The sequence below is a fragment of the Phaseolus vulgaris genome, chromosome 9 (genome assembly GCF_051622355.1).
Source record: "Phaseolus vulgaris cultivar YP4 chromosome 9, ASM5162235v1, whole genome shotgun sequence".
NCBI lineage: Eukaryota > Viridiplantae > Streptophyta > Magnoliopsida > Fabales > Fabaceae > Phaseolus > Phaseolus vulgaris.
Genome location: NC_143506.1, coordinates 6,328,895 through 6,394,454, shown reverse-complemented (window position 1 = coordinate 6,394,454; position 65,560 = coordinate 6,328,895). Strand labels below are relative to the sequence as shown.

At 38.1% G+C, this 65,560-nt stretch overlaps 4 protein-coding genes and 1 pseudogene across 19 annotated transcripts; all 5 read left to right on the top strand.

Moving 5' to 3' along the window:
- Window positions 1–10,270: 10,270 nt before the first annotated feature.
- Window positions 10,271–12,843, top strand: LOC137821282 (HMG (high mobility group) box protein with ARID/BRIGHT DNA-binding domain-containing protein). 2 transcript variants are annotated; one of them, XM_068625799.2, is made up of 7 exons: window positions 10,271–10,520; window positions 10,602–10,928; window positions 11,128–11,206; window positions 11,332–11,497; window positions 11,591–11,689; window positions 12,035–12,408; window positions 12,525–12,843. In XM_068625799.2, exons 2-7 carry the CDS (start codon window positions 10,783–10,785, stop codon window positions 12,630–12,632), a joined length of 972 nt encoding a protein of 323 aa, XP_068481900.1. In that variant the 5' UTR covers window positions 10,271–10,520; window positions 10,602–10,782; the 3' UTR covers window positions 12,633–12,843. The 2 variants fall into 2 exon arrangements, with proteins under 2 accessions (XP_068481900.1, XP_068481899.1); XM_068625798.2 differs by having other exon boundaries at window positions 10,337–10,928.
- Window positions 12,844–21,531: 8,688 nt separating this feature from the next.
- On the top strand, window positions 21,532–29,260 carry LOC137821607 (serine/threonine-protein kinase STY46). 15 transcript variants are annotated; one of them, XR_016515432.1, is made up of 18 exons: window positions 21,532–21,757; window positions 21,928–22,130; window positions 22,255–22,375; window positions 23,627–23,733; window positions 23,836–23,955; window positions 24,875–24,929; window positions 25,172–25,282; window positions 25,389–25,439; window positions 25,669–25,811; window positions 25,886–25,993; window positions 26,514–26,587; window positions 26,683–26,858; window positions 27,308–27,403; window positions 27,475–27,546; window positions 27,874–27,954; window positions 28,543–28,636; window positions 28,768–28,902; window positions 29,009–29,260. XR_016515432.1 is itself a non-coding variant. In XM_068626286.2 (17 exons), exons 1-17 carry the CDS (start codon window positions 21,737–21,739, stop codon window positions 29,030–29,032), a joined length of 1,680 nt encoding a protein of 559 aa, XP_068482387.1. In that variant the 5' UTR covers window positions 21,532–21,736; the 3' UTR covers window positions 29,033–29,260. The 15 variants fall into 15 exon arrangements, 8 of the variants coding, with proteins under 8 accessions (XP_068482387.1, XP_068482385.1, XP_090151091.1 ...); XR_016515428.1 differs by having other exon boundaries at window positions 21,683–21,757; window positions 21,935–22,130; window positions 25,627–25,811; window positions 28,583–28,636; XR_016515429.1 differs by having other exon boundaries at window positions 21,683–21,757; window positions 21,935–22,130; window positions 25,627–25,811.
- Window positions 29,261–31,228: 1,968 nt separating this feature from the next.
- Window positions 31,229–31,801, top strand: LOC137822118 (uncharacterized). Its single transcript, XM_068627020.2, has one exon. It carries the CDS (start codon window positions 31,229–31,231, stop codon window positions 31,799–31,801), a length of 573 nt encoding a protein of 190 aa, XP_068483121.1.
- Window positions 31,802–41,394: 9,593 nt separating this feature from the next.
- On the top strand, window positions 41,395–45,913 carry LOC150025128 (mechanosensitive ion channel protein 8-like; annotated as a pseudogene).
- An 18,746-nt stretch (window positions 45,914–64,659) lies between these two features.
- On the top strand, window positions 64,660–65,229 carry LOC137822116 (uncharacterized). Its single transcript, XM_068627018.1, has one exon. The coding sequence runs from the start codon at window positions 64,660–64,662 to the stop codon at window positions 65,227–65,229; it is 570 nt and encodes a 189-aa protein (XP_068483119.1).
- Window positions 65,230–65,560: the final 331 nt, after the last annotated feature.

The following is a 65,560-nucleotide window of genomic DNA, read 5'->3' as shown; positions in this document are numbered from 1 at the left end:
AAATTCAAAAATACCTCGTTCCCTTGGGGACAGGTCTTCCAAACACCGAGCAATCTGGAATCAGGGGTTGGGCGACCAATACAAAGGGAAGCCATCTAGTAAAGATGGATCTTCGGCTGAAGTGCGGACCTTGATAAATTGACCTTTGAAGTTTTTGTAGAAAGACTGAAAAAGGGTAAGTAAACCCCTCCCAGGAATACTATTTAAGGAAGCCCATAATTGACGACCATAATGTTTGATTTCGAAAAAGTAAAAGAAAACTTCCACAGTCGGCGAAATGTCGAGCTGGGAACACAAAATAATGAAACCTCGGATGAACGCCCAACTGTTCGAATGCAGCTGGGTGGGAGCCACATTTAACTTGGTTAACAATTTTTTTTTTCAAAGATAGGGGGAGACACAATAAGAGTTTAGTGAAAAAGGTAGCATAGAAAAAACATAACGACCCGTCAGGGTCTGACGACTCGTCACTACATATAGGCTCACCCTCCCTATAGGCTACGACTTTTACTAAGTTTTCATCTTTCTTACTTAAGGCCCCTGATTCCCTTAACTCCCTAATTATCAAACGGAGGTGAAAATAGAAGTTTCTTTAAGCAGTTCCTTTTTGGTCCAAGGATAAGCAATGCTATAATCCATCTTTGAAAGCAACTAAGACATAAATAAAAATAAAATACGAGGCACAGTTCAGAAAAGCATATATAGAGTAAGCTAATTGAAGAATAGCAAGTTGCATTGTTCTAATTGAAATCAATAACAAACGATAATGACCACCGCTTAATAGAATTTGTACGGTGAAAACATACCTGTTTTTTCAGTAAGTCGTGATGGTGTAAAGTGGTGCGACAAAGGGGAAGAAAGGTTTGTTTTCCTTGAGAATTTTGCACAGGAAAGACGAGAGTAGTGAGTTCGAAGAGGGAAAGATTGTTATTTTCGAAAAAAAGGGGAAGTCAAAACAGTAAGGTTTCCCAACCGTTAATGGCGTGCCACGTGTATGCACCATAATAAGTATTGTAAGACGTTTTTCAAGAGGTATTTTGGAAATTGTGTACCAGCCACCCTCTAAGATAAACGTTGTGTCAACCGCCAGTACATGTAAGCCTCTTTGCCTCGCCAAGCTCGGATCGAGGCTGGGGGTTGTGTACTGGTCAGACGTGCTCGGTGCCCAACCTGAACACTTAAGTGTGTTATCTTGGCTGATAAGGTCAATGCGGGGGAAATACTTAGCTTAGTCCAAGATAAATGGTAAGCTCAATGATACGTCAAGAGGTCGACCCAGACAACTGGCAATCCATATCAAAAAGATAATTAAAGTAAAAATAACAGAAAGAATAACTAAATTAGTTAAGCACAAATATTACTGTAAAATTTAATAAAAATAAACAGTTAGAGATAATGTTTTACGTGTACCCATAAAATAATGAGATATATTTACATAATATCTTTTGTTAAACTCCCGAAGGGAGATCTACGAATGTTATAAAAGGACCTCAAGACCATGAGTAAAGGTAAGTTCAATCTGGTGATACTACACCCATACAGATACTATATTCAGATACTCATAGTTATATGCTCTCACTGACTTGATCATCAGAGTCTTGTCAACCAGTGGAGCTCCCCTCGCTGTGAATTATTAGCATCCAAAAGTAACAACAGAAAAGAAAAGTCGACTCAGAATCTACCACCAGAATTCAATCCAGATTAGTCGGCAAGAACAATAATAATATTTAGATTAAAATATTATTTGATTAAATAATAATAAATTGACGTATACACTTAAGGGATTACAGTCGTATATATTTTTGTTATTCAAATATAATATTTTTTAAAACTTAAAATTAAAGGGGATGCGTGTATATTTTTAATCGCACTTCTCATATGTTTTTATTTTCAATGTATTTTATATATATTTTTGTAGTATTATATGTATATATTTATATATATATATATATATATTTTTATGATACTACAAAAATATCTTTCAAACATATATTATAAACTCATTAAATAGTTACAAAGTTTATAGTAATTTAAATATAAACTTATTCATTTAATATATATATATATATATATATATATATAAAAAGAGGGTCAAAAATAAAATAAAAATATTCTTTTCTAGATAGAGCTCTTACACTGGCACATGTATATGTACGTGTATATATAGTACAGTCTTTGCAGTTCATATTCAACAAACACATATAAGAATAAGTTATTGATTTATAACATGCAAAAATATATATAAAAAAACAATTATATTAATAATTCATAAATAGTGCATTTTTCTTTTCAGTCAAACATAAAAATACAAAATTCATGTACCAACCATAATAATCCAATTTTAGTTCAACGCTAATATACAACGACTATATATATCACACATGAGACTATACATTAATAACATTCCACAACCATATAAACCACACATAAATTTATACATAAAGGATATTTAACAAACAAAATATCAACTCACTCTTCAAGAAGACTCGTATAAGTAACTCCTACCAGAGACTAACATCCAATCGAATACTCAAAACTTAAATTTACAAATCAACATAAGAAAAAGGATTAAGGTAAATACATTGAATATCGCATGTCTACAACAAGTCACTATAACTCTTTTGTCAACTTCTTACCACCTGATGTCTTAATGATGTGACCTACATTATCGATGAACATGTAAAATTATTACAACACAAGAATCTGTATTTGATACAAAAATCAAACAATTATTCATATATTATCCCAAATGTATGACCTCAATTTCATACAAATTTCATCATTCTCGTATAATACATATTATTTAAAATTTTCACAAACCATTTGAATATACAAACAAATATTCACTTTACATATATAAAAGTTTTCATACCTAATCAAATTCATTGAAGAGACAATGAGAAAACAAAAGAAAGAAAAAGTTTTTTTTTTATAGCTTGAGCGAGAATATTCTAGCTGAAGCGATAATGATTTGCTTAAGTGAAAATATCTTAGCTTGAGCGAGAATTTTGACGATATGGTTGATTTTTCAGTGATGTTTTCGCTTAAGTGATAATTTCTTTACATTAGTAGAGCTAAAACAGGGTCGAAAACTAATATGAGTGTAAGACATTTTTGTTTGAGCAAAAATTGGCTTGCTTGAGCGAAAAATATAAAAAAAATCAAACTTTGCAATAATACATCTCACTATTAAAAATGTATCTAAAATCATTCCATACAAGCATCAAGTGCAACAATATAGCATAAAAGTGACGACACGCCACATATTTCCTTCATTCAACTACACAAATTTCATCTCAAACTCAAACATTTTAAAACATATTCAACAACACAATTTCACATGAAACATCCAGTCATAATCAGAACTCATTTATAAACATGCATAATTCAATTACTATATTAGTTTTTTTTTATCTAAATCACTTGTCTTATAATTATGATCCTGTAATTATGATCTTAACAAGTTAATAGAAACATTTTTCTCAAGCAACACCATCAAAATTGATGGTCAAGCACTAGGGAAATGAAGGAAGAAAGATTATTTAGATTAAACAAAAATTTACTATGTTTGAAAATTTGATCGAATAAAAACGATATTTGACTCTTCGATTATTGCAGAGTGTGATCAGATTCTAAAATAGATGCAATATGAAGGAAAAAGAGTAAAGAAAAGAGAGAGGATAAATTGTAAAAAGAGAAAATAAAGAAGAATAGTAAAAGAGAAAAAGGTGGAGGAAATAGATTTGTTTCAACTAAAATATATAAAAAAAAATTAATGTCATCATATAAAGTTATAATTTTAAAAATAGGTTTATAATCACATTTGATTTCAATAGCTTTATAAAAATGTAATTTTGATTCTATAAAATTTAATTACAAAATTAAATAATTTTGGTCTAATAATAACACATCTAATTGTTTAAAAAAAAAATTAGATGTGATAGTAATGTCAACTACTTATTTATATAAAATATTAACAGTAGAATTAATTTAATATGTTATTTTGATAAATGTTAACATTTTGCAGCCTAAAATTATTTAGATTTAGAAAAATGGAAAACCAACCCTGCGATTAAAATCTTATTGAAAAGTTAATTTAAACTTATAAACTACTAAGATACACTAAAAATATAAGTAGTTTCTTAAGGATAATGTCTTTTAACTAATTTTTAATTTTGATTAATGCATAATTAATTATACGAATCAATTCGGTCATATTTTTTATTATAAAAAGTCCTTACGAATGATGTAGACACACAGGATCAAAATTTATGCATAAATCAAATTATTATATACTTCACAATAATATTTTGAGTTATTGACAATTTCTTTTCTTCAATTTGTATTAAATAGACATCTTTTTTTTTTAAAAAAAAAAAAACTTATCTGTTCTAAATTCAGTGGATAAGGTTGTAGCGCTTCTGCTATTATTTTTCTTAATTATCTAAGACTTAACTATGTCTTTTATACTTCTTAAATAGACCCTTAGGGAAATTGATATTTTTTCAATATGTTTAGTATCAAAATTTTAATTAATATATTAATTTAGTTATAACAGACATTCTAGATATAGGTGTCTCAAATAATTATATATTAACATGGTTAATCTAAGAGTAATAAAGTTGCTTCTATAACTGATTAATATATTTATTGTTAAATATTTATAAGAATTTAGTATTACTAAAGTTTTTCGCCTCTTTCCGTTATATATTATATATGAGAGTTTCTTTCTTTAAGTTGGGTTAAAAATAACACTAATGGAATTGTTAGAGGATATTCTGATTTTGTTGTAGATGTATTTTTCGTGAGAGTATGAAAGAGTTTATTGGTGTTTTATCTACGCGTTTCTTAAAGTTCAGACTGCTATGATTGATTTATGGAGTTATACATGCTTTGGAGTAAACTCAAAAGATGGAACTTACTAATTTTATCTACTGTTATGACTAATGTTCTGTGGATGCTTTGTAATCGATGAAATACTTGTCTTAATTACTGTGAGAAAATTAGGTTTATGGTTACTCATATTTTTCGTAAATGAAATATGTGTGTTGATAAGTTGATTAATTTAAAATTTATTCGTAGAGAATCATTTCATTGGTATATTAGACTTCCATCTAATCTATTTTTATAATTCTCTATAAATAGGTATAGTCTACTTATGTATCGTTTTTGTTAACATATTACTTTTGATTTAATTTTTTAATATTTTTTTATGTATTTTTTTTTTTTTAATAATAATTTTTTATATGACGATAAATAATTGTTATTATTTAATATGTGAGTTTAATTCAAATGTTAATATAGTAATGTTTAACATAAATGTTTTTATAAAAAAAATATAAAATTCTATTTAACTCATTAATTAATTATTTAGTTAAACTTATAAAAAAATATTAAAATATTGTATTTGACAGTTGGAAGTGATAGACCACTCCGTACAGCTGACAGATGGACGGCTGAAGTATTTGTTAAATTGAATGGATAAGATATTAACACCACTCTCAAACACACCACCAACCTTCAGTCAGAGGATAAACTCTAGATAGACATTCTAAGACACCAACTTTTGAAGAAAAAATTGTTTTTGGTATCAAAATTTTAGATTATCCAATGTTTTGTTTTTGAACTACGACATCGATGAACAAAGTTTGCTAGATTTTACTCTCTGTTTGTGGAACTTTTGGTCCAAAATTATTATGTTGAATAAATATTGGTAAATGCCCCCTCTTAATTAGTTAATTAATTCTCTACAAAATTCATGTTATTTTTAATCTATAATATTCATTTTAAAAACAATGAGAAGATAATAATATTTTTTTTAGATAAATATATTAATATTTTTAATGATATATATATATATATATATATATATATTAAACAAAATTGTCAAACGAGTATACCAGCTTAATTGTAATTTATAATAAATTTTAAGAATGTCTTGAGAAACTATTTAAAAGTTCTATTTTGGATAGAAAAATATTATAATTTATTTTTAATTTTTAATTTAATAATTTCTAAATAAAAGAGTAAATTAATGTAAATTTAAAACAAATAATTATTTGTAATAAACTTAATGTAATCCTCTTAATATCTTAAAGTGATAAGATTTAAACATTAGATCCTATGCATTACATATCAGTTATCACTTAAATTCAACAATTAATTACTCTAATAAGTCTTATGTGAAAAAATTGTCTTGAAGGATAACAGTATCAATTACTGGAACTCAATTTTATTACATTAGTGATAATATATTATTTATATTTTATTAGTATTTTTTCATTAAAATTTTTATTATTTTTAATAAAGGTTATATTTAATGTAAAACACTCTATTAAAAGAAAAATGCACCATTAGCAAAAAATGTCCCGTCAAATAAAAATGTTTTGTCGAGTGAAAAAAAAGTTACGTGAGTATGTGATTAAGGGTGTGTTTGGGTTGAATAGGAAATTTGGAAGAGTGGATTTGAAATAATTTGAGAGGAAAGTGAAGTTGTTTGAATTTATTTATTATTTTTAATAAAAGTTATATTTAATGTAAAACACTCTATTAAAAGAAAAATGCACCATCAGCAAAAAAATGTCCCGTCAAATAAAAATGTTTGTCAAGTGAAAAAAAAGTTACGTGAGTATGTGATTAAGGGTGTGTTTGGGTTGAATAGGAAATTTGGAAGAGTGGATTTGAAATAATTTGAGAGGAAAGTGAAGTTGTTTGAATTTATTTATTATTTTTAATAAAGGTTATATTTAATGTAAAACACTCTATTAAAAGAAAAATGCACCATCAGCAAAAAAATGTCCCGTCAAATAAAAATGTTTGTCAAGTGAAAAAAAAGTTACGTGAGTATGTGATTAAGGGTGTGTTTGGATTGAATAGGAAATTTGGAAGAGTGGATTTGAAATAATTTGAGAGGAAAGTAAAGTTGTTTGAATTTATTTATTATTTTTAATAAAGGTTATATTTAATGTAAAACACTCTATTAAAAGAAAAATGCACCATCAGTAAAAAAATGTCCCGTCAAATAAAAATGTTTGTCAAGTGAAAAAAAAGTTACGTGAGTATGTGATTAAGGGTGTGTTTGGATTGAATATGAAATTTGAAAGAGTGGATTTGAAATAATTTGAGAGGAAAGTGAAGTTGTTTGAATTTATTTATTATTTTTAGTAAAGGTTATATTTAATGTAAAACACTCTATTAAAAGAAAAATTCACCATCAGCAAAAAAATGTCCCGTCAAATAAAAATGTTTGTCAAGTGAAAAAAAAGTTACGTGAGTATGTGATCAAGGGTGTGTTTGGATTGAATAGGAAATTTGGAAGAGTGGATTTGAAATAATTTGAGAGGAAAGTGAAGTTGTTTGAATTTATTTATTATTTTTAATAAAGGTTATATTTAATGTAAAACACTCTATTAAAAGAAAAATGCACCATCAGCAAAAAAATGTCCCGTCAAATAAAAATGTTTGTCAAGTGAAAAAAAAGTTACGTGAGTATGTGATTAAGGGTGTGTTTGGATTGAATAGGAAATTTGGAAGAGTGGATTTGAAATAATTTGAGAGGAAAGTGAAGTTGTTTGGATTATAGTACATTTGTAAGGAAAGTTTATTAAAATTTGTAATTCATGTAATATTGTGAAAGATTTTTAATTTTTTTTTAAATATGTAAAATGTAAATTTACATATTTGATAAATAGTAAATTTTTTAAAAATTATAAAATAATTTAATATAAATTTTTTAGAAATATAGATTAGAATTAAACTAAATTAAAATAAGATAATTAATATTAAATTTAATAAAAATATGTATTAATAATTAAAATTAATCTTTTATTTATTATCTAATTTATTATAATATGAAATTTTAATATTAATAATTAATAAAGAAATTATAAATATTATGTATATATATATAATTTACATACAAAATTACTATATAATTTATTAATTTTTTAAAAAATAAAATAATGTTGAGTCATCTTTCCTGCAAATCTATTTATGGATGCAGAGAAAGTTTTAAACAAAAAATTGTTATTGTTTTTCGCGTTTTCATTCATTTCTTACATCGATTTTTCAACTTTCGTTTCACTTTCTCTTTCTTCACTAATCCTCGCTTGGATCCAAATAGGCACTAAGGGTGTGTTTGGATTGGGAATGAGATTTGAGAGAGATAATTTAGAATGATTTGAGAGAAAAATGATGTTGTTTGGATTGAAGTATATTAGAGTAGATTTGTGAGAAAAGTTTATTGAAGTTTGTAATTGATGTGATATTGAGATTTTTATTTTTATTTTTTTAAAATGTATAAATTGTAAGTTTACAAATTTGATAAATAATAATTCTTTTAAAAAATTATTAAAGAATTTATTATAAAAGAATTTAAAAATATATATTAGAATTAAAATAATTTAAAATAAAAAAATAATATTAAATTAAATAAAAATATGTATTAATAATTAAAATTAATATTTTATTTATTATAATATAAAAATTAATAAAGAAATTATAAGTGTTATATATATATTAAAATATAGTTTACATACATAATCATATATAATTTATTAATTTAAAAAAATAAATAGTGTCAAGTCATCATTTTTTACAAATCTTCTCAAAGAGAAAGAGAAAATTTTAAGACATAAAAGTTACATCGTTTTTTGTGTTTTTACTTTTTTTCTTTTCGTTTTTTCAATTTTTTGTGTTCTCGTGCATTCTTTGCTTTTCCGTGCCTGGATACAAACAGACCCTAAGAGATAAGATGGAAAGAGTGTACTTTAGAATTAGTATGTCTCTTGTTAAAAACTATTTAGTAGCACACATTCTAGACCATATCAACACAAAAATACGTATAATCTTTAAAATGTAAGATACGACAACATGAATTTATATATTATATAATTATAAATTATATAAATTGATAATAAAGATTTAAGTGCATAAGTATGTTTCAGATTTTTTTTGAAAAAAATATATTTCTCATAACTTGTTCAAAAAGATTTGTTCTTTAATTTTATAATTATAATTATATTGGACAGGATGCTCAATGTCTAGCACGATGCACAGTGTGGACATGTCAATTTAACTGTTGGGTATATAAAATGGGTATGTGTTTGGCTCAAATATGACATTTATATTAATTTTAATTTATATATTTTAATTTTTTTTGAAAGTTGAATAAAAAAAATAAAATATAATGTGTTCATTATATATTTAATATATCTTGTGCTATTATTATATTATTAAATATAACATTCAAATAAAATATTTGTTATTTTAATTTGATATTTTTAAAATAAAATTATTATTATATACTAATATGAGATTGACTCATTCATCAGATATATTTTCACTTTCTTCAACCTAACTATTTCTTCTTTTCATTACATAATATAATTCTCATAAGTAAAAAAAACTATAAATATAATTTGTATGTACCAAATAGGAGAATACACATTATATATATAATAAATAATTTAAATTGATTATTAACTGAAACTAATTTCTTTAACAATTTTAATTCCATTAAAATTATTTTTTATTTATATATAGGATTATCTTTCATATTAATTACAGTTTTCTTTAATAACTACTTGCATTTATCATAAAATAAAATGAAAATAAAAAAAATACTTTATCTAACCTAAAAAAAAGGAAGATAGGAAATATTAAAATACACAAAAATGTTTAAGTTTTATAACATTTATTTTAAAACATTTTCAATTATTTTTTAAATAAAAATATGTTTAACTAATTGATAGTATAAAACATGGCATTACCAATACACACTAAATTTAAGTTATCAAATGCCTTCTATCATTAATATTATCTATGTAGTAAGTTATGAAATTCATACACTTGACACTTGTAGAACACGTATACGTGAAGTATTTAATTTAAAAAGTATTTGTTGGATTTATGACAATTATAGTACGGTTCTAACACAATTTAAAAAAAAAAATACATTAATTTTGTTAAAACTCAAACTTATTGTATAAATTTTTATTATGATTATAAAAATAAGAAACAAATTATTTTTAACCACTCATAAAAAAACATTTTTCTGCTCCAAAAAATAATTTGGAACATACTTGTGTACATAAATCTTTATTGTAAATTTATATAATTCATAATTATATAATATTTAGGTATGTGTTCCCGTATCTTACATTTTAGATATTATATGTATCTTTATATTCGTGTCCGTATCATATATAAGTGTGGTTAGATAGGTAATAAGTAAGTTTATATAATTATTTGTTTTTGTTTTTATTATATTAGACAATAGTTAAAAAAAAATGCAAAAGTAAGTGTGGTTATTAGAAATAGAAGGAGTAGGAGTAAATGGGTGATGTATTTGATTGTTTGATGCAGAAGGAAGAGAGTGTCTTTGATGTTTGAGGGCATAGAAGAGCAGAAGAGTCAGAAGCAGAGGTGCATGTCAACGCTCCTAAGCTCCTCACACAGACAACTCTGCAACAGTGCTCTCTGTCTGTCACTCTGCCAATAAAGGAACACACCCAACCTAAGTAAGATAATAATATTATATTATAAGCTTTCTTTTGTCTTGGGACTTTCTACCCTACTTACTCCATCCATCGCAATGGCAGAAAAAGCCAACTCTGCTCAGTAACCGTTCCCCCACGCGGCAACCCTGCTTCTTTAATTCTCATTTTCTCTCACCCTTTTCTCTCTGCCTATTTACTCCTTCATTCATGTGCTTTTTCTTTTCCAACACTTTTAACACACCCAACACCACTCTTCGCTTCTTCCTTTTCCGGTGCCGTCGGAATGTCACCGGGGACACCAACCCACGCCCCAGAGGACGGAAAACACTACCCTGCTCCGCTCTCTCCTCACGACGACGTCGTCAGAGACTCCTCTCTCTTCTGGGACACTCTCAAACGTTTTCACTTCCTCATGGGTACCAAATTCATGTGAGTTTCTATTTTTCATTCTTCATTTTATTTATTTATTTATCCGTGTTTAAACTTTTTCATTAATAAAAATGTGGTTTTGATTTAATGGTGGCTGAGGTTTGGTGTTGGCCAGTGTTTTTTTTTATATTATTATTAAAAATGGTTAAATAAAATAAAATAAAATGTTGGACCGTTTTGGCCTGGTCAACTTGTTAAGGATTCCTGTGATTGGAGGGAAGGAGCTGGATTTACACGTTCTTTACGTGGAAGTTACCAGAAGAAGTGGCTACGAGAAGGTGGGTTTCTTCTTCCCTACAACCTCTCTATGGCACCTTTTTTTTTTTAATTGTTAAATAAATAAATAATTCAAGAAATAGAACATGTTTTTTTTTTTTTTTTTTTTTAACTCTCTAAAGTTCAGGTAGTTGCAGAGAAGAAGTGGAGGGAAGTTGGTAGTGTTTTCAAGTTCTCATCAACTACCACAAGTGCTTCTTTTGTATTGAAGAAACATTACTTCAGTCTTCTCTATCATTATGAACAAGTTCACTTTTTCAAAGCTCGGGGTTGTGTCTATACTCCTTCAACAGGTAACACTTTACATTTTTTTTAAAAATATTTATTATATATATTTGGCCATTTTGTTGGTTTAACCAGTTGATCAATGAGATTCCATGGTGCAGATGCATCTTCCGGAAACAGCCCTTCGTGGAGACCTGAATTAGCTATTGTGGAATATTCTCCTAAGCCCTTAAATAGTAGTCCTGAATCTCGTGCTGAAGGTGAATATGCAATTCTCAAGTCAGGGAAAAAAAAATTAAATTTCTAAGATTAGCTGGTTTAATTTAGGGGTTACTTGTTCTTGGAACTGTCATCTTCGTGGAATTGGTTGGTGATTGATTGATTAATTTCTAATTCATTTATCAAGGTAATCAACTCATATCTAGCTAGTTAATGAAATTCGGTTTCACGCACATTTGGAAGTTGCAAATTGCAATCCCTTCCTTAGTTATGCATTTTCGTTTGTAGTAACAGCTCATGGCTTATTAAGAAAGAACAACGTGGTTATCTGCAATTTCAAAGTGTTTCTGGGTTTTGAAATTTACTGTTCGTTTTGTTGTCTGCAGAAACTTCATGTCTTTCGGGGAATGGAACGATAGAGGGGAAATTCGAGTGTGGTTATTTAGTGTCTGTGAAACTGGGTTCAGAGGTTCTTAGAGGGGTGCTTTACCATCCAGAAAAAATGGTTGCTCTTCCTACGATTCCTCCTCAGCATGAGAATGCCATTGTGCCATTCAAAAGCAAAGCTCATCGTTCTGGTCGTAGGAGGAGAAACAAGAGAAGGTGGGACCCCAACTATCCAAAACCTAATAGGAGTGGCTATAACTTCTTCTTTGCTGAAAAGCATTACTCTCTCAAAGCTCTCTACCCAAACAGAGAAAGGGAGTTTACCAAGATGATTGGCCAGTCATGGAACAGTCTTAACCCCGAAGAAAGAATGGTTATTTTTTTGTCCCTATTGTTGTTATCTGGAAATCAATGTTGAAGTTAATATAATGTTTTTGATCAAAACATGATGCAAAGTAATAGATTCTGGGTTAATGATGCTTGTTGCAGGTTTATCAGAACATCGGGTTAAGAGACAAAGAAAGGTACAAGAGAGAATTGACTGAGTACAAGGAGAAGATGAAGCTTAGGCAGACTCCAGAAGTTGGACTTCCATAGAATCTTACTGCTACCCTTTTCTGGAAATCAAAGAAAAAATTGGCTAAGAAATCTTTTGTGGACTTTTACATACATACTATTAATGTGGATAATGGTCCATTGGACTACGGTCTACACAATTATTGTTTTTACTTTTTTTCTTTGTTTTTTCAAAAAAAAAAAACTGGTGTCATCCTTTCGTTTAGTTTAATCAATCAATTATCTTTCTAAATTTGTTGTTTGTGGATGAATGGGACAATGAAGTATAGCGTGGTCCACACAATCTTATATATATATATATATATGTTTTCTATTCTTGAATTTTTTGTCTTTAAAAATGAAAAAAATTGATTAAAAATTGTTTAACTCTTACAATTTTTACTCATACTTTTTTATTAGTTGTGTCTTTTTTAACTTTCACCTTCCTAGATCTATTTAAACAAAATAAAAATAAAAATTGGATACCAAAGAATACAAAGTGTTCAGTAACAAGACTATCTTGAAGGAATATATAGGTTTCTTAAAACTGTTCGATATACTTACGTATTCCTATCTATCTATCTATTATGCAAATTTATTTTGAAAGTTTAAGAGAGTTCCCTATCATACTCTGATTTTACTAAAGTTCAAAGGTTTCCTAGTTACAAAAAGAAAGTATTTCAAAAAAACTTTAATTAAGAGATAGTTGATATAACTAGGAATTACCTTTTTTTTAATTCTTTTATAATCTTTGTTTTGATACAAATTATTGAATGAAACGTTTATTAATAAATCAAAAAGTATAATGGATAATCTTATTATAAAGTTAATAATTAATAATTCAAAGGTTTGGATTCAATTTTGACTTAATTAGTCTCAAGAAGTGACAAAGATAAATTATGCTTTAAAATAAATTTGTAAAATAAATGCGATTGAATAGATGATATAATTAAAAATATTATAATTTTTTATATAAAAAATATCACATCTCCAGAGCAAATGTAAATGGTTTTGAGAAGAATAACGAACAACAGAAAAACTAACATGCATAGGACTTGAATCTAGATGTGTTTTGTGTAAAATCTGGGTTGTTTAACCATGGTTATTTCAACTCTATTAATTATATTTTACTATTTTTAAAAACTTTATAGACTAAGTGTTTAGTGGTCGGAGTTCACTGCATGGAGTAAGCATGTTAGCTCGGTTTTTGGGCTTATAAGGTGGGCCATGTATTAGGCTGAGTTTTGATTGTAAGCCCACAAAATTAAAATAACCTCTTTATACGTTAGTATAAAGCTATTAGTAAATGGTGTTTACGAACCTAGGGGTGCGTATAGTACATGTGATGGTAAGTCATGTGAATATTTTTTAACCTAAGTGTGTGTGTTATAGGGCACGCGGTGGTTAAGTTGCATGCAAAGTAAAATATAACGTTGCACCATGAGTAATGGTGCCCACGTAAGCAAAATATTTCTCTGTTGTTGGTGCCTAAGATGGTGCCTGTTGTGAGATGGTTGTTATGTTATTATTTTATGCTCTCATTAGAGATAAGATCTCTTTTTGTTGTAGCCCCTCGAGAGAAGGCACCCATAAACAAAATGCTTTCCTGTTACCTATGCTTTCAGTTGAGATTAAATTCTCATAGGAGAAAGCTGTTACAAGAGATAAGCTATAAAAGAGGCTTGAAACCCCAAGTAAAGGTACGCTGTTTCTGAGACTGAAACTGAATACTTCTTTGTTTTAGTAAGGTCTTACTAACTTGATCGCCAGAGTGTGATCAACAGATAAGACCCCCTCTCTTTCAAACGGAGTCATGTTTTAGTGCAACAAGACGTAGAACAGATTCCAAAGAAGACAAACTGGAGCCAGTGTTTGTCACCAGATTCAATTGGCGAGAAATAAAAAAATATAGTTTATATTTCCATTCTATATAAAATATTAATTTTAAATAATATTTTTTTTATCATAAACAATTAAATGTAATAAAAATTACTTATGTAAACAAAAAAAATTAAAAAATAAAGGAATAATCTAAAAACAATCTTAAAGAGAAAAAAAAATTGAATGTATTGTAATGGGTTTATGAAGTCTTATTGGTAGAAAAGAAAATTGAACGTGTTCTAATGAGTTTATAAAATGTTATTTGTAGAGTTACAATGTAGCATTTAATGCCTTTTCAAAATAAAATAACTTTCACTCCAAGTTAATTTTTACTTAATATCCTAGCCAAAGCATGACACTTCCTACATTTCTTGCATTTTTGCAACTTCAGTTACTCGGAATGCTCTTTTTATAACTTCTATTTTTTAAAAAAAAATTGGAACCATTTCTCAAAATCAATTATTCTACGTGATTCAGATCAATTTTCTGTTATCGATATAATTTATTTTATTTAAAATAATGAGACAAAGAGTTATCTCGAATCATAAACATAAATAACTCCGAATTTTATAAAATAATTCTTATAATATATATCAATATCTTCTCATGTTTTAACATTACTAAAATAATTATAATCTATATATATTTATCAAATAATTTATCTTAAAAAGAATTGTTATTATTATAATGTAACCCTAGTGCAAAAACTGTAACATAGTAGAAGTACTCGTGATTTATTCTGTCTTATTGACCCATGCGAGTAGAAATATTTATTTCACTAGTTTAAATTTGAGAAATTAGGTTGACGTTCATGTTGAGCTGATTTTATTTCATATGCTAATTCTGAGTCGAACCTAAGAAAATAGTATACAAAATTTTAAGTGGGATAAAAACATATGCAAACCAATCCCAGAAACATACCTGACATCTAGTGTTATATATGCAGTCAAATTACTATCAATGAGATTGATACAATATTTTATTATTAATAGTGTTTTTCACACATCAAATGAGTATTTTTTATTTATTTAAATAAGTTATAAAACATAAATTAAAATATATAAACTTGCAAGGCAATTACAAATATATATATATATATATGATTTAAATAAGTAAAAATAATGATCTTACATTTGATAGAAATATGATAAAAATAAGAATAGAAATGTATTAAAAATATAAATAAATAAAATATAAAGTGAACTAATTTTAATGTAAAAATTTATAATAAATAATCTGAAATTTAAAAGACAAAAAAAATCTTAAAATAAAAGAATAATTTGAAAATAATTATATTTATTATTTACCAAGAAAATAGTTATATATTAAATATAATACGTAATATATATAGTTTATTTCTATAATAGTTAAATATTACATTCCTTGAATTTATTAAGCGTAATGCTAATATTATAATATATAAATTATATATATTAAATAAATATTATTAAGTTGAATGTAATTATTGCAAAAGGTAATATTTATATATACAAAAATTTATTATTGTTTAATACATTAATTAATGAAACATATTTTAAAATTAAAAAATATTAAAACAATATTTATAAATTGATATTCTCGTATAAACGGTTAGAGTGATAGAATGGATTAATTTAGTTCGTTTTGACTCACACAGGTCAAAGTTTTTACTTGTGGGACACTGACTCGCTAATTTTTTTCTTAATTTTATTATTTTTAAAAAACAATGTATATGTAAATACACTTAATTACATAAGTATTTTATCATTTTTTATTAGTTAGTCGATGTATTAATAGAATAAATTAAAAACATTATATTTTTATGTTAAATTATTCTATTATAATTTAATAATTAAAATTGTTCTTGAACGGGTTGAGACATAGGGAACGATTCAAGCCGCTCCTCTACCTCCTCGGTCGGTCTGAACTCCTATTCCTATCGAAACAAGCTTCTTACTCTCCTCGTCTCCCTTTGCCTCTCGGTCTCCACAAAGTCCAGACTGGACGGTACCTGCAGAAGACACTAGCTTAAGTCGGATTTAGTATTCAACACTCGGTATTTTGTGTACTGTAAAATGATGTACCTAGTTCTTGGATTTTGTGCCTATTTATGTGGTTGTGATGAGCCTTTCTTATTGGGCTAGGTTAGAGAGTTGGGTCATATTTAAAAGTGTATTACCTAGCTCTTGATTGCTGATTAGCCTCACTAATTCTGCTTGGTCATATCGGTTGGCGTAATGACCGAATTTCGAGACATGGTCTCGGTCGTGCAAGCCTTACCACTACACTTGCTCCCCATGCTCGAGGATGTTTAATCCGAAGAGTCTTTGTCCAAATTGATGTGATGATTGAGCTTCCAGAGGTTTGACGTGACGTTGGGCAGCGCTAAATGCATGACGTGCATTAATGAGAGATTTTTTGGGCGCCAACCGATGAAGACTATTGGATCGAGGGAGACCTAACGGTTGAAATGAAAGTGATGCTTCGTCTCCTGAGCCCCTCAAAGGCTATAAATAGTGGTCCCCTAAAGTGTCGAGTCACTGCTCTTACTTGCTCGGATATCCGAAACCCTTATATTCGACTTGATTGTTGGTGACTTTTAACTCGAACTAGAGTGCTTGCTCCAAGAGGAGATTGCCCAATCCTTCGAGGATGACCCCTGCCCCGAACACAACTTTGTTGGATGAACCATCCACGTATATCGTCCATCCAGCTGAAAGGTCCTGTTGGGGAGTTAGTTCAGCGGAGAAATCAGCTAAGCATTGAGACTTGATTGCACCCGTTGGCTCACAATGGATGTCGAACTCCGAGAGCTCCAACGACCATCCTATCATGCGTCCTGCAACATCTGCTTTAGATAAAAATTTTAAATTTGGATAGTTAGTCCTTACTGTTATGGTGTGGTTCTGGAAGTAGGGTCGCATCCGTCTGACTGTCAGGACTAGGACGAAAGCTACCTTTTCTATCATCTGGTATCTTGTCTCGGCCGCGTTGAGTGTCTGACTGACTAAATACACGAGGTGTTCTTCCTTCTCCACCTCTTATACGAGTACTTCACTGACTGCTTCCTCTGAGACTGATAAGTAAACAATAATTGGCTGGTCGGGTCTCGATTTTTGAAAATTGTTGGCGATGACAGGAACTCCATTAGTTATTGGAAGATTGTTTCACACTTGTCATCCCAGTTGAATTTGGCTACTTTTCAAAGCAGTTGTACCATCGACCATGTCCGCTCGGCCAACTGAGGGACAAATCTGAGATGTCAGTGAGATGCCCTATAAGTTGCTGCACCTCCTTTACGTTCTGAGGGCTTTGCATCTCGGGTATTCCTTGACATTTGTCAGTGTTGGCTTCAATCCCTCGGTGGGTTAGCATGAAACCCAAAAACTTGTCGCCTTCCACGCCGAATGCGCATTTCTATGGATTGAGCTTCATATTTGTCCGCCTTAACGCCTCAAAGACTTTCTCCAGGTCTTTGATGTGCTATTCGCATGAGTCCAACTTCACCACTATGTCATCCACACAGACCTTCACATTTCGACCGATGAGTCCTTTAAAGACTTTGTCCATAAGTCGCTGGCAGGTTGCTCCAGCGTTCTTCAGGCCGAACGACATTACCTCATAGTAGTAATTCACACTGTCTGTCATGAAGGTGATCTTCTCCTTGTCCCTAGGATGCATTCTTATTTGGTTGTAGCCAGAATAAGCGTCTAGGAAACTGAGGATTTTATGGCTGGCAGCGCCATCCACCGACTGGTCGATGTTAGGAAGCGGGTACGAGTCCTTCGGGCACGCCTTGTTGAGGTTTGTGTAGTCTACACACATCCTCCATTTACCATTGGGCTTGGTGACCATTACTACATTGGCCAACCAAGTGGTGTACCGGGCCTGTCGTATGAACCCGGATGATAGAAGCTTCTCGACCTCCTCTTTCGATGCCAATCTCTTCTCCCTGCCGAGCTTTCTCTTCTTCTGCGCGACCGGGCGCGCCTCCTTGTAGACTGAAAGCTTGTAGGTGATGATATCCAGGCTTACCCCTGGATATCAGATGCTATCCAGGCTTACCCCTGGATATCAGATGCTATCCAGGCTTACCCCTGGATATCAGATGCTATCCAGGCGAAGAGATCAAAATTCTTCTTTAACATCTGATGCACCAACTCGGCCTCGGCCGTTGCTATGGTTGTGCCTACACAGGTGTTGTGTTGCTCGTCGAGAAAAGGAACTCGTCGTAACTCTTCCTTAGCCTCTAGCCTCGACTCGGTCTTTTGGGGATCCAAATCGACTAGAGCGACTGTGTGCTCTTTTCGTGTCGACTGAACCTCTCTTCGAGGGGACTTCCGTCCTCGAGAAGATTTACGCCTAGGGGATTGGTTTTTGTCGGTGTCGTGCCATGTACGCTCCACCCTAAGGCTTTATGCATAACATTCCCGTGCGAGTTTATGATCTACGTGCACTGTGAGAATGTCTCCCGATGCCGTTGAGAACTTCATTGCTAGATGAGGTGTGGAGACAATCATCCTCAATCTGTTGATGGACGGTCGTCCCAAAAGGATGTTGTAGGAGGTGTTGGCGTCAATTATCAGATATCGAATCTTGATCGTCTTGCTCGCCTTCCCTTCGCCGAAGGTGGTATAAAGCTCGATATATCCCTTCACCCGAGAAGTTGACCACATGGTCGTCATACAACTTCATCTCTTCCTTGGCTATCCTCATTTGCTTGAAGGTATTTCAGTAGAGAATATCTACCAAACTGCCCCGGTCCACTAGTGTCTTCATGATGATGAACTTGTCGATGCCGACCGATATCACCATGAGGTCGTCTTATGAAGGGTCGACGCCCTTGAAATCTTCGTCAGTAAAGGTGATTGGTGACATTATCGGTCAGAAGGAGATGGTGTTCACCTGATGCACCACCCTTAGGTGTTTCTTTCTTGCGCTGTTGGAGCTACCTCCTACAGTGAATCCTCCAACGATTGTGTTGATGACCTCTCGGTTACCCCTTCTCTCATCCCTTCTTGGAGGGTCTTCTCTCTTTGGTCGACGCTTAAGTTGGTGGTTGTCTTCTCGTGCTCTCGGAGGGGAGTAGACCCTTCGTCTCGTTGGCTCCTCCCTTTGTGGGGGCCGCTTGGCACCTCAGTTCCCTTGTACAAACTGGCGGAGGTGCCCGACTTGGATAAGTTCTTGAATCTTGTCCTTCAATGTCTGGCACTCCTCGGTAATATGTCCACTGTTTCTGTGGTACCAACACCTACGAGTACGGTTGATGTTATCAGGGCTTGCAACCTTCCTTGGTGAAGGGATCAACTTGGCGCTTAGACCTCGTCCAAGATCTTTCCCCTGTCGGCAATTAAGGGGGTGTATCTTGTGAACCGGTGGCCCCGGTTGTCTCTACACCTATCCCTTTGACCAGCAGCTAATCGGTTTTGGCGCTCCTTCTTGTCCTTTCCCTTGTCTCCATTGGCCTCCGCTTGGGCCTGATTTCTGAACTCTCTCAACTCCTCCAACTACATTAACTTGGCGGCCCTCCGCCTAAGCTCGTCCAAGCTTGTAGCCAGTTGCATGCATAAGCTATCAACAAAAGGTCCCGACCGCAGGGCTGTCAGCATGTGATAAACATTGTTACATCCGGGCTTAGGCTTTGGATGCTCATGGCCACTTTACCAAACCTGTCTACAAACTTCCTCAGTGATTCCCCCTTCTCCTGGAGGATGTTGACCAGGGCGATGGAGGTAGATGATGCGGTCGGCTAGTGACAAACTATGTCTCGAACTTGGACACCAGTGTCTCAAAGATGGTCTCGCCTCTACAAACTTCCTTTTCATCTCTTCATTCTCCTTTTGGAGAGCTAGGATTTCATCCTCATTCTTCCGAGTGATCTCCTCATTCCTTCTCTTCATCTCAACCATCTCTCTCTGTAAAGACATTAACAATGTCATCTTTTCACTAGCCATGCTTCGGGTTGATACCATATACTTTCCTCTTTACGCTAGTTCTCTCGGCCCCACGATGGGCGCCAATTGTTTTCGAATGGGGTCGAGACGTAGAGAACGATTCAAGCCGTTCCTCTACCTCCTCGATCGGTCGGTCTGAATTCTTATTCCTCTCCAAGCAAGCTCCTTTATTCCTCTTGGTCTCCACAAAGTCTAGACTTGGACGGTACCTGCAGAAGGCACTCCAATGCTCAAGTCAGATTTAGTATTCGACACTCAGTATTCTGAGTACTGTATAATGACGTACCTGGTTCTTGGATTTTGTGTCTATTTATTTGGTTGTAATGAGCCTTTCTTATTGGACCAAGTTAGAGAACTCAGTCATGTTTAGAAGTGTATTACCTAACTCTTGATTGCTGATTAGTCTCACTAATTCTGCTTAAGCGTAATTGGTTTTATAGTGTCGATCAACATAATGATCAAATTCAGAGACATGGTCCCAGTCGTGTGAGCCCTACCAGTAAAAAACATAATTTATAAATAATAAATAATTTAAGTGGTAATACTGTTATAAATTTATCCTGTCAAATAATATAAATAATATAATATATAAATTAGTCACATTATTTTTCATTCTAACTCCTATTTTGAAACCTAATTTAAAAAAAAGTCTGAAGAGTCCCACTCCGTCTTACCTAAGCTGTGACCTCGCTTAACCTCCCTATTCATGGTTACTAATAATAATCAAGAGAGAGATGACTTTTAAAAAAAATCGTTTTTTTTTAAAAAAGTCAATTCATATTAAGTAACTGAAACATTTAATTAAATAAGCATTATTTTAATGACAATGATAACTAATAACAATGTATATTAATGACATTTAAAATTGTTACGGGAATGACATAAAAGGAAAAGGATATATAAAAGTTATGTGTGTACTACTAGTCGCTTGGTCGTTCTTTATGTGTTTTTTTTTTCTCGCATTTATTTCTTAATATTGGTTAAGAATAATTGTGCGAAAGGTTATCGGATAATAAGTAAATGTTTTGTATTAAAAACAAAAGAAAGAAAGAAAAAAAGATTGAGAGAACGATGACGTGTGATGTGTAGATAAATTAAATAACTGTGAAATACTAAAATAAACATTTAGTTGGGCCTGAGTAAGTATGAGTGTGATGTTATGGTAGTTTATGTGGGAGGCGAGAGAAACAAGGGGCGCCAGTGTTTGGTGGGTGGGTGATGCCATCAACATTTATATTAACTAATCAATTCATATATTAAAAAACCATTTTTATTGTGTTTATCGTCATTGCTTAATCTCTATGGTTAATTCTTGTGTACAATCCACGTCGAATGGGGTTAGCCAAGCTACCGGTGCGCATTACTCCCCTTCATTACTGTTATATAAAACTCTACTTCCATTAATTTCCCGACACGATGCAGAGAGCTTTTCATGTCCTTCAAACTTCGCTTGTTCTTGTTCTTGTTCGTGTCATGTTATGATATTACTATATTAACGATTATTGTACTTGGTTGTTGACTAGGATTCAGTAAACATGGGAGACACAGAGAGTTGCAACAGAGGAATTTTAAATTCTGGATGGAATCATCGATGTCCAAAACAGAGACAGAAGGTTGGAGTTTATAACGAGGTTTTGTGTAGACTCAAGGAATTGAATGTCCCAGAGGCTGTGCTTCCTGGTTTTGAGGACGATCTTTGGACGCACTTCTATCGCCTCCCCGCCAGGCACACCAAATCTTTATTTTTCTTACCATCTTTTACTGTTTGATTGTTCATACGTTGTATTCGTCTTGCTGGTCGTTATTGATGGGGTTGTTAATTTGTGAATTGAAGTAATATGTTATGTTAGATATGCGTTGGACATGAATGTGGAGAGGGCAGAAGAAGTTTTGATGCATAAGAGGTTACTGGACATTGCAGGAGGCCCAACTACAGCAACCAAACCTGCAGTTGAAGTTCGTCTTGTACAGGTCATTCTCCCCAAACTAATAAAAACAACAACATAATGGCCACCAAACGCACTTTTTTTTTCACTACCAGAATAAGTTTTGGGTTCTAATGTTTCTTGTCGCCTTCATGAGTCAATTTTCCTTGAATTCCAATCACTATAGTATGTAGAATATGCTTATGTATGACGCACTATGTTGGCATTAGGCGACATTGTTGCCGAAGGAACCAACGTCACGCTTCCTTTTCTACAAAGAAATTACCTAAATATATAAATGGAAATCTATTTTATATTATGTCATTTTTCACTTTATTATTTACTAATAGCCAACACTCCCTTTAATTATTAACTAGGACTCTTTTAAATTTTTAAAACTAGTATATAATATGTTTAGTGTTTATGGTTTTTCTCTCCTTTTCTTTCTCTTCACCATAGCTTTCAAATGAGGAATTTTATCAATTTGATTAAATTTTATTTTTTAATTATTAAAATAGATAAAATTTATTAAAAAATTATTGAAATGTTAAATCGTATCAAAAGAGACGATTTCATTCGTGATATCTTAGTATATTTAAACTCAAGTCGTAGATTTATCTATTTTAATAATTTTTAATTTATTTTATCTATTTTAATATTTAAAAGATAAAACTACACCAAATTAATAAAATTCCTTCAAAACGTAGTCACTTCAAAAATATAAACAAATTATTTTTAAAACTTTATCGAAGATTATATTTTTTCCATGACAGACAATTTAAAGTTCAATAATTAAAAATATAATTTAATGATCTAATTAAAAATATTACTTAGTAAAAATACTAATACTTGATTTTTCATTAAAATTATCAATTTCGTATCTCCTTTTAACAATAATACGTTTCACTTCAAAAATAGTTATTTTGGAAAACAATCTCAGCTTAATAATAAATAATAAAAAATATACAAGTTTAACAGCTATATAGTGTGTATTTTTTTTTTTCTTCTTACATTGTCATCTAATAAGATATATTTGTGTTACATTTAAATTAATAAAAAAAATTATTAATATAATTTTAAAGTAATTATTATAAAATTAATAAATTTTATCGCATATGATGGTATATGATTAAATAAATTTAAAATTTTAACAAGATGTAAGGTTGTTTCTCAAATATTTATACATTACAAATTATTATGTTCTGAATTCAGTAGTACGTAGAACATCAATCTAAGGCACTTGAAACTTTGCTTGTGGTTGATTTTGCTCTACTTTGACAATATATGTTTTATGCAGGTTCGTTCCTCTTCTGCTTCTTCTGCTGGTGGTTCTAGTAAATCCCTTCTTTCAAATTCACAAAGTAAAGTTTGTCCTGAAGATTCTGGTATTCAAGGCAACACGAGGCATGATTGTGTCATTATTTATTGTTTTTTTAACACTATATTGAATTCATCACCTACTTTTGAAGTTGCATTATAAACTCTTTGTTGTTCATGCTTTCTTAGCTTCCATCCTCCACCAGCCTTCGCTTCGTCATCTAATGTGGAACATGCACTTGGCCACGCCCAGTTCTTGCCAGTCCGAGACAGGGATAACTATTTGAATTTTTATGCACATTATGCTCGGTAAAAGTTCACCTATAATCTATTTATCAGTACCTTTTCCTCCAAATCTAGTGTTTATTTCTTTAAATTTCCTTTTCTTTTTAATACTAGGATTTTTTCTTCAATTTAAATAGAATATATAATGTATGTAATGATAGTTTAAAAGAGTTTTCAATCCAGTAAATCTGTTACGAAGTGAACTTTAAGCCTAACTCAATCCCATAAAATCGGCTTATGAGGTTGAGGTTGAGGTTTGCAGCCACTTATATACTATGAAAGGTTCTAATCTCTAGTCGAAGTGAGATCTCCAACACACCCCTCACGCCGAGGCTATCAACTCGTGCATGAAAATATATGTTATGGGTGATCCGATAACGGCCCGATAGCGGGTGGTCTGATAAATCCAACAAATACTCGCTAGGATAGGTTCGAAATGACTCTGATACAATGTTACGAAGTGGACTTTAAGTCTAACTTAACCCCATAAAACCGGTTCATGAGGTTGAGATTTGCACCTACTTATATATTATGAAAGGCTCTAATCTCTATCGAAGTGAGATCTCCAACAAAGGCAACCCTTTAGATTTATGATTACTATCTGAAAAATTATATTTATTATAAATTTCAGTTCGTTGACTGTATAAAAGCATTTAAGATTAAAATAATACATTTTCTTTTTCACCATTTCCTCGTATCAATAATCAAGGTGATATTTGTTTAGCGATACATTTTTTTCAAGATAAATAAATTAGGTCATACAACCATAAATACATTGATCAATTAAAAGAGTCGTGACTTATTAAAAAGCTTGCACAAATGTATTTTAATTATGCTCATGCTTATAACAAGCATTAATAATTAATATTTTTTAAAATTTTCATTTTTTTTCCGGCTTCAAACTTCTGTTCCTTGCTATCACTTTTCATTCTGCTATACGCAGGCCTATGCATGAAATCACAATTTCAACAAATGACAAGCCAAAACTCCTGAGTCAGGTAATTAATCTTATTATTGTAAAATGTGTAAAATGTGAATGAGTAATTTCTTTTGTAAACTTGCAGAAATCAATGTTTCTATAGTTTTAAGCCTTTGTGTTGAACTACAGTTGACTTCCTTACTTTCTGATAAAATCAAATGTAGAGATGAACCAATATGCAGCCTCAGTTTCCATTTCTCTTGTTAAATTTTTGCAGAAATCAATGTTTCTATAGTTTTAAGCCTTTCTGTTGAACTACAGTTGACTTCCTTACTTTCTGAGACTGGGTTGGACATTCTAGAAGCACATGCTTTTTCGACAATAGACGGTTATTCATTGGATGTTTTTGTTGTTGGTGGTTGGCCAATTGAGGTATTTCCCTATTATTTTGCAGATTGAAGTACAATAGTTCATTGAATTCTGTCTATAGGAAAATCAACAAGTTTACATGACATATGTCCATGTTTGAAATTTATAGGAGACGGAGAAGTTAAAACATGAACTAGCAAAGAAAATTCAGAAACTCCAGGTAGGCCCTCTAGATGTCACTTATCGTTACATATTTACTTTATATGTCTGAAAAAACCCTTCTGCGTATTAAGAAAAATGATCAGTTGTTACCCCAAAATTTCATATATAGTTTATGGTAACAGTGGTAGAATTTTTAACGTTCTTGACTAATATTTAGCTTAACAAAATAAGTTTTGCTTGCATAGTTCATTTATAAGTTGTTATTTTTGGTGGAAAAATTCCGGAAGCAACATCAATTGAAAGAAAATGGGAGTATTCCTACTAGTACTACTGCAAAGCAAGAGCAGACCAGGATGAACTTTATCTGGAGAATTGATGCCGGGTGTATGAGATATGAAAATAAAATTGCATCTGGACCTTTCAGTGATTTGTAAGTTATTATCATTTCTTCTTCTTGATTTGTTTGTGGATCAGTACATTTGAGTAACTGGTTAGTTGAAACAGGTATAAAGGTACATTCTGCAATCAAGATGTAGCTATCAAGGTTCTAAAGCACGATAATCTGAATGAAAATATACAAAGGGAGTTTGCTCAGGAAGTGTATATCCTAAGGTTCGTTCTATCAAAAACCTCCTCTCATCTCCCCTGCCACTGAGCCTTTTCTCCGAATTTACATTAATATTTAATCAAGATGATTGTAAGCAGGAAATAAAGACTTGTCTAACCATTCAATCAGATAAATAAAATAACGAAATATCTTACTGGTTCTTTTCCTAAATTACATGCTCAGATGATTAAGGTCCATATTAAATATAGTCCAAATGCTTCTATGCAGAAGTTGTAGAGTGAGAAAGAGAAAGGAAATATTTCTAGTCTTTTATTTCTATGAAGTAGAAAACCTGCCTATGCTGTGCTTTGTTGCAATTCTTTACATAGTCTGTCTCAAGCATCGATATAAGGTGATTAGATGAGGGTTGTTTTAGGTAGTTAACAGTCAATTCAACACTTCATCTCATCTCTTTAAAATGCTTGATTGTTGTTGTCATTGTTATTATGTGCAATATAAGTCATCATCTCCTTGAGTTAAAGTCTGTGTACCAATTCATGACTTTTATAAATTTAATTCTTGCAGTAAAATTCAGCACAGAAATGTTGTTAAATTTGTTGGCGCTTGTACAAAACCCCCAAACCTGTACCTGGTCACAGGTAAAACTGGTTCTTGTTACTCTTTTCTCATTGATTGAAAGGTCAATGTAATGGGAAAAACATATTGTGAATTTCAATGCATATTTTTTTCACAGAATACATGCCTGGTGGAAGTATGTTCGACTTTTTGCATAAACAGAAGACAGCCCTTACTCTTCCATCTTTACTCAAAGTGGCCATTGATGTTTCCGAAGGAATGAAATATCTGCATCAGAATAATATCATACATCGGGACCTTAAAGCGTCTAATCTTTTGATAGATGAGAATGGGGTTAGTTTACACTGTACATTTACTTTTGACTTTATTGGCTTATAACTTCTTTGTAAGTGCTGTCAACTTATTGACTTTACTATAATATTGGATGTCTTCCGTCTTATTATATATTGTAAATAAAGTGAATGGTTTCACAAATCAATTAAAATATATAAATTTAATTGAGTCAACCTTGGCAGATGAAGAAATCAAAATACATTTGCTTAGTATTTTGGAATGAATATAACTTCTTTTAACAAATGATCGACCAACCATTGCAATGCCTTGATAGAGTCTTTATATTTTCATATAATGTTTTGTTTTTCTGAAGTTCTTTTCAACATTTTTCTATTCTACATGTGTTTGCATCTTTACGCAATATCACTTTACAAAGTTTAGGTATACTGATCTTATGGCTTGGGGGAATTCATGCCTTTGTGTCTTATTTTTAATATCTTTTCCAACAGGTAGTTAAGGTTGCTGATTTTGGTGTGGCTAGAGTGCACAATCAGTCTGGCATAATGACTGCAGAAACAGGAACTTATCGGTGGATGGCTCCAGAGGTCTGTGTATATTTATGAGTATTGCCATATAGGGTTGATCACTTTAAATTTATTAATTGTATAACTTACAGGCATGGATGGGGCTGTTTAAGGACACAATAGGCAGCAGTTTTTGATGTAATAAGATGAATGAATCTAGACAGGTTGGAAGAGAATGATGTTTTTTTTTTCTGATGAACAGTACTTAATGCTGACATGGTTTCAATACTGCTTTTGGTTGCCTAAGCGCTTTGCGATGGATAATAAGTATTTTGTCTCCCATTATTGTAAAATTCTCATCCAAAAGAAAAGAAAAATGTAACAACCTCCAATAAAATACAATGGTAGGCACTCTGGTTTTTATTATGGAGGTTTTAATTGGTTATGTAAGACAACTGAAAAACTATTGGTATTTCTTGCTTTTTACTGCTCACTGTATTGATTATGATTATGATTATGATTAAACTTGTGATTCCCTTGACATATGGAAGGTTATTGAACATAGACCATATGATCACAAAGCCGATGTCTTTAGCTTTGCCATTGTTCTTTGGGAACTTCTCACAGGAAAGGTAGCCTTTTCCCCCTCTTTTACTTTCTCTTGTTTGATATTCATAGAACCAAAAATTAAACAGTCCCCTTCTTGTTTCCAATTGAAAACTTATTTACTCTCTCTACTCTGTAACTTATATTAACCTTTTTGTACTGGCAACGCTCTATCGTTTTCAATTGGGACGGGACTAATAGAATTACTAATCGAAATGCATGACTTTTGATCTTTTCAACAAGTTACTGATAATTTTATTCACACACTCAATAGCTTTAATCATAATTGTGGTCAAATAATCAAAACCATCTTTCAACATTAGTAAATCAACGTTTAGAAGTTAGAAATAACAGTCACCCTCAACACTTAGTGCACTCTTCTAATACAAGTATATAAACTCAATTCTGCAATCTGGATTATTTCCTGTTAACTGAAAAAGTACTTGGTAGAAATTTCTAGCCATTTTAAGTCGTATAGGGGTTAACTGATAGTGTACAACTTGGCATAGAGTAGAGCAAAAGTGAGTAACAAAGTATTTATCAGAAATTGATAACAAAAGAGTTAGTAGGTATACTTTAGACATTGTTTTATCAGTATTACTTTGGTTGCTCAGAATTCACATCTTTGGCCTATGTCTTATGACTAAACGACAGCTTCCTTATGAGCACTTGTCCCCATTGCAAGCAGCAGTAGGAGTGATCCAGAAGGTACTCCTTGACTACAAGTTACATATGCAGTATCAGTGGACACTAACTTGAAAGTTCTATCTATAGTATCTTAAGCTACCAAGCCACAACATGTTGTGAAATTGAGTAAGCTTTGTATATATGAATTGCAGGGTTTAAGGCCTAAAATTCCAAGCCATACTCATTCAAAGTTAGTGGAATTGCTTGACTGGTGTTGGCACCACGATTCATCTCTCAGACCCAATTTCTCAGAAATTCTTGAATTTCTGCTACGTGTGACCAAGACGGTATGTTGAGGGGAGTCTTGAAAATTTAGTGTTAGATTCAAAAGAAAAATCGAAGCCTCTACACCACTACTTTTTCTTCGCTCATACTTACATGATTCCTGAACAGGTCACGGGGGAATATGAAGGCTAGGGGAAATGCATGAAAATTATATTCACAAAACTCACCGTATGTAAACAATGACATGTGTGATTTCTCAATTTAAAGTAAATGTTCGTGATTGGATTGTGAAGTTTATTAGTCTTTGGCTAGATGTATATTAAAACTTGTATGAGTATCTATTTCTCATGAATGATATGAAGACGATCCACATGTGAGCTGTTAGGCAAAAAATAAAAACTGGAATTTAGTTGTAAATTATCATGATTCTAAATTATATTAACAATTTATAATTATAATATGTATATAAAATATTCCAGAAAAAGAATGAGGGAGAAAAGAATACAATTTTTTCTTTCTTTCTTTGGTGTACGAGCAAAATCCTCATTCTTTTAACTTAGGAAACACGGGCGTGTCTGAATTTTTTATTATATTATTTTATTTTAATGAATTAAATTTTAATTTTATATATTATTTTCTATATTTGATTTATAATTTATAATTTGAACAAAAACAATACAGGAGTAACACTATAGATTGCATATTTGCATGAAAGAGGAAGAAAAAATAGCATATGAAAGTAGTGTATGCACTCGTTTTAAGTGAATGGGTAATAACTATAGAAACATTGATTTCTGCAAAAATTTAACAAGAGAAATCAATGTTTCTATAGTTTTAAGCCTTTCTGTTGTTTATATATACATATTGTCTTTGTCTAATAGCTAAATTTCAATAAAAGAACATACAAGAAAAAAAAAGTCAGTCACATCTATAATAAAAAAAATTAATATGAATTGAAAAAAAAGTATTATTTTTTTTATCGGTATGACCGACCGACATCATGACGTGTTTCGGTCTCTCTGCCCGAGATGACCGAGACACACACTGGTGTGTCTGTCTCTCTGGCCAACCGACCGACACACCACGCACGGCCAGGCCGACCGACACGTATAACCATTAAAGGCTCAAACCAAGGTTAGTGAAGTTAAGCCATCATTAAGGATTAGGTAATGCAACCCTAAGTGTGATCCATTTCACTAATCAGGCCCAATGAGGTAAGCCCATTAAAATAATATAAATAGCACACATTCCAAGGAGAAAGGTACGCCATTTATTATTGTACACCTACCCGAATATCGATCACTCACATTACTGACTTGAGCGTCGGAGTGCCTTCCGCAGGTACCTCCCCACATTGTTTTTTTTTACTTAACTACATTGATTTATTTTGTTGTTTATATATACATATTGTCTTTGTTTAATAGCTAAATTTCAATCAAAGAACATACAAGGAAAAAAAAAAAGAAAGTCAGTCACATCTATAATAAAAAAATTAATCTGAATTGAAAAAAAAAAGTATTATTTTTTTTATCGGTATGGCCGACCGACATCATGACGTGTTTCGGTCTCTCTGCCCGAGATGACCGAGACACACGCTAGTGTGTTTGTCTCTCTGGCCGACCGACCGACACACCACGCACGGCCAGGCCGACCGACACGTATAACCATAAAGGCTCAAACCAAGGTTAGTGAAGTTAAGCCATCATTAAGGATTAGGTAATGCAACCCTAAGTGTGATCCATTCCACTAATAAGGCCCAATGAGGTAAGCCCATTAAAATAATATAAATAGCACACATTCCAAGGAAAAAGGTACGTCATTTATTATTGTGCACCTACCCGAATATCGATCACTCACATTACTGACTTGAGCGTCGGAGTGCCTTCTGCAGGTACCCCCCCCATTCGGTGTCCATTCGAGACTGAAAGCCGAAAGAGAAACACGAAGGTGAGAAGGATTCCAGTGAAACCCTAGCAAGCTGCCCGACTGAAGGAGGAAGACGAAGACTTCAATAGTTCTCTAGGTCCCATCTCCCTAGCAGGAACAATTGGCGCCCACCGTGGAGCCGAGAGAAACTAGCTGAAGAAACAAAGTAGATGGTCTCAACCAGAAGTATGGAGAGAATGACTGAAGCCGACCAAACGATGTTGTTGCTGTCTCTCCAAAGAGAGATGACCGAGATAAAGAGAAAGGTCGAGGAGACTGCTCAGAAGAACGAGCAGGAGTTGCATGTTTTTCACAGGGAGAACGAAGAGATGAAAAATAAGCTGGGGGAGGGAGGACCTTCTGCTGTGTCGACCAATGTTGTCGGCAGGTCCTACACCTCTCCCCCCCAACCCAGGTCGGACCTAGGGGACGAGAGACAGACTCCCTCCCTGGGAGACCGAGATGGACGACGAGTCATGCCTGGTCAGGTCCGCCCGGACAACCGTGACGGCGGACTCGACCCGTCGACATCCTTTTACCAACACCATTATTGGAGTTCCACTGCCTGACAAGTGGAAGGGTTTCAACCGAGACCGATATGACGGATCGACCGATACCGATGAGCATATGGACGCTTACACCACCCATATGAGTCTCTACACCTCGGACGATGCAGTTTTGTGCCGAGTGTTTCCCAAGGGAGCAACCCTTAGCTGGTTTACCAAGCTCTCACCCAACTCCATTGACAACTTTGCAACCCTCGTGACGAAGTTTGAGACCCGGTTCGCCACCAGCCGGTCGCACCACCTGACTTCCATCGCCCTGGTGGGCATCCTTCAGGAGAAGGGAGAGTCCCAGAGAACCTTTGTTGATAGGTTCAACAAGGTGGCAATGAACATCCGGAATCTAAGCTCGGACGTTGCCATGCATCACATGTTGACAACCCTACGTCCAGGGCCCTTTGCTGACAACCTGTGCATGCAGCCGGCCGACAGCCTAGACGAGCTGAGGAAGAGAGTTACTAAGTATATGTAGTTGGAAGAACTCAGAGAGTTCCATAACCAGGCTCGTGCCGAGGCCAGTGGAGAGAAGAACAAGGAGGAAAAAGACCGCCAGGGCCGACCGAGTCAAAGGAACGACCGACGCAGAGACAATCGGGATCGACTAATCCGGTTCTCGAGATACACACCCCTGACGGCCGAGAGGGGAAGGATTCTGGATGGGGCTCTCAACGCCGAGTTGATCCCTCCTCCAAGGAAAGTGGCCAGCCCAAACAATGCTGACCGAAGGATGCAGTGTCGGTACCATCACAACAGCGGGCACTCGACCGAGGAGTGTTAGGCTCTGAAGGATAAAATTGAGGAACTTATCCAGGCTGGGCACCTCCGCCGATTCGTCAGGAACGACCGAGACCCACCCCGCTGGGCGTATCCCCCTAGGCGAACAAGGTCACCCCAACGCGACTGAAATGATCGAGATCACAGAGACGACCGACAACCTAGGAGGGACGATCCTCTCCGCAGGGATGACCCTCCCAGGGAGGCCGACAGAAGAGGTAACCGAGAGGTTATCAACACTATAGCCTGTGGCTTCACCGGGGGAGGGAGCACCAACAACGCTCGGAAGAAACACTTGCGGGCGGTGCACCAGGTGAACATGATGGCATTTCGACTGAGGATGCCACCCATCACCTTTACGGAGGAGGATTTCGAAGGCATGGATTATCGCCAACAGGACGACTCAATGGTAATATCGATCGATATAGACCAATTCACCATCTAGAAGACCCTTATGGACCAAGAAAGTTCAATAGACATCCTCTACTGGAAAACGTTCAAGGCCATGAGGAAAGTCGAGACTGTGATGATGCCTTACGACGACCATGTAGTAGGGTTCTCGGGTGAGAGGGTGGGCACCAATGGCTACATTGAGCTCTACACCACCTTCGACGAGGGGAAGAACACCAAGACAATAAAAATCCAGTATCTGGTCATCGATGCCAATACCTCCTACAACATCCTCCTCGGCCGACCATCCATCAACCGGCTGATGGCCATCGTATCGACCCCTCACCTGGCAATGAAGTTCCCTTCGAAGACGGGAGACATTCTTACGGTCCACGTGGACCAGAAGGAGGCACGAGAGTGCTATGTCGAAAGCCTCCAGGTGGAGCCCTTAAGGAACGACACCTTTCCCAAGAGAAAGTCCTCCCGAAAGGACCGGTCACCCAGGGGGGCCTGACCGATGTTAGTCGAGCCAACCGTTGCGTTGGTAGACCTCGCCCCCCGGGCGACCGAGGATAAACTGGAGGCACGAGAAGAGCTAAGGAGGGTACCCCTGCTTGATGAAGAACACAACACCGCTCTAGGGACGACCATGGTAACTGCCGAGGCCGAGATCATGCACGCCACCCTAAAGAAGAATATGGACATGTTCGCATGGACACCGAGACATGCCGAGGGTGAGCCCGGACATCATCACCCATCGACTGTCAATATTTAGAGAAGCCCTACTGATCTCCCAGAAGAAGAGGGATCTGGGCGATGAAAAACGCCTAGCAGCAAAGGCAGAGGCCGAGAACCTTCTATCGGTTGGGTTCATACAAGAGGCCCGATACACGACTTGGCTGGCCAATGTCGTCATGGTCACCAAGCCAAACGGACGTCATGTGCGTCGACTACAGAAACCTCAATAGCGGATGTCTGAAAGATACCTATCCCCTCCTAAATATCGACCGCCTGGTGGATGGGGTGGCCAACCATAAAATTCTGAGCTTCCTGGACACTTACTCTGGCTATAACTAGATAAGCATGCACCCCAGGGACAAGGAAAAGACGACCTTCATGACGGCCGACGCCAACTACTACTACGAGGTCATGTCGTTCGGCCTCAAGAACGCGGGGGCGACCTACCAGTGTCTCATGGACAAAATCTTCAAAGGCCTAATCGGTCAGACGGTAGAGGTATATGTGGACGACATAGTCATGAAGTCCGACTCTTTCGAACAACATCTGAAGGACCTCGACGAGGTGTTCAAGGCCTTCAGAGGGGTCAATATGAAGCTTAACCCCGGGAAGTGTACATTCGGGGTTGAGGGAGGGAAGTTTCTGGGCTTCATGCTCACCCATCGGGGGATAGAAGCCTACCCCGATAAATGTCAAGCCATACTCGGCATGAAAACTCCAAAGAACATCAATGAGGTACAACAACTCCTGGGACGCCTGACCGCCCTCTTCAGGTTCGTCCCTCGACTGGCCGAGAAGACGATATCGATGGTCCAACTGCTTCGGAAGGCCGCCAAGTTCAGTTGGGACAACCGATGTGAACAAATCTTCAAGCAGTTTATGGAGTTCCTGACATCACCATCCGTCATCCAGAAGTCGAGACCCAACCACCCAATCCTGGTGTACCCGGTGGTCTCGGAGGAAGCAGTCAGCGCTGCTTTGGTACAGGAGGCCGAGGGCGAGGAATGGCCAGTATACTTCGTCAGCTGAACCCTCCATGTGGCCGAGACGAGGTACCAAATGATCGAGAAGGTGACTCTCGCCCTGGTCCTCACAGCAAGACGGATGCGCCCCTACTTTCAAAATCACTCAATAATTGTAAGGACCGACTACCCTATTTTTAAAATTTTATCTAAGTTGAACCTTGCAGGGAGAATGATAGGCTGGTCGGTCGAGCTGTTCGAGTTCGACATTCGCTACGAACCGAGGGGCGCCATCAAGTCTCAGTCCCTGACCGACTTTTCGGTTGAGCTGACACCACTGCTCACCCTCTTGGGCAGGTGGACACTCTATGTGGATGGTTCATCCAACAAAACAGCCTTCGGAGCAGGAGTCGTCCTAGAAGGGCCAGGCGACCTCCTTCTGGAGCAAACACTCTAGTTCGGATTTAGGGCGACCAACAAGCAGGCCGAGTACGAGGCCTTGCTCGCTGGGCTAAATTTATCCTACGACATGGGAGCGTGCAAAGTCGTGTGCAAGAGCAACTCCCAGGTTATGGTTGGCCAAATCAAGGGAGAGTTTGAGGTGAAAGAGCCTCTACTACAATGTTACTACCATGCCGCCTAAAACAGCATCGCCTGGTTCAACAAAACACCCTTGGAGCACATACCAAGGGAGGAAAACAAAAGGGTCAACACCTTGTCTAAGCTGTCGATCACCAAGAAAAAGAGTCGTCAGAGATCAGTCATACAGATATGGTTGAGGCACACCAGTGTGTCCGAGACCGAGTGCATGGAAGTAGTCGAGGCCGAGACTGATAACTGGATGACACCCATCATCCAGTACCTACAGGACGGCACATGCGAGCCAGAGCAAGAAAAAACGATGAAGCAACAGTGTGCCCGCTACACCATGATCAACGAAGACTTATACCGAAGAGGATACTCGACCCCCTACTAAAATGCATCACTAGCAAATGGGTTGAGTACATTCTGGCCGAGATCCATGAGGGAGTCTGTGGAAATCACTCTGGGGCGAGGACGATGGCCGCTAAGGTCTTGAGGGCGGGCTACTATTGGCCGACCGTTCAGGGTGACTGTGTGGAATACATGAAGAAATGTGTCAAGTGCCAGGAGTTCGGCCTTCTCCACCACACAAGGCCGAAAGAGCTACACAACATTATCTCCCCATGGTTGTTCGCCATCTGGGGGATGGAAATTATCGGTCCCTTTGCGCCAGGAAAAGGGCAGACCAAATTCCTCCTGGTGAGAGTCGACTACTTCACCAAATGGATCAAGGCTGAACCCCTTGCATCCATCTCGGCCAAAAATGTGCAAAATTTCGTACAGAGGAGCATTGTTTGTCAATTCGGCGTCCCGCACACGATAATAACTAATAATGACCGACAGTTTATTGACCGAGGCCTGCAGTCCTTTGATGACGACCTAGGCATTAAGTCTGTTACGGCTTCTGTAGAACACTCGCAAACCAACGGGCAGGCCGAGGCCGCTAACAAGGTCATACTCATTGAGCTGAAAAAGCGCTTGGGCAAGGCAAAAGGCCGATGGACCGAGGAGCTGATAGAAGTAATCTGGGCGTATAGATGCACCCCCCAAACTACCACGCACGAGACATCCTACAGCCTGACATATGGGGTCGAGTCCATGATCCCGGTCGAGGTGGCCGAGCCCACCATACGAATGCAGATGTTCGACCTCACCCTAAACGAGGAAAGCCTAGCAGTCAACCTCAATTTGGTAAGTGAATTTCGTGACAAAAGCAGGATTCGGAAGGCCGCCTGCAAGATTCGGGCGTCAAGGCGATACAACACAAAAGTCCAGCCGAGGAGCTTCCAGAAGGGAGACCTCATTTGGAAAATTGGCAACGATGTGAGAAAAAACGAAGGGAAGTTCTCGTCCAACTGGGAGGGACCTTTCCGAGTCTGAGAAGTCGCAAAGGGGGGAGCTTATCACTTAGAGTGACTTTCGGGAAAAACTGTACTGAGGACGTGGAATGCCACCCACCTCAAGTTTTATTACAGCTGAATTAAATAAAGTCACGCACTCTTTCCTCACCCTACCAGGGAGGTTTTGACGAAGCTTTTTCATCAAAGTACTAGCACCGTTCTCCTGCTACTCCTCGGCTCGGTCTGGATGAAGCCTTAACCGGCATACCCTACCGAGAACGACCAACTAGGTTTGGTCTGGATGAAGCCTTAACCAACATACCCTGCCAACACCTCAGCTCGGCCTGGATGAAGCCCCAACCGACATACCTTGCTGAGACCGATCAACCAGGTTTGGTATGGATGAAGCCTTAACCGGCATACCTTGCCAACACCTCTCTCGGCTTGGTCTGGATGAAGCCCGAACCGATATACCCTGTCGAGACTGATCAACCAGGTTTGGTTTGGATGAAGCCTTAACCGGCATACCCTGCCACAACACCTCACACTCGGCTCGTTCTGGATGAAGCCCTAACCGGCATACCCTGCTGAGATCGACTAACCAGGTTTGGTCTGGATGAAGCCTTAACCGACATACCATGCCAACACCTCACACTCGGCTCGGTCTGGATGAAGCCCTACCGGCATACCCTGCCGAGACCGACACACCCAAGTTAAACTTATAACTTGGCACAAAGAAATCACACAGTCAATGGCCGATCGCCCATTTAACTTGTTCAATTACATATCACAATTAATGGCTGACCGCCCATTTAACTTGTTCGATTAAATATCACAATTAATGGGCGATCGACCATTCAACTTGTTAGATTAAACATCACAATTAATGGTCGACCGACCATTTAACTTGTTTGATTAAATATCACAATTAATGGCCGACCGACCATTCAACTTGTTTGATTAAACATCACAATTAATGGTCGACCGACCATTCAACCTGTTCGATTAAAAGCAATCACAATTAATGACCGACCGCCCATTCAATTTGTTTGATTAACGCAATCACAATTAATGGCCGACCGCCCATTCAATTTGTTCAATTAACGCAATCACAATTAATGGCCGACTGCCCATTCAATTTTGTTCGATCAACGCAAGCACAATTAATGGCCGACCACTTTAAACTAGAACAATTGCAATAATGGCCGATAACCAATTACACTCGTCCAAGGATCAACATTTCTAACTTGTAAAGATTTAGAAACAATGAAAATCGAGATACATTGATAAAAGCAAAAGGGGCGATACATTGATAGAGCCAAAAGGGGAGGCCATACCCCTGCCTCAGAGGAAATTAAAAGATACAAGAAAAGGCCACAGCCCGGCCAAAGGCAAACCTATTCCTGAATCTCTACAAGACATTCGCCCTCTTCAACCTCGGTCGACCCAGCTTTTTGCGCCGCCAAAGCACCCATCTCGGCGCTGGGCACCAACCGACCCTGGTAAACCTCACAATCGAGGTCGAAAGCACCAGAGGGCGGCGGCCCCCCATAAAGGACATGGGCTTGGCGCACCGCTCGGTCGAAGCACTGCTTCAACAACTCCTCGGACTCCTCGAAGTTGTGATCCAACTCGGCTTCAACCTTGTCCTTCGCGGCCTGGAGGGCGGCCAGTTCAGCGGTCGAGGACGAGAGTTTCTCATCCCTATCTTCAACCATCTTCTTCAATTGGGAGATCTTCGCCGCCACCCTCGCCGCCTCGGCCTCCCTCGCCGCCAAACGCTGCCTTGCCTCGGCAGCGTCTTGAGAAATCTTGGTCGAGAATTCGTTGTTAGCAGCCAAAGACTGCTTCAAATCTTCAGTGGCCTCGACCAGCTGATGCTCCAACCGAGACACATCCTCGGAATAACGGTCTCGCCCTTGCATCCCGTGCTGGATAAGGACAATCGAGCGACACATCAACTCGAGGTCGCTCCTCAGCAGCTCCGAGGGGGAGACGCCTCAGATGGACTCCCGAGTCTCCTCAGGGAGGGCCACATGAACTCTTCGCGTGAATTGAAGGCTGGCCCCCATAAGATCGAGGGGTGACGACGAAGCTCCAGCGTCAGCCTCGGGCGGCCCAGCCACACGTTCGCGCGCCGGGGTAAGGGCGGGTCTACCTCGACCATCTCTCGGTGAGGTGGAGGTGTCGGTATGGATCCCAACGATCGGGTGGTGGTGGCAGTGTTCCCACCATCCCTTGGACGTTTCTTGGACTTCTGGGAAGGGCCGACCGAGCCCCTATCAGCCCGGGCCGACCGAGCCCCTTGTTGAGGGCAGCACCTCAATGCTACGACGACCCTTCCGCTCGGCCGCCCGCTGCTTGTGTTTGTCAAGGGCGCTAACATCGGTCGGTCTTTCTTGCACCATGACTCTTGCAAAAAAAAAAGATTACAAGTGTTAAAAAGAGCCAGGAAACCGACCGACAAAGAAAGGCTCAAGGACTCATACCCCTAACGGCCACCCAGCGAGCCCCCTCGGCATAGACACCGATCAACAACCGAGTGGGAAGCCTCATTGGGAGTGGGTCGAAGAGGGAGAGAATCTCGACCTCATTGTCATTCTTCGTCGGCCTCGACCACTCCTTAAAGTCTCGAGGCTTAGCAGTCCAATATAGAGGAAACCGAGACCGACCAACCTCATCCAAAAAGAAGGTCGTCGCCTCTGGCCGAATGATTACTTTAACAAATCTTTCCTTGAATCTCTTGTAAGAGACAACAAAGGAATTAAAAAGAACGCTCATCGACCGGCCGACCAGGGAGTGCCAAGAGGCAGGCTAGGTGGGGTTAGAGGTGTAATAGCAAAGGAAAGAAGAAGGGGTGGGGTGAAGAAGCATAACATCACACAACAGGCGAAAGGCCTGAAGGGACGCCCAAGTGTTTGGGTGGATTTGGGTGGGAGCCACGTTGAGCGCCCGAAGGACGCCCATCATGAACTTGTCGAAGGGGGGACCGGTACCCGATCGCCCCAAACACACACTTTCGGTGAGTTCACAAGGAAAAACGCTAAAGTAGTGAGAATGCCTGCCCGCCTTCAAAACCGGGTACTTGTCCAAAAACTTAGACACTTCAGCCTCGGTCTTATAGGTGGACGAGATCTCAACCACCTTAGGGTCCACCCAGCTGAGGTCCACCAGAGGAATGGCCGTCGGGGGAGAGTCCGACCGGTCAACAGCATTGGCCGGATCGTCCCCCCTTACGACCTCTACCTGGGGTGGCGCCTCAGCCACCCCGACCGACAAGGAGTTGGTGCTAGATGAAGAAGAGGATAAAGAAGGTTTAGGAAGAATGTCCAAAGGAAGAATGTCCAAAGGAAAGAGAGGGGCGACCGAGGGAAGAAGGGTAACCAGAAGATGAGGACGTAGGCTGAGATATGGTCGACATAACTAACATTATAAAAACGAGGGACGAGATTGAGTCAAACGAGGAGGGCGAGATATCACTCGGTTCTCAGAGCTATGGGCGAGAGAATGCTCGGTTATCAAACAACTCACAAAGAAAAAGCACAGGGTCTTGGCACTGTTGGGACCACTATTTATAGGGCCTAGGGGTCTCGAAATTCGAAATGTCGGATCAATCTCAACCGTTAGATCTCTTGGATCCAACGGTCCACAACGCTTCCCGCCTGAAAAGCCCCTCATCAATGCACGTCACGTCACGCCGTCGAAGGTCACATCACACCTTGGGAAGCCCAATAGTCACGCACCCAAGGGAGGCCGACCGACACCCCTTATCAAAGACTCATCGAACATAGCCGCCCTCGAGCCTGGGGGGCAACTGTACTGGTATGGATGAAATCGAGATTCGGTCTCCCTGACCGAGACCAGGAAACCTGGCCGAGACCATGGAAACTTGCGCGAGATGAGGGAAACCACCGGTCGACTGACACCAACCATTCAAGACTCATCGGATGTATCCATCCTCGAGCCTGGGGGCAACTGTACCGGTATGGCCGACCGACATCTTGACGTGTCTCGGCCTCTCTGCCTGAGATGACCGAGACACATGCTGACGTGTCTGTCTCCCTGGCCGACCGACCGACACACCACACACGGCCAGGCCGACCGACACGTATAACCATTAAACGCTCAAACCAAGGTTAGTGAAGCTAAGCCATCATTAAGGATTAGGTAATGCAACCCTAAGTGTGATCCATTCCACTAATCAGGCCTAATGAGGTAAACCCATTAAAATAATAGAAATAACACACATTCCAAGGAGAAAGGTACGTCATTTATTACTGTGCACCTACCCGAATATCGATCACCCACTTTACTAACTTGAGCGTTGGAGTGCCTTCCGCAGGTACCTCCCATTTGGTGTCCACCTGAGACTGAAAGTCGAAGGAGAAGCACGAAGGCGAGAAGAATTCCAATGAAACCCTAGCAAGCTGCCCGACCGAAGGAGGAAGACGAAGACTTCAATAGTTTTCTAGGTCTCATCTCTCTAGCAAGAATATTTTTCATAATTAGTTTATTCGATTTCAAAACTTTTAAACCCTTTTAGTAATTTAGAACAACTCATTGCATTTCAATTTGATCCAAAGAAATTAGAATGAAAGAACATGTAACAGTAAAAATTCATAGAGTGTTACCACAACTTAATGAATCATTCTCAACGCTTCCAAACACTTTATTCTTTTTAACCTTTATCATATGCTGCATGCGATTATTCGTCACTTTCTACGGATTCATATATTTTGGCATCAAAAGAGAGGGTCATGTTTAAATATTCCCAGTTCTTGCCTGCACATACTGTATAAGAGATAAAGAAAAAAAAGAACTGAAAAATGAGATGAATAGAGGAGTAAAAAAGCATATTATAAAATATATGAGAAGTGATATATTGAAAATTCTACCACTTTACAATTCTATTTCTCGCTTAAAATTTTAATTTTTATATGAAATGAAGAAAATACTTTTTCTTCATATCATCCATCACAAGTTCTATATTGAAGCGAAGTTGTGAATGCAATATATGGATCATATTTATAAATTTTTATTGGTTTAATGCACAAAGCTTCTTACATCACAAGTTCTATATTGAAGCGAAGTTGTGAATGCAATATATGGATCATATTTATAAATTTTTATTGGTTTAATGCACTAAGCTTCTTACACTAATTAAACTCTCACTTTTTTCAATATACTATTATGTAAATTTGAGGTGCAGCTAGCATTTTTGGGCAACGCTCTCTGAGTCCCCCACAACAGAAAGAAAAGAAGCGTAAAAAGATAATCTAATGACTCAAAGAGAAGAAGTTGTGCTTCATTTCGAAGATAACAATGGCCGCAGCAACAATAAAGAAGAAAAATTTGCATCAAAAGGTGTTGTCAACAGTCCAAGTGACAAGATTCATCAAGACTTGCAGGAAAAACGCAAAGGCAGTGAATCAACAAAAAAGAGGAAGCAGGATCAGCAAAGAAACCAAGAAAGTCACCTCCAAACTTCACATTCAGAAGAAAACGTTGCGAGGTCCACTTCGAACAGTTCAACTCCACAAAACTCGTGGAAATCATCAATAAGCAGAATAAAGTCTCGGCTGATAGACCCTCCAGAGGAATCATGTGCAAATTCAGAATCAAGTGAACTTTTGGAAATTCTGTTTTTTAACTGTTTATTATTTTGTTTTAATTGTTGATTTAATATTTTTAGGTAACTGCTCATAAAATAATTTAAGACTGTAAGTACTATAAATGTAATTGTTAGCAATGATAATAAAATATCTTCCTCTGATTTATTCCAAAAAACTAACAATTGGTATCAAAGCTATCTTCTTGAGGGATCTGTGAGGTTAGTAAGTGCATCAATGAAAGGAGGTTTCAATTTTTCAACAATGGCACCACCTGTCTTTGATGGAGACAATTATCAAATGTGGGTTGTTCGTATGGAGACCTACCTAGAAGCATTGGATTTATGGGAAGCTGTAGAAGAGGAAATTCAGTCCCTTCCAGAAAACCCTACTGTGGCACAAATAGAAGGAAAAGAAGATGAAAAGATCAAAGGCAAAAGCATGTCTATTTGCAGTTGTATCTCCTATGGTATTCACAAGGATAATGTCCTTGAAGTCAGCAAAAGAAATCTGGGATTACCTCAAGGCCGAATATGAAGGTGATGAGAGGATTCGTGGAATGCAAGTGTTGAATCTAATCAGGGAGTTTGAACTGCAGAGAATGAAGGAGTCAGAATCCGTAAAAGAGTACTCTAACAAACTTCTAAGCATTGCCAACAAAGTGAGGTTGCTTGGATCTGTGTTAAAAGATTCAAGAATTGGAAAAACTACTTGTAACAGTTCCAGAGAGGTTTGAAGCCACCATAACAACCCTAGAGAACACAAAGGACCTATAAAAAATTTCTCTTGTAGAGCTCTTAAATGCTTTACAAGCACAAGAACAAAGAAGAGCCATGAGACAAGATGGAGCAATAGAAAGAGCCTTAACAGCCAATCATGAAGGTGGCTGGAGAAACAAAGGTAGCCAGATCAAGCAGAACCAGCAAGGAAAAGGAGAAGTTGCTGCACACAATAACAACAAAAGGAGAAATTACCCTCATTGTAAGCATTGCAACAAGTTTGGTCATCCACCGTTTAAGTGCTGGAGAGAAGACCTGATGCTAAGTGCAACAAGTGCAATCAACTGGGGCATGAAGCAGTCATTTGTAGAAACCAAAGTGAGCAACAAGATGTAAACCAAAGTGAGCAACAAAACGTAGATGCTCAATTTACAAATGAGGAAGATGATGTACTTTTCATTGCAACTGGTTTCTCCAACAATATTTCAAGTGCATCGAGGCTAATTGTTAGTGGATGCACAAATCACATGACTTATGACAAAACTTTTTAAGGAGTTGAAGCCTTCAAAAATTTCAAAGGTCAAGATAGGCCATGTGGGTCACATTTCGGTAGAAGGAATAGGAACCATTGTTGTAGCAACACATTCAAGTACTAAAACTATTACTGATGTGTTATATGTACCTAACATACACCAAAATTTATTGAGTTGGTCAATTGCTACAAAAAGGCTTCAAGGTGTTTTTTTTTAAGATAACCACTGTTTGATCAAGGATGCTACAGGACAAGATTTGTTCAAGGTACAAATGAGAGGCAAAAGTTTCTCATTAGATCTATTTCAGGAGGAGCTAACTGGTCAAGGGCTTCTTAAGATGCAAAAATCTGAAATGGAAGATGACCCACCAATTAAAGGCAATCGATTACTCTCTGACATATATCATACATGTAACGTTGCAGTATGTGAACCTGCTGATCACAAAGAACCTGTTGATCACAAAGAAGTTATCAATGACCCAAAGTCGAAAAAGGCAATGAAGGAAGAGGTGTATATGATTGAGAAGAACAAAACTCGGGAGGTTGTTGACATACCTCGAGATAGAAAGGTACATCAAATGGATGTCAAGTCAACATTCTTTAATGAATTTCTTGAAGAAGAAATTTCTGTTGAGCAACCTAAAGGTTTCATTGTGGAAGGAAAAGAAGACAAAGTTTATAAATTGTCTAAATCTATTTATGGCTTAAAAGATGTTCCCAGAACATGGTATAACTGAATTGATGGTTATCTTATCAACTTAGGCTTTGACAAAAGTCTTTTAGAATCTGCACCTTATGTCAAATCAAAAGGTGTTGAATGGAGATTAAGCAAAGCAAGGATGATTTTTTTTTTTTGCAGATTTGTTTACCAAGCCACTTCCCGCCAACAAGTTTGAGTTCTCAAGACAGAAGATTGGAATTTGCAGTTCAAAAAATCAAGGAGGAGTGTTGGAAATTTTGTTTTTTAATTGCAAATAAATGCACATAAGTGCACGTGATATTTTATTATTCTGTTTTAATTGTTGATTTAATATTTTTAGGTAACTACTTATAAAATCATTTAAGAGTCAATTACTGCAAGTATTATAAATGTAATTGTTAGCAATGATAATAAAATATCTTCCTCTGATTTATTCTAAAAAACCAACATGAACAAAAAGTGGCAGAAAATGATGACAGTGTTGAGGACATGCTAGAAATTTATAAGAAAACGAGGTCTAGTGCGTTCTCACTACTTCAGTGGCTATGTCTTTCCTCAATAAGCGTAGCCTTGCTTTCAAACCTTTGGATATCTTGCTTTAAGAAACTCAAACTCTGTGGCCTTCCCCTGTGGGAATGGGAGACAATGATTTTAGTTCTAATTTCTGGGCGTTTGCTCTCAGGTTGGGTAATCAAACTAATCGTCTTCTTCGTGGAACGCAATTTTATACTAAGAAAACGAGTGTTGTATTTTGTGTACAGTTTGAAACACTCGGTGAAAAACTGTGTCTGGTTGGGTCTTGTTCTGCTGGTGTGGCATTTTATATTGGTCAACGCGGTGAAGAAAAAAAGTCAATGACAGGTTTTTGTCGTGTGTGACAAAGGTTATGTTGTGTCTGTTCATCGGCACATTGATATGGCTTCTTAAAACTATCTTGGTGAAGGTCTTCGCCTTGCACTTCCACGTGAAACGTTCTTTGAACATATTCGGGAGGCTCTGTTCAGCCAATACGTGATCGAAACGTTGTCGTGTGATCCGTTGAGGGAAGAGGAAGAAGGTGAAGATAGATCCGTTGGGAGGGTGTTGTGTAATAAGAAGAAGCAAGACGAGGAAATGTCGATTGAGCAGTTGCATAGGTTGAATAAGAAAAATATATTAGCGTGGAATATGAAGAGAATAATTAACATCGTCATACAGGGGGTGTTTATTACTACATTGGACGAACGCATTTCGTGTTCAGATGTTGAGGATAAGCCTTTGCTGCAACTCAGAAGCGAATACCAAGCAAAGATCGCGACTCAGAAAATTTGTAATGCACCCATTTGATGTTGGAGATCGATGTGAAGTTGATGGAGTCCAGGTAGAGGAAACTCTCCAAGTTTAATTTAATTTCCACACAACAAATATGTTAATTTCTGTACCGGTCGGATTCGGACGAATTAATATAATACAACATAAAAAATTCGTGGCAAGGAAGCAATTATAAATGACGTTGAATGAGTCAAAGACACTTCAAAATAAACTCTCGTGAGATTAGGAAGCCAATACACACTACCTGAGGACCACTACACATGTCTTGGCGAACTGATTATCTGGCCCACACGAGTGGAGGCCCAAGTCAACCTATAAATGAGACTTCTGAAGGGGGAAAATGTACGTTTTCATATCCTGAGAGAACAAAACAAAAACACTAGCACTGACTTGAGCGTCGGAGTGCAATCGCAGTTACCCCACCGACCGACGGAGCACACGTGTAAAAGAGGAAGAGCTTCCAAGGGTTTGGAGACTACTAGTACAACAACGAATTGTGTACCAAGTGGGCCAACATTACTTGGGCCTCGGCATCCGTAGAGGTACAATTTCTAATTATCATTTTTGGTTCTTAGATGGTAGTGGAAGAGATGAATATACTCACAACAGTGTTTCAGAAGAGCGATAACCAAAAGCTTACGTACCCAAACAGTGTTCTAGCTACCAAGCCGATTAGTAATTATCAACGTAGTCCAGACATGGGAGAAGTAGTTGATTTCTGCATTCATATCTCCACTCCATTAGATAAAGTTGCAACTATGAAAAGAAGAATTATAGAGTATGTGAATTACATTTATTTCACTGCATGAAGTGTGGGAACATTTACTCTTAACATGTTTTGTAAATTGTAGGTATATTAAAAGGAAGAATGAACACTGGCATGTGGCACCATTGGTGATAATTGTTAAAATATCATTCTGTTACTGATGTTTTTTAGCCACTGCTGTTATTCTATATTCTTTTTTCTGTTTTCTGTTTTTGGGCCCTTTGTGGGTCTTTGGGCTTTTACTAGTGCCTATATTATTTTTTACTTTTTGTAAGCACAATACACTTTACATTCATAGTTTGATTAATGAAACCCTTTTTCACTCATTTTTTCTCTCTCTCGAAGCTTCTCCTTATTCTTTCTCTGAACTTCTCTGTGTTCACGGTTCTTGTTTTGGCATTCTTTCTTTTACTGCAATTGGCCATTTTCATGATGGTATCAGAGCTCTTCTTGGAAGAGCTCTGCTGCGCTTCATCTCTGATCTCTTATTGATCCTGTCTCACCGATCTTTTTTTTTCTTTCACTCTTCCGCTCCTCCTCTATTTTTCTTTGATTTCTCGTTTTCTTGTTCTGGTTTTTCTATCTTACTCCTTCTTTGGTTTCTTTTGGACAAATTTTCCTTTCGACATGAAGAAGGAAGAGGAGAAATCAGCTCCAAGTTATTTGTATCTCCATCCAAGCCAGAATCCAGCTACTCCTCTTGTCTCGCCGGTGTTGGACTCTAGCAATTATCATCCATGGAGCCGGTCGATGCTCACGGTGTTAAGCGATAAGGATAAACTCGAGTTCGTAGATGGAACCGCTACACAACCAGCAAAGACAGATCCCATCTTCTCAGCGTGGAATCATGCAACAACATGGTGGTCTCGTGGCTGGTCCACTATGTTTTTGTCCCTATTCATCAAAGCTTCGTCTGGATGGACAAAGTTGTAGAAATTTGGAATGATCTCAAGACAAGATATCCTCAAGGTGACCTCTCACGCATTTCTTGTTAGAATATATGGCCTTAAACGAGAGGGGGGTGAATTGTTTAAGAGGGGTTTTTGAAAATTATCCAGGTCATAATTTCAGTTAGCCAAGAATTTAAGCACAAAATAACAAAGCACCAAAAAAACAATCGGTTGTTTCTGCGAAACAATCGGCTGAATTTAAAGGAGTTTAAGGGAAGAAAGAGATACACAAACAGTTTATACTGGTTCACTATTAAACCAAGAGCTACATCCAGTCCCCAGAAGCCACTGGGCAATCCACTAAGTAATCAAAACAGATTACACACAAACCACCAAAGTAGTGACCTTGAACCCTTCAAGAAACACACTCACTTTGGCACAACACACACCAAAAATGTTGATCTTGACCACCTCAAGAGCACACAACAATTCTTGGCAACAACACCAGAAACTACAGAATAAGCAGAACGAATTACACTTGTTTACAGAACAATCTGAAATAAATACAGATGTAATCCTATTCCACTCTCTCTTGAGAAAACCCAAAGCTTGATGTGAATGTTCAAAACTTGAAATTAATCTTTCACAACTCAAAAACTCAAATCTGTTTCTCTTGTTTGTTATAAAACATAAACAAACCATTTATACCTTTCAAAGATTGGTCAAAGCATTTAATAAAGGAGCGTATTCAATTGGAAATTATTTAAAGCACATTCAACTAACAAAATAGAATTATGTTAGGATTTTCAAAGAAACAATCGATTGAAACCACAAAACAATTGATTGTTTTGGTTTGACAACAAGTCAACCAACCAAAATAGTTTTCAACCTTTTCAAAAACACGTTGTTTCGACAAAACAACAGGCTGTTTTCACTTAGTTTGAAAAACAATTTAAACTCAAAAAGGTTTTAAAACACATTAGCTTTATATTCAATAAAGAGTGGATTACACATTAAAACTACCCAGATTCTATCCTAAACACAACAACAACTTCAGCCTTGCATCAAACACGTGGATTTGGATTCTTCAAAGCCTTTGATCACTCTTGATCAACATTTTTGACCTCCAAATGGAGGCATCCTCGCTAAGCCAAGGTGAGCTCTTAATCACCGACTATTTTACAAAATTAAGGGTGATCTGGGATGAGTTGGAAAATTTCAGACCCGAATCTGTTTGCATCTGTAAGAATTGTACTTGCAATATCTCTTCTATTATCTCTCAACGAAAAAGGGAAGATCAATGTATAGCAACGTTAAATCCCATGTCCTTTTAATGGAACCCGCCCCACCTATATCAAAAATCTTTTCTTTAGTAGCTCAACAAGAGCGACAATTGAGTAGTAATGCTTTGATTGCTAATATAAAGAATGTTCAACCCATGGTAAAGAAGAGTAATGTGCAGTCTTCTGTTGTTTGTTCTTTTTGTGGCAAGAATGGTCATAATGATAGTGTGTGTTTTAAGAAACATGGTTTTCCCAATCAGAATGAAAAAAAGGTCAGTCACAATGGTAATAGAAAGGTTTGCACACACTGCAACAGAACTTACCATACTGTTGATACATGCTATAAAAAGCATGGTTACCCACCCGGTTACAAATTCTAAAATGGTAAGACTTATTCTGTCAACAACATTGCCACTCAAGAGGAGTATGATTCCAACAACAATGAGAATGGTGATACTCATTTTACTCATTAGCAATATCAAATCTTAGCCAACCTTCTCAAACAAGCAAACACTTCTGCTGGACAAGTTCAACTGAATCAGGTTGGATCTTTTACTGCTGATACAAGTCAACAAGACCGGGACTCTAGCTCTACAGGTAACACACATGCCTTAAAGACTCCTTTACTAAATAAATATACTTGGATTTTAGACTCTGGAGCAACAGATCATGTTTGTTTTACTTTATCTGATTTTTCAACTTATCATCGTATCAATCCTATTCTCATAAAATTACCCAATGGCCATTATGTTACATCAAATTATTCTGGAACTGTTAATCTCAATTACAAAATTAGTCTTACAAATGTTCTATATGTTCCAACTTTTTCTTTCAATCTTGTCTCTATATCCAAACTTACTTCTTGCCTTCAATGTGATTTAACTTTATGCTCTAACAAGTGTATCATACAAGACAGCAGAACTAGAGACAAGATTGGTTCAACTGATTTGATTGGTGGCTTATATTGTTTAGATAGATCTATTTCACAGCATGTTTCTCCTTTCTTGAATTGTGTAACTAAAACTGTTGGTCTTTGGCATCAAAGATTAGGTCATCCTTATGATGAAAGACTAAAGATTTTACAAACCTATTATCCTGATATATCTGTTGAAAATTCTTATTTTTGTGATGCTTGTCATCAAGCTAAACAAAAGAAACTGCTTTTTTCTCTTAGCACTACTCATTCTGCACATATATTTGATTTAATTCATATGGATATATGGGGTCCTTCTATTATCTCTATGCACGGTCATAGATATTTTCTCACTATAGTTGATGATTTTTCCCGCTTTACTTGGATTTTTTCTATGCAAAATAAGTTTGAAGTTAGAGCTAATGTTGTGAGTTTTGTCTCTTACGTTGAAAACCACTTTCAAACAAAAATCAAATCTATTCGTACTGATAATGGTGTTGAATTTGTGATGATAATGGTGTTGAATTTGTGATGATAATGGTGTTGAATTTGTGATGAAAGATTTTTTTGCTTCAAAGGGCATTTTACATCAAACTTCATGCATAGAAACACCCGAGCAAAATAGTATTGTTGAACGAAAGCATCAACATATTTTAAACGTTACAAGATCTCTCCTTTTTCAGTCTAAACTCCCTACTAATTTCTGGAATTTTTTTGTCCAACATGCTGTTTTCTTAATTAATTGTATTCCTACTCCTTTGCTAAAAAATGAAAGACCATATGAAAAATTGCATAGAAAGTTGTGTGACATTTCTGACTTGCGTATCTTTGGCTGTTTGTGCTATTCTTCTATTCTTGTTGCTCATAGAAAGAAGTTGGACAGTCGTGTTATTCCTGGTGTCTTTCTTGGTTTTAAACCACACACCAAAGGTTTTATTTTTCTAAACTTAAAATATCACAAAATTGAAGTTTCCAGGAATGTTATTTTTTATGAAAACTGTTTTCCATATCTTTTGAAAAATGAAAAAGATCCCAACATCCTTTCGCTTCCCATACCACAACACCATGCTCAAACTTATGATGACATAAATATGCATAATGACCATGGTTCTCCTGATAAAAATGATGATGATCTTTGTGTTGATAACAATGACATTCCTGCTGTTGTCTAAGAAGATTTGACCGTAACAGGAGGATGGCAATCTATTTGCAAGACTTCTAAACTAGCAGTAATCAGGTTAGTACCAAGTATCCCATACAAAATTTCATTAATTTTAATTCCTTATTGATGAGAATCAAAAGATGTTGTTAATAGGAAGAATGGACAAGGGCCAAATCATTTAAAGTTCTTCTTATTAGTCTTTTCAAAAGATGAGGCCCAAGCCCAAAGCCCAAGCCCAAAGCCCAAGTCCATCCCATGAGGGGCAAGACCAAGCATTAAATAAAAGAGCATCATTTGAATTACTCTTGTATAGTTGTAGGAGGTGTGGATATTAAATAAAGAAGTGTGAATATGTAAAATAAAGTCACATTGTCCATGTGACTTAGGAGAGTAGGTGTAGGTGTAGTTTTTAGGAGGTGTCATAGTAGAAAAAGGTCACACCTCCCATGTGACTTGTTTTTGGTGGGAATTTCAAATAAGTTTCATTTGAATTTTCCCACCTATTTTTCAGCACTCTCACACTATAAATAGAGGTGTGGGCTCTTGTAAAATTCATATTTGAGAATTGAAGTAGCAAAACTCTCCCAAATTGGTGATTGAGTGTGTGAGAACTTGTCTTCTCCTCTTCCTAGTCTCATCTTGAGAGCCTTGGTTCCCTCAAATGGCGGCAACCCACACTTATCTTGGAGCATTCATACTTCAAGTGGCGTGTTCATCAACCAAGTCTTCATTCACATAAGTTTCCTCTCTTCTCCATCTCTTCCTTTCATCTCCATGTTCATACGAATTCAAAAACATGTTTAGGTTCCTTCTATTCGGTGTTTTGAGCTTAATTTCATGTAGTGTTCGATTCTTATTCTCTTTTGCTGGATTCAATTGTTTCTTCTTCATTTCTTACTGATTTGTTCGGTGCTTTTCAATTTCTAAGCAATTTAAACGGTTCATTTGCTTCCTTATCTCTTTTAATCGGTTCAATTGGAAAGAAATGGGTCTTCCATGTGAGTTTGGTGTTTGGTGCAAGTTTTGGTGAGTTCTTGAAACATAGAACATTGATCCATTTCTATTAAAAGTGCCTATTCATTCTCCAACTCAAGTTGATTCCATAAAATGTCAAAGAATCATCTATATCTTGCTATTGGAATCATATCATGTGGTATCTAGAGTTTAGGTTTGTTCTTGCTTGATTTTGAGTTGTGTTGCACTTTTAATTCAAGAACTCTATATTCTTGTTGTTTATCTTTCTCTTTTTAGGCTTAATTTTGAGTTTTATTGCTGTTTTCTTAATTGTGCCTATCATGTGTTTGTGTCTTTTCCTTTTTGAATCCATACAAGTTTTGTCATAGTCATGTTTTTCCAAGAATGTCATCACTTCTTGTAGTCCTTTTATTGTATTTTTTGTTTCTTGCTTTGGTGTAATACAGTTTTTCTGAACTTGTGTCTTGATCCTTTGATGCATTTTATTTTTAGTATTGAGTTCATACTTGTATTTTAGATCTATACAAGTTCTTTTACATCACTTCTATTATGTCTTTGCTAGTTCTTAATTCTGTTTTTTCATTCCTATTAGGATTCCTCTGTTTTCCAGAAAATGTGCTAAACTGTTTTGCCTTATTGTAATTGATTTACTTACTGGAATATTCTGAAATTCTGGATTTGTGTTCTTTAAAGTGTTATAAAGGAGTATAAAAAAAAATTACTTCAAAATTCAAAGTACAAAAAATAAAAAAAAGTGTGCAATTCTGCCGAAAAAAAAATACAGTAATCTGGCAGCGATTTTAGAAAATTTATCTCAATTAATTGGCTTACTGTTTTGAAGTAATTCCAGTGCCATTGTTGAGCTAAGATCTTGAACTTTCTGTGGTTACAATTTCATAATCCAGTTCGCTTTATATCATTCCAGATAAATCGGTAAACATCAAGCACAGTTTGCACAAAAATATTTTCCAGTAGTTCTGTTTTTGTTTTCTTCATCTACTTAGTGCTTTTCTTTAGGTCTCTTTTGTGTGCCTTCTTTTTCATTGAGTACCTTATTTTTCTTGCTTGTCTTTTCTTCATTACTCTTTGAGTTTGTCATACATCTAGTATTCCTTTTGTTATAGCTTTTTTTTGTTTATACCTTTTCTTGTTTGTCTTTTATTGTTTCTTTGGTTTTGTGGTGATTAACTTTGAGATTGTGTGCTCTTGCTTTGACATATTTCATTTGAGGATACTAAAGGCCTCAAGATCAGATTGGTAAAGGGGAGTATTCTTTCTTTGGAGTGTTTTAAGTGACACTTCACTTCGGCATTTTGCTCCAATTTCTTTTTGCTAACCTTGTTTTCTTAACATTGTTTGCTGTTTTGTTTGTTGTTTTCTTTTATAAATGGCTTCATATTTCAGTGGTGATTCTTACAAACAGCATTCTCCTAGTAAAGCTTATGTTCTTGGTGAATTAAAAGAAGCAAAACGAACCATTACTCTCCAAGATGAAGCTATTAGACGGTTGGAGGAAAAATTGCAAAGAGTTGACATGAAGCAACCTAGGTCCTCTCATTCTATCCATGGAGAGCGTCATTCTCATAGACCTTCATCTAGAGGTTCTTCCAATGATCATGGCCGTGAAGAGGAACATAGAAGAAGGAGACCTCATCCCCACTTTCATGGATATAGACCTCATGCTCATGGAGATAGACGTCACCGTGAAGATGGATATCACCAAGACTCCAAGGCTAAGCTTCCTTTGGTCAAAATTCCTAGTTTTAATGGGGATAGTGATCCTAATGTGTACCTAGATTGGGAGGCTAAATGTGAACAAATCTTTGATGTCCATGAGGTCCATGATGACCACAAAGTTAAGCTAGCCTCCTTAGAGTTTAGTGATTATGCCATGAAATGGTGGCATAGTGTTGTAAAGGACATTATCTATCACAAGGGTCCTCCCGTGGACTCTTGGGACTCTTTAAAGGATCAAATGCGCCTTAGGTTTGTGCCACCACACTTTAGGAAAGAACTCATGTTGAGACTCTAACGATTTCAACAAGGCACGCTAAGTGTGGATGCTTATTTCAAAGAATTAGAAACGCTTTTACTTAAAGTTAATTTGAAAGAAAGTGAGGAAGCTATGATAGCTAGGTTTGTAAGTGACCTAAGAAAGGATATTCAAGATGTTGTTGAACTGCAAGAGTATTCATCTTTGGGATCTTTGGTTCACCTTGCAATGAAGGTTGAAGCCCAAATTGCTAAGAAAAATGCTTTTAAAAACTCTCCCAATGATGGTTACTACAACAACTCTTGGAAAATTAAAAAGTCTTTTTCAAACCTTCCTTCTAAGGATTCTTCTTTCACACCTAGAGAGTCTAAGCCTTCTACTTCTACTCATATCTCACCCATCAAATCGTCTAGCAAGAAATGTTTTAAATGTATGGGATATGGTCACATAACTTCTAATTGCTCTTCTAAAAGGAATATGTTTGTGCATAATGGGGTAGTAGTTAGTGAGCATGATTCCAATTCATCTAGGCATTCTTCACCTTATAAGCCATCAAGTGAGATTGAGAGCGAAAATCCTTGTGAAGGTGACTTATTGATGATAAGGCGTATGTTGGGAACAATTCCAAAATCTTTGGATGATGCTCAAAGAGAAAATATTTTTCACACTGATGTCTTATCAACAACAAGTTATGTTCCTTGATTATTGATGGGGGTAGTTGCACTAATGTGGCTAGTACAAGAGTTGTGGAGAAGTTAGCCTTACCCACTATCTCTCATACCAAGCCTTATCAATTGCAATAGTTAAGTACCAAAGGTGAAATCATGGTTAATAAACAAGTCCTCATTAACTTTGCAATAGGAAAGTATAAAGATGAGGTTTTATGTGATGTTGTGCCCATGGAAGCAACTCATCTTCTTTTAGAAAGGCCTTGGAAATATGATAGACATGTTTTACATGATGGCCTATCCAATACAATGTCTTTTTCCATCCAAGGGCGCAAGGTTATCTTAAAACCCCTCTCTCCCAAAGAGGTTCATGGGGACCAAATAAAAATGAAAACTAAAAGAGAAAATGAGATAGAAAAAGAAGTAAGTACTAAACCGAGTCACACCACTTTGCCCACTAAATCCAACATGTTGACTTGTGCTATGCCTCAAAAGGAACCTCCAAGGTCTTCTTCTTCTTTATCTTTTTTATTACCCAAGGTTCCTATTTCAACACCAACTTGGTTAAAAAATGTTAGGGATGATTTTTCTTACCTCCTAATGGGTTTCACCATTTAAGAGGTCTTTTTCCAAATAGTGCCAAAGTTCAAGAGGGGTGGTGAATTGACCTTTTAAAACTTTCTCGCAGAAACAGTGTTTAACACAGTTTTACAGAAAATAAATCGATTTATGTGAAAATGAACAGATTTATTTCAGCACTGTTTTTGTTTGAAAAACGTTTATACAGCAAGGTTAATCACAAGATTATGCAGATAGATTTTCCAGATGCACACACACAGATATCAGATTGAAAAACAGTGAAACACAGAAAACAGCAAACCTTAATTCCAATTAATGTGATTTAGGTTCAGTTAAGGGCTTGACAATTAGTGAGACAATATATCACACTCAACCTGTTTTATTAGCCTTTAACAGATTATCAGTGTTCTTATTGAAACCAAACAGTTTTCCAGAAATTAAGAACAATATGCACAGTGCCTAGAAAGAACAGATTTATTTTTAATTGAACAGATTTATTTCTTTGTTGTTTTATCAATTATGCAGAAATGAAATTGCAGAGAGTGAGAGAGAATGAACACAAGCAGTTATACTGGTTCACTCTACTGAGCTACATCCAGTCTTCACCAAAACCAGGTGGAAATCACTAAAACACAGTACAACCAAGTACAATTCCCACTGTTCTTGAAACCTACAAGAACTTAGGTACTCTTGCTGAAAAAACCTATTTCAGCTCACACACACTCTCCAAGAAAACCTATCAAGAAGAGTGTTCAACCAAACTATTACAAGAAATGAGAAGTGAAACGACTACACCTGATTGAGGATACAAAGATCTGCCTTAAACCAGTAGGCAAGATTGCTAGAACAATAGCTGCACCTCACACCAAGCTTTTGGAACCAAACCAAGAACAAGCACTTTGTGATTTTTGAAATCTTTGAAGAACAAATGCTAATCCTTTGTAAACACTTAAGTCTCTGCTGTCAAAACTTGTTTTTGCAAATGTATGAACGATTCTTAAACTCAGAAACAAGTTTTCATTTTATAGAAAACCAACTTATAACAGAATTTTGAAAAACAGTTAAAGCTGTTATAAAATGAATAGATTGAAAATAAAATGAACAGATTTATTTTCAAAAGCAGTTAGAGAATTTGTTAAGTGAGGAGACTTAGTCAACCCTTCTGGTGCTGAGATAAAACTGAAAAACGTTTAAGCTTGACATGGCACCAGAGACAAAAGGAATCTATTCATTTACAGATGAACAGATTTATTTTTCAAAACGAAAACAGAGAAAGTTTAACTATTTAAAACTCAGTCGTTTTGAAAGATAGAAGACTTAGTCAAAATACATGATGCACAAAATCTAATTTTTACAAGACTTAGCCAATGCATCAGTTTAAAAATGAATCTGTTTATTTAGAAAAGAACAGATTTATTTTTATGCAGTAAACGTGTTTTTTGTAAAACATGTGAAAAACAGTTTAAGAAAACTTATGCTTGTTCTTATCACATGGCCAGTGGTTATGAGGTGAGTTACTCAGCAAAAAGCCCACTCTTAGACAACCTCTAAGCACTACCTAAGACACACTTAAAGCAAAGCAAAATACAAATGAAATGTACATAGAAGTCTTCATCAAACACAATCTTGAAGGGGCAGCAACCATCTTCAACAATTGAGTGTGTGAGAACTTGTCTTCTCCTCTTCTCAGTCTCATCTTGAGAGCCTTGGTTCCATCAAGTGGCGGCAACCCACACTTATCTTGGAGCATTCATACTTCAAGTGGCGTGTTCATCAACCAAGTCTTCATTCACATAAGTTTCCTCTCTTCTCCATCTCTTCCTTTCATCTCCATGTTCATACGAATTCAAAAACATGTCTAGGTTCCTTCTATTCGGTGTTTTGAGCTTAATTTCATGTAGTGTTCGGTTCTTATTCTCTTTTGCTGGATTCAATTGTTTCTTCTTCATTTCTTACTGATTTGTTCGGTGCTTTTCAATTTCTAAGCCATTTAAACGGTTCATTTGCTTCCTTATCTCTTTTAATCGGTTCAATTGGAAAGAAATGGGTCTTCCATGTGAGTTTGGTGTTTGGTGCAAGTTTTGGTGAGTTCTTGAAACATAGAACATTGATCCATTTCTATTAAAAGTGCCTATTCATTCTCCAACTCAAGTTGATTCCATAAAATGTCAAAGAATCATCTATATCTTGCTATTGGAATCATATCATGTGGTATCTAGAGTTTAGGTTTGTTCTTGCTTGATTTTGAGTTGTGTTGCACTTTTAATTCAAGAACTCTATATTCTTGTTGTTTATCTTTCTCTTTTTAGGCTTAATTTTGAGTTTTATTGCTGTTTTCTTAATTGTGCCTATCATGTGTTTGTGTCTTTTCCTTTTTGAATCCATACAAGTTTTGTCATAGTCATGTTTTTCCAAGAATGTCATCACTTCTTGTAGTCCTTTTATTGTACATTCCCTTTGGGGTTTCTTCACGTCCAAGTTGGTTCACGCGCTTGGTGTTCACGCCCAAAGAAGATATTCGCGTCCCTCCTACTGAGGTGTCTACACACCATGGTGGAGGGTTCGTTTCTTAATGAACCGCGCCCTTTCTATTTAACGTTTCTTTACATTGCGAGAAAGGGAAATTCGAGACAATGTGATGGAAGAGGCCCAAGCTTGGGCACTAGTTCAAGCCCAACAACTAGGTCCATGGCAAAGAGGATTCAAGAAGATTGGGATTCTGCTACTGATGGCAGAGAAACATTTCTTTATATGTTCAAAGAGGACCACAAGAAGTAAAGCCCAAGCCATGAGAGCCAATTTCTTTATTTGTAATTTTAGTAGAATAGGGTTCATTTAGCATAATGGGGGGGGGGGGGGTGCTTATCATTGTAGCTTGAGTAAAGCCTTTTAGGGTAAGAAGTTAACCTAGCTTCTAGAAGTTTCCTCTTAGGGTGCGACATTGACTTTAGTCAAAACCCTAGCAGCCGCTCTTTTGTGTATTCCCCTTCCTACCCTTGCTCCTTGTTCTCCAAGGCACCTAAACCTATATAATGGGGTGCTTGGCTCATGTTTTAATAAGATCAATTTTATGAGTAAATTGCTGCCAAATATTGCAAGCTTCTACTCCCTTGTCTAGTCTCTCTAGGTTAGACACTTTGATCTTCACCTCCACCTTTCTCCAAGTGATATGGCCCAACCAATCACTCTCCATACCTTTCATGCACCTACAAGGAACCCATAGCTCTATATGAGCCCTCCTTGATCCATCACATCCATTGCTTCCGCCACCCTCCTGGCCGAGAACACCACTGCCAGAGCCGCCTTCTCCAACGATTGATACCTCGTTTCCGGCCCCTGCAAGACCTTACTGACGAAGTATATGGGCTTTTGAGTCTGGTCCTGCTCTTGAACCAGCACCGCGCTAATCGCCCACTCAGTCACTGTGAAATACAACCTCAAGGGCACCCCCACCCGTGGCTTGCAGAGCACAGGAGGAGCCGCCAGATACTCTTTGAGCTTGAGGAATGCCTCCTCGTACTCCTCGGTCCATACGAACCTACTATTTCGCTTGAGGCATTGGAAGTAAGGATGGCCCTTGTCTCCTCCAGCTGAGACGAATCTGGACAGTGCGGCCATCCGCCCTGTCAGTTGCTGTACTTCTTTCACCGAGGCGGGACTCTTCATCGCTAGAATCGCCGCACACTTGTCGGGGTTTGCCTCTATACCCCGATCGGTGAGCATGAATCCTAAGAACTTTCCCGCCTCGACCCCAAAAACGCACTTCTCCGGAATCAGCTTGAGGCGGTACTTAGCTATCGTGGCGAACAACTCTTCTAGGTCAGCTGTGTGTCACCTTCTCTCCTGGGAGGTCACCACCATGTCATCAACGTAGGCCTGCACGTTTCTACCCAGCACAGGTGCAAGGATCCTATCCATCAATCTTTGGTAGGTGGCGCCGACATTCTTCAAACCGAACAACATGACCTTGTAGCAGTAACTACACGTCTCGATCATGAACGCCGTTTTTCTCTCATCACGTGGATGCATCTTGATCTGATTGTACCCCGAGAATGCATCCAAGAAACTCAGAATTTTACAGCCCGAGGCGCTGTCCACTAATGCGTCGATGTTGGGCAGAGGATACGAATCCTTGGGGCACGCCTTATTCAGGTCTGTGAAGTCTACACACATCCTCCACTTCCCATTTACCTTCTTCACTAAGACCACATTGGCCAGCCACTCAGGGTACTGAATCTCCCTGATGTGTCCGGCGCTCAACAACTTCTTAGTCTCTTCCTGTACAACGAGGCGCCTCTCGTCATTGAACTTCCTCCTCCTTTGTCGCACAGGGCGGACCTTGGAGTCCATAGTGAGATGGTGGCACAAAAAGTCAGGGTCGATGTCTGGCATGTCCGAGGTGGACCATGCAAATGCGTCCAAATGACGCAAGATTACTGCGCCACCTCGTCCTGCTCCTCCTGACTCAGCAGTCGACCTAACTTGAAGATCTTACCCCCAATTTGCCTCTCAACCACATTCTCCACAGGCTCAGGTCGCCTATCTCGAGCGCTCTCTGCGCGAGACTCACTTCCGTGACCTTCTCTTCTAGGCATCGCTTTAGCGAGCACTTCTCTCGCGGGCAAGGCCTTCCCAGGTACTTCTTCCATGGGCAAGGCCTCCTCGGGTACTTCTTCCATGGGCGAGGCCTCCCCGGGTACTTCTTCCATGGGAGTGGCCTCTCCATGTGCTCCTTCTAAGGGTGCGGCCTTCCCCGCGGGCACGGCCTTGACAGGCGTCTCCACCGCGCTGGTACCGCCTCCTCTAAGGGCTCCACCTCTATAGGCAGGTCCGCACTGAGCGGCCGCTCCAACACCATGAACACTCCCCTCTTTGTTTTTAGGCTGTTCTCGTAGCACTTTTTTGCCTCTTGTTGATCGGATTTGATCACGATCACTCTGCCGCTGAGGTCAGGCAGCTTCAACTTCATGTGGTGTGTCGAGGACACCCCTTTAATTTGTTCAAAGCTGGCCTCCCCAGCAGGATGTTATACGCCGAGTTGGCGTTCACAACTAAGTATCGGATTCTCTCGGTACGTGACGTCGTTCCATCTGTAAATGTCGTCCTCAGCTCCAGGTAGCCACGTACCTCCACTTGGTCCCCTACGAACCCATACAGACATCCCGTGTATGGCCTCAGCAGATCAGGGGACAACTGCAACTTATTAAATGTGGACCAGAACATGACGTCTGCGGAGCTGCTCTGGTCCACAAGGACTCGGTGTACCCTTCTTCCCGCGGTGACGACCGAAATGACCACAGGGTCATTATCATGGGGGACGACGTCGCCTAGGTCAGCCTTTGTAAACACAAGGTTTGTTTCCCACGGGTCATCCAGTCCTTCTTCAGCTACTGAGTTCACCGAGTGCACATACCTTTTGCGCTGAGAGGTAGTGCATCCTCCTCCTGAGAAGCCACCAGATATGGTGTGCACTTCCCCATGGATCGACATCTCATGTGCCTGATCCTCTTCTGGTACTGCCAGGGTCGCGGCTGTAGAAGACCCGGCCAGATAGTCTTTCAGGAACCCATTCTTTACCAACTCGTCCAACTAATTGCCCAACGCCAAGCAGTTGTTAATATGATGTCCGAACGCCTGATGAAACTCGTACCACACGTCCTTGTGAGGTCCCAGCACTTTATCCGTCTTCGCTAGTGATGGCATTTTCATGAAGTTCTTCTTGAATCAATGTAGAGTAATGGGGCGGAAGCAATGAATGAGGTGAGCAAGATCCTCCTAAGAGTGGTGTTGATCTTGTAGGTGCATGTTAAGTGTGGGTATTGGGTGGTTCGGCCAACCCAAGGGAAAAGATGAAGGAATTGAAGTTTAGAGCCTAGGATTCTAGGAGAAGCAAAGCTTGGCACAAAATGGCAGCATAACTTTACTCACAATAAACTTGAAAATACAAGGTGTAGGCTCCTCCTTTTATAGGCTAAGGAGGACCATAATGCAACCCTAATGCTAGCCAAATGAAATGTAAATGTGAAGCACATGGGTGCACATGGCACATGGGTGCACAAATGAGCACATGGGGAGGGGTGTGTCTAGTTTTTATGCTCACCCCTTCCATGGGCTTTCTAGACCCGCCTTGGTAAATTTAGAGGTTTTTTTAGAAACTCTAAGTTTACCTAGGTTGGTGTTTTAGGTGCCAAAATTAATTCTAAGAAAATTACAAATAAAGTTCCCATGCTAATTTTGACAAGAAATTAAAGTCTACTCTACACTAGAGTTTATGGCATTTGAACATGTAAAAGAACGTCTTCTTGGATCCTCTTGGCCATAACTCTATGGTTGGCCGAAATCTACCCTTTGGTGGGCTTGCATGTGGACTTGTGCTTGGGCCTCTTCCATCAGCTGGGGCCCTCAGCTTGTCCGCTATGTTAGGCACGGCGATTAAATCTTTCAACTCCACCACAAAATCATGCCTCACCGTCCTATTCCCTTCCATTCGCCCCCTCGCCTCCTCCGCTCGCTCCCTCGCCTGGGGCCTCCTCGTCTCGTACGGGCGCTTCCTCTCCTGACCTTTCCTTCCACTCGCGGCCTCGTTCACCCTGGCGGGTTGTGCACGCGACGACGCTCTTGGGCGTGCTGGTGCAACACTCGTGCGCTTCTTGCACACCTCGCCCTCTGTTGCGATGTGCTCCACCGCGCGACGCCTGATTTCTGCAAAGGTTCGAGGGCGGCTTCTGATGATTGATTCGCAGAATGGTCCAGGGCACATCCCCTTCCTGAATGCATAGACAATCATCAGTTCCTCCGTGGTGCCAACCTTCACCAGTTGTGCCCCGAAGCGGTTGATATACTCTTTCAAGGTCTCGCCTTGATACTGCTTAACGTCAAATAGATCATACGACACCGGTGGAGGAGCCCGGTTCACAAGGTACTGCTCCCGGAATAGCTGTGAGAGCTGCGCGAAGGAGGTTAAGTGGCCATCTGGAAGGCTGATAAACCAATCCATTGCCATTCCTGTTAACCTGCTCATGAAGAGCTTGCATCTTACGGCGTCAGAGCTGCCAACTAGCATCATCTGCGTGTGGAACGCAGTGAGGTGTGCCTCGGGATCCTCCATTCCTGTGAAGATCACCTTGGGACCTACGAACGTGTGCGGGATCGCCGCCTCCATGATCGACTGCGAGAACGGTGTGGGGAACTCCCTAGGTGGCGTGAAACATTCACGATCCTCTGTTTTAAGAATCCCAGGGTGGTTGCGCAACCCGCGACGCAACTCCTCATTCGCGCGACATAACTCTTCGTTCCTCGCTTGTGACGCGGCGAGGTCCACCTGTATGCGCTCCTGCTCTACCTTTGATGCCGCCATCGCTTCTTGCAGGCCTTGCATCATTTCCATGACCTGCTGCATGGGCATGTCGTTGCTCTCAGCGCGCGTCGAACTCTGCCTTGTCGTCCTCATTCTTCGTAGCTTCTTGGAGAACTTCAAACTGTAACTGTGATTCTTGGAAAATCCTTCGGTGAAAACCGAGCGGGGACGCAAACAAACGGTAGAAACTTAGGAAAATTGGGAAATGAACGGTTATAACAGAACAAGACCGAAGATAATTGGCGGAAACTGATCAAAACTGGAAAACAATTGGTGAAACTGATCGAAACCACGAACAAACGATGGAACTGAACGAAGCTTCAAAGACGAATGGTGAAAACTGAATGAGAACGAAAACAATCAGTGAAACTTCGTGAAACTTCAAGACGAACGGTGAATCTTGCAAGATTCTTGAGAAACCTCCACAAAACTTGCTATTGAACCTATAGCAACTTGCGGTGGGACAAACGTTTTAGAACGCGCCCCACAGTGGGCGCCAAATGTTCCTGCCGGTTGACCAGATTGTGGTTAGTGCGTAGCCATGACTCACGTATCAAGGTCTCCTTCGCCTTAGTTCCAGATCTTCTCCCTTAGCCGCCGTGAGTATCTGAAACAGAGAGAACAAAGGGCGCCCTCGCGGTCGTTTGCACTCCGACGCTCAAGTCGGTAGGCAAAAAACACTATGCACCTCCATATCGGAGCACCGTAACTGTGATGCTCGGAAGACGTGTAACTGAACTCTAACAAACTTCTCTCTCATGCTCAAATCACTCGTGCGTACAGTGTGTAAGCTGGAAAATGATTCAAGCATGTGTAAAAGTGTAAGAGCGTACCTCACTAAGCTTTCAGAAAAGCTTATATACCTCTCGTTCTCAGTGCTACTTCCACGTGTCACTTATGACTTAAGCGCGACTCCACGTGGAAGGCCTTACGATGCTGTAACCCAACTTAGGGAAATCCCAGCGCGTAAGTCTTCCCTCCTCGAAGTGCATCCGACGTAGGGGGCGACTACCTGGGTGCCAACTCATGCGCCCCAACCTCTAGTCACTCGCCCTGGGAGTATCTCAGCCTTCCTCTCGCACCATGCGCGTAGATTACCCCTGGGACGTGGCCCTCTCCCAGGCCGTGTCTGTCCCAGCGGTTCTCCAAAGGTGGCGTGGATAGCCACGTCCCTACACCTCATGCATGGGTACTTCACAAGTCAGGTCACTCCCTACTGGTACTGGAAATATGTCCTTGAAGCCACCTTTCTCTTCTCTTTACTACTGTTATGACGTACCGGGGCCTGAGGCCTCCCCGTCCGTACCGTGGCCTCTCGCTGTGCCGCCCCCTCCACGGTCTTCCCTACCCGTGGGTATCGGGGGTGGCACCATCTAGGCCAAAGCACGCTATTAGGACAACGAGTCACGCCTTTTGATGGAAGAGGCCCAAGCACAAGCCCACATGCAAGCCCACCAAAGGGTAGATTTGGGCCAACCATAGAGTTATGGCCAAAAGGATCCAAGAAGACGTTCTTTTACATGTTCAAATGCCATAAACTCTAGTGTAGAGTAGACTTTAATTTCTTGTCAAAATTAGCATAGGAACTTTATTTGTAATTTTCTTAGAATTAATTTTGGCACCTAAAACACCAACCTAGGTAAACTTAGAGTTTCTAAAAAAACCTCTAAATTTACCAAGGCCGGTCTAGAAAGCCCATGGAGGGGGTGAGCATAAAAACTAGACACACCCCTCCCCATGTGCTCATTTGTGCACCCATGTGCTTCACATTTACATTTCATTTGGCTAGCATTAGGGTTGCATTATGGTCCTCCTTAGCCTATAAAAGGAGGAGCCTACACCTTGTATTTTCAAGTTTATGGTGAGTAAAGTTATGCTGCCATTTTGTGCCAAGCTTTGCTTCTCCTAGAATTCTAGGCTCTAAACTTCATTTCCTTCACATCTCCATGGGCTGGCCGAACCTCCCTATAATCATACCTATCATGCACCTTCAAGATCAACACCACTCTTAGGAGGATCTTGCTCACACACCTTCATAGCTTCCGCACCACTTTTCTTACATGATTCAAGAAGACCTTCATGAAATGCCATCACCTTTAAGGTGGGAGACGCCTAATCATGTCGACACTCAAAGCTGGCGACGCCCAAAGCTGGCGACACCCAAGGCAGTTAACATACTAACTTTCCTCCTTGGAGCCCCTTGATGGGTCCCATCGTATGTTTGACCTTGGTCAACGCCCAAGGATGGGTCGGTACAATTCTTGTACTACCGGAATTTCGAAAGGCCGAATAGTCGATAAGATCGAATGAACGTGGAAGCATAGGATAAACCGCGATTAACCATAATTAAGCAGTTTAACCGTAAACCATGATTGAATCACAAATGGACCTTTGCCTGAGCCCAAAAGAAAGTCCATAACAACTAAACCCCAACACAAGGTTATAAATATCATAAGGGACCTGTGCGAGAGGTAATCTTCTAATCCCTAGTTTATCCACATATTATACTCAGACTGACTTGAGCGTCGGAGCACCTTCGTAGGTACCCCACCCCGTCGTTCTTGGAGGACTTGTCAGACGGAGACGCCGAATACAGGAGCTGCAAGGACGAGAAGACGGAAGCTACAAGAGTCATTCTGAGAGGTACCCGACCTTGTAAGAACATTTTTGGCGCCCACCGTGGGTCCGGGAAGAAACCCCTTTAGAGTGACCACATGGTAACAAAAAAAAACATGACGGGAAATGAGAGGAATGTGCACGTAGGAGAGACCAGTCAACCAGATCCCATGGCAATGATTTTGCAAATGAGGAAGGAGATGGATGTTTTGAAGAAGAAGAATGAAGAAGAGGTTCAGCTATGAGGAGAGAAAACGAAGAAGAGTTGGCGACGTTAAGAAGAGAGAATACACGGATGAAGCAGAAACTCAATGAACCAACAGTTCAAGACACTATAGAAGGGGAACATCCTCCGACTAAGAGCACTCATCTTAGAACCGAGCCGACAGTTCCCATCTAGAGAATACCCGGTTAATTTCAGTGAGCAGTTTGGGAGCAGTTTCTCGACAAAGTCCTTTTGTGGAGTCCATTATGGAAGTGCCCTTGTCGAGTACCTGGAAGAATCCAGCTCTTGACAAATATGATGGAACAACTGACCTTGATGAGCATGTAGATGCGTATGTAACACAAGTCAGCTTATACACCGTCGAAGATGCACTGTTATGCCGAGTATTTCTAACCTCCCTCAAGGGAGCTTCTTTGAGTTGGTTTACTCGATTACCAACGCACTCCATTGACTGTTTTGACACTTTGGTCAAGAAGTTTGGTGCACAGTTTGCTACAAGTCGCCACCACCACCTCACATCCATCGCTTTAGTTAATATTCGGCAAGCAAAAACGGAGTCATTGCGAACTTGTATGGAAAGGTTTGGCAAGATAGCGTTGAACATACGCAATCTAAGTCCTGAGTTAGCCATGCATCACATGGTAACCGCTCTCAATCCTGGTCCGTTCTCGGATAGCTTGTGTAAGAAACCAGTTATGAATCTGGATGAGTTACGACAGAGAGCAACCAAATTTATGCAACTAGAAGAATTGAGGGAATTTTGCGCCAAGACTCGAGTGCCTGAAGAAGCTGAAAAAAAAGTTGATAAGAACTGACCCATGACATCCGCAAGGCCGAGAGAATTCCCTAAACCGGCACGATTTACTCGTTACACTCCCTTGACGACCGACAGGTCGAGGATCCTGGAGGAAGCTCTCAGTGTCGACCTCTTGACAACGTTGAAAAAACTAACACGCCTTCGAATGCATATCAAACTAAGCATTGCCGCTATCACTGAAATTTTGGTCATACTACGGAGGACTGCTGGACCTTGAAAAATAAGATCGAAGAGCTTGTACAAGCGGGCCATCTTTGTCACTTTGTGCAGGGTAATCAAGAGGACAGAAGACCAAGGGTTGATGAAAGGAGGACAAATCACCGAGAGAA

Excerpts from the sequence above, each read along its gene's own strand:
- LOC137821607 (XM_068626283.2), top strand. The coding sequence starts at position 21,706 with ATGGTTAATTCTTGTGTACAATCCACGTCGAATGGGGTTAGCCAAGCT. Across the intron at positions 22,376-23,626 it reads TTGAAGTTCGTCTTGTACAG|GTTCGTTCCTCTTCTGCTTC; the intron begins GTCATTCTCCCC and ends TGTTTTATGCAG. Across the intron at positions 25,994-26,513 it reads CAGGAAGTGTATATCCTAAG|TAAAATTCAGCACAGAAATG; the intron begins GTTCGTTCTATC and ends TAATTCTTGCAG.
- LOC137821282 (XM_068625799.2), top strand. The coding sequence starts at position 10,783 with ATGTCACCGGGGACACCAACCCACGCCCCAGAGGACGGAAAACACTAC. Across the intron at positions 11,498-11,590 it reads TGTCTATACTCCTTCAACAG|ATGCATCTTCCGGAAACAGC; the intron begins GTAACACTTTAC and ends TCCATGGTGCAG. Across the intron at positions 11,690-12,034 it reads TCCTGAATCTCGTGCTGAAG|AAACTTCATGTCTTTCGGGG; the intron begins GTGAATATGCAA and ends TGTTGTCTGCAG.
- LOC137822118 (XM_068627020.2), top strand. The coding sequence starts at position 31,229 with ATGGACGACGAGTCATGCCTGGTCAGGTCCGCCCGGACAACCGTGACG.
- LOC137822116 (XM_068627018.1), top strand. The coding sequence starts at position 64,660 with ATGGAAGTGCCCTTGTCGAGTACCTGGAAGAATCCAGCTCTTGACAAA.